Source organism: Anopheles stephensi, chromosome 2 (genome assembly GCF_013141755.1).
Source record: "Anopheles stephensi strain Indian chromosome 2, UCI_ANSTEP_V1.0, whole genome shotgun sequence".
Classification (NCBI taxonomy): domain Eukaryota; kingdom Metazoa; phylum Arthropoda; class Insecta; order Diptera; family Culicidae; genus Anopheles; species Anopheles stephensi.
In genome coordinates, this window is record NC_050202.1 from 6102082 (window position 1) to 6174170 (window position 72089).

Here is a 72089-nt window from a genome sequence, read left to right on the forward strand (position 1 = left end):
TATCGACTGACGAAGAAGAAGGAGGGACAGCAGCATTATCACAAAAAAAAAAACACGACTCCGTCATGCAAAACCTCGAAGGACACACATATCGTCCCTTTTTCTTTTGCTCTGCGAATGCGACATTGTAGTCATGCCGTTGCCTACCTTGCGGTGCGGTCGTGTGATGGTTTAGACCGTTGTAAACGAGACGATTGAAATGATGATGGGTTCCATCATCCCGGAGCACCCGGCGCACGGGAAGGCAAACCGTCCAATTTGCGTGCATATCCCCGTGCAAATGCGTCCCATTCTCCCATCCCGCGCCAACGCTGTCGATGTCCGGGTCGACGACTATAATCTCCGTCACAAGCGGCTCCTTAACGAACTGTTATCACAATCTCTCTCGCTAAGCTTAGCAGTGCTCAGCCGACCTAAACGAAGCAGATATACGAGATGCGTTCGGAATCGATTTACCTACCGGCGTGTACTTTGCATACGCGCCCCAGTACAAGATGTACACCACGACGACGACGACGACGATGGCGAGCGATCTGATGCGAACGCAAGCGCCTGGGAACATTGTTGCATCGCAACCGCGCTCCATGAATGGCGGACGACGGCCCAACCCCGGTAACCTGGCAGTAACGAGCTCGGTCGGTTCGGTTCGCTCGTCGGGATAAATCATCAACACCTTCGACGCTGCTGCTTTGCTTTTATTTAAACGATTTTAACGAATGCGATCAATTTGTTCGCCGGGCCATTGCGTTTGCACGCGTGACTTCCAGCCCGGGCCACGATTAACTGGGGCTGCCTCCCCGATCCTGACAGTGCTGCGCTTATCTCCCAGCCGGGGGGATTGCGCGATCGGGGTGGCCTCCTTCAAGTGCGGGTCGCTTAAATTGCGGTGTCCACCACGGCAACGATGGTGACGATGAATAAATGCACCAATAAAAGTGGAAATTAATATCTCCGGTTGAAGTTCAAGTGCGTTTCGGGTGTTTGTTACCCTTCGATGGTAATCGAGGTGTAATTTATGTTTTATTTTCATACACGGACGTTGTGAACACGGATCTTCCACTAAGCTGTCGTGGACGGTAGTAAATGTTTCCAAAGATGACAAAAAAGGGAGGGCGAGGGGGGAAGGTGGAGGGGGGGGGGGTTAAAAGAAGCTTGAGAAGCATAAAATATGTGCAATAAGTGCAATTTATTCAATAAATCAGGTAACCCCGTGAATAGTTGCATGATTCATGCAGCCAGGGCACTATGGGTTGGTCCGGGACAAACGGCGGGCTTAAATGATTTTTGGTTCAGTTTGGATCGACGTGTCACGTAACCGATGAGGCCCATGTATAACGAACTATAATTGGTAAATTTAGGCATATTGTGATGCAATATTTGTTTTACAATCAAAACTTGACGCATTTTTAAGTTGTCGAGTTTTTCCTAATTATGATTAGCATTCTTGACCTGACTAAGCTCTCATCAGTCGACAGTGATTCATAACCTCGTGTTTCTCGATTGGCTGAGTGTATTTCTATCTATAACATTAGAACATTCTGAAAAAAATGCAAAACATTTGTGTTGGTTTTTGTGTATTTTTGTATGCTCTGCTATAATTATTCTCGACATTTAGCTTAAATGAAGTTCTTTGTTACTTCATTGAGGCTTACCAATAAATTCGCAACAATTGCATAGAATTCTTTTTTTTTACTGCACACTGTTTACATACATTAGATTCTTCAAAAGTCCCACTTATGATCAAGGTAGTTAGGGGTTTATTAGAGATCAAATTAAGGTAAAATAAAAATTAATGACTTGATTTCAATTAAGCACATAAAAAATACTAGGGACAGCCACCGGACCGCACGAGGCGATAGCGGCGCCGGGCTTCTCACGGGAAGTCACAGGAACCCAGATATGGCAGGCTGAGTTCTTTGGAGGTTGTATAGTATCAAGTATAAGAAGATGAATCATATTTAAAATTCTATGCAGAGAAAAACATCCTTTTTTATGTTTCCAATTTTAATTTAGAATTTTCTTAAGTTGTGTCACTGATCGTAAGATTTAACAAAATATTTGCATACGCAATAGCGATTTTAATGTTAAAATCTAAACCAAACCCCGATTGGAGTTCTGATCAACCCCGTCCGCATAGTGCCAGATACGCGTAGTGCTTTATTATTGCATTTTTATTTGTCGCCCGATGCTGCGAGTGGATGTGAGGATGCGACTGCCTTCACAGCCCGATATCATTATGCTAATACATCCCCATACCATACCACGTACCTGCCTTCGCATCGTCACACACACAAAAGAAGACCTCATAAATACGAGCTAATTGTCGTTGTTCACCTCTCGCAAAGATTTATGGACGACTGCGATAAAGAAAAGGGGGGGAGTTAAAGCCAAGGAAAAACCACTTACGGTAGCGTTTACGGAGGGCCCGAAACCTTTTACCGCGCGCCTTCCCGGAATCCAAGTGACCGGAAAAGTGTGAATTTGAGCCGGTCAACCGTGGAAAAGATTGGATTCTATCCCACTCGCGCGTAAGAAATGATCGACAGAAAAAAACGGAAACTGACCAGTCATTCCCGGTACAATACCTCAAACGGTTAGGCACGGTGTTTTTCGGTCACAGAAATATTTCCATTGTTTTAGCACACCTTCGACTGGGGTTTTTTGGGCATTTTTGGTGGTGAAGGAAGGATGGAGGGCGCCCACGTCACGCTGATGGACTCGGGCAAATGATGCGGCAAAGGTGACCGATGGAGATAGATTCCAGTCGCCTTATTGACACATTCTCTACGGGCGCAACAGGAAAGCGATGAAATATTCCTTCACCCGCCCATTACTCATTTTCGACGCGGAAAACGCAAACCCGATCAAAGTAGGTGTGTGCGTGTGTGTAGCAGGCAGGAGTAATAAAAAAAAATGCACCCGACTCCAATCCAGCCTGTTGCGTTACCAGATTCCGGACCAAGGTCCCGGAATCCTGCCACCATAAATCTCAAAACTTCTCTCCACGACCTGGCTTGATCGAAAAACCAGCAGGAGCAGCATCAGCGCTCGATTCTTGGTTCGTCCTTTTTTTCCAGTGAATTTTCATTCCACTTTAGGGTTGTTGAAGTTTCTTTTTCTTCCCTCGCTCGCTCTCTCTCTCTATTTCTCTAGCGAAATAACAAGCAGAATCTGGGGAATTCTGGAAGCGGCTTCAAGGCTTCTAATATATCCCACCGGGATCCCCGGGATGAAAGTAGTAAGAAAGTACGGGTTCTGGAGCTCGCGGCGCGCGAGGCACGGGTTGTTATGTTTTAATTAAGAAGCGTATAACTTCTTAGGCGAAAGGCAAAACTCGTGGGCAAATACTTGAGCCAATGGGTGAGCAAAGTAATAAAAAGTCTCGCACAGACTGCACGTGCGTTTTTTTCTCCTGCGAGGACGATGACGTTGTTCCGGGGTTTATTTTTCCACGTCTACCCCCAGAGACAGACTGTTGTCAAAATGGGTTGGCGTGGCTTGGGAGAGATATTAAAGTTAAGATTTAATTAATTTAGCAAAATTGGGAAGTATGAAAGTTGGCTTTAAAAATACTCGATGCGACACTACCGTTTAAAGTAGAGGGAGCATATTAAACGTTAAAATAGTATTATTAAACGATATAATTAATAGTTTCTATTCTATTTTCATCTTGCTTGTTAAGGTGGGTTGTGCTTACTCTAAATTCTTTTATGTTCAATAGGGTTTTAACAGACTTTTTCGCTCGTTTTTCCTGTCTAATTTAGTTCAAGTCTCATATTCTATTCCTTTTGTTTCTTTTTTTGGCTTATTCGAATATTGTGTCCTATTTATGTTATATGTTTTATCTTCTCTTGTTTTCACATAATTTACTCATCATTTTTCATTTGTTTAATAAATATTTCGTTTTTATGAAATCATTTTCAATTTTGTATTTTGATTTATTTATTTATAAATTTCGTTCAACTTTCAATTCTTTCTTTTTATTTTATTTTTTCATTCATTCTTTTAATTATTTTTTTATTGTTTAATTTTATTGTTTCTTTTACTAGTTATTTTATTGTTATTTTTATACCAACAAGTAAATTATCGCTGTTTACTAGTTTCTATTTTTTGGTTTTATATTATCATTTTTTATTTATTTTTGAAGTTCATTCTGTTTGATTGTTTATTTTGATATATTTATTCAATCTTTTTGCACCAAGAATAGAATCTTTCTCCTTCTCCTACCCAGTAAAATACTGTAATAAAATGCACAATTAATAAGGGCAGGTTCATCCTTCCCAACCCAACCTTTCATGAAAATTCATCACTTTTAAACAATAAAAAAACCCACCTGTCTGTCTAACCTGTCTCGTTTATCGCCCGATTTGCAAACAAAATCCATTTACATCTAGGAACAAACAAAGAGGCCGGGGGAAGCTTATCCCTGGACAACACACCTCTATCAAGCTTTTCCCCCGTTTTATATCTCAATAAATCAATCATTCTTGTGAAGGGTTTCGGTATTTAAAAAAGAAACGCGCTTTTACTGCGCCAGCCAAGAGCGTTAGATTCTTCATTAATCAGAGCTCTTCGGTCAGTGGCTGGGGTTGGGCCTGAACTGCTTGCTTTTGCAGATGCCCATTTCATTTTCGCCCGAAATCATTCAATTTGCTCGATTTGTGTCCGTTCCGTTTTCTCGAAGACTAATAATTAATCATGAACTGGCGGGCGAGCGCTCGCTCGGTGGATTCAATTTTTCTTTTCTTTTAACCAGTGCAACACGATTTCATCGATTTTCAATTAAGTTGTAATCGGTTTCGCGTGCGGTTCTTTTTTCTCTAACTTCATCTCTATCCACCACTTTATATTTCCACCTTACCTTTTCACAGGCGATGGTCGGTCGGTGGCGTGATTTGAGATTTTTCTTTCTCAGCTGCATTTTTTCCTCCCCCCGGAATGTCGGAAAGCTACCACAGAAATGTCGGTGTTAAAAACGGTTTTGGTTCGTCCACCAAACCTGGGAGAAGGCTTATCCGAAGCTTTAGCTTCTCGACTACTCAAGCTTCTTCTGCTACTGCTGCTCCTTTTCCATCTCCATCTGGTGGTGGTGGCCGTAATGTGGGTAATGAAAATATTTTATAATTAATCACACCCATCCTGGGGCGATCCACCCGAACTCGCATTCGAAGCGGCGCTGGTTGGTGCGGCGTTCTTAGCCGGCTTTACCTCTTTGGCTGTATTACTACTACTTCACTCCGGACGCTGCTAACTCGTGCAAACGAAGCAGCAGCAGCAGCAGCGCGTCATCTTCGTGCCAGTAATTTATTCAAAACAAGTGCGACCTCAAGTCTTTAAATTAAGCGAAGATTTACGGCCATTTTCCCAGGCGCTTTTGGATGGCCGCTCGCAAACACGATGTGCCGCATTCCCGGCTGAGGGGGTTTTCCGTTTCGTATTTTTCGCTCATTATTATATTTGGCCCGAGCGGGTGCGGGTGTTGTTGTGCTGTGCTGTTTTGTTTTGTTCCTCTAGCTAGCCGACGACGACATCCGAGCTCGGATGGCATTAATTTAGGCGCAGGCGAAAATGAATTTAAATCCATCTGCCCCCACTGTCGTCTGTCGTGAGCGGCACGGACGGTTCGAAATTGTTTTTCGCCACCACCTTAGCGCCATAAGTGAATGAATCAAACGAATACAGGCGACCACTTCGCTCGGCTTCTATTTGAATTCCTCCTCGAAAAATTAGCTCCCTCAAGTTCGGTCCGTGTAGCATCATCATCACGCAATAAACCGTCCTCGTCTCACGCAAATTCAGCTGCAAAAGGTGACCGCTTGGCACGCATTTTTCGACTTAATGTAGTGTTTAGAGGTTTTGTCTTTCAACCCTTTCTATCTTCCGAGAGAGGGTAAGCGTGTGATGGTGCGCAAGAAAAGTCGCATGCTTTAAGTGGTTTTTGAACGTTTTGTGGTTGATGTTTGCTTTGTAAACATGACGTGCAGGATGGTCCGTGCAGGATGGCGAACATTGTCACAGACCGGTGATATACATCGTTAAGCGATCGGTCAGGAATGTGTAGCGAAGAGAAATATCATCGTGTGGGGATTATCGAAAGGAACGCTGTCGGGTGGTTGGATGTCGGGCTAGGTGGTGATTTACTCGACTTTGATTACAAAAGAGGATCAAATGAAATGTAATTTTTCATCCCTGAAAGAGAGAGAGAGAGAGAGAGAGAGAGAGAGAGTAATTTATTAGGCAAGTTAGAGTGAACTACACCTAACGAATCTACTATTATGTACTGCTTTACTACAGTGCGCAACATAAGTATGCGAGCATTTGATTAGGAAAGTACAAGAAAAACTCTTCAATTAAGCATTAAAATGACACTTTGTTCAGATTTGAATTCTTTTATGACTGATTTCTTCAATTTTTCTCTCAAGTAACAAAATTTAAATTTTTGCAGTGATCCAGCGATAACGGTATTTCTAAGGATCTGCGTGACTGAGAATCGGCTCAATGTTTGAAATATTTTATTTGAATTGGCCTATAAAAGATAGAAGAAATAGAATCGAAGCCAGCAAGGTTTAATAAAAAAAAACTAATAAAATAACTAGGTAAATAGGATTAGGGCAGTCTGGTGGCCGAGGAGACATTGGCGAAGTTCTTCACACGACCGGATTAGGGTTCAAATTCCACCCAAGACTGCCTCCCCGTACGCAGGATTTGCCTAGAGAAAGCCAGAAATGGTAGGCCGAGACCTTTAGAGGTTTGTAGTGCAAAGGAAGAAGAATCAAGAACGTTTTTAGCTACTCCCATGCAAAATAAGGATGAAATTATATCATTTTAAGGAGCAATTTTGTTCTTAAAAATAAAACTTACAAGTTTGGGCTGTATTTATTTTTTTTTAATATTTTTCAATTTTCTGATTAATATAGTGAAATTAATAATATCAGTAATTAAAAATAAACTTAGCGGGGCGGTCCAGTGGCCGAGGCGACAGCGGCGCCGGTCTTCCCACGACAGGGCCGGGGCACAAATCCCATTAAGACCGCTTCGCCGTACGTAAGGCTGACTACTTAACTACGGGTAAAATTAAGTCACAGAAAGCCAGAAATGGCAGGCCCGAGACCTCTCGAGGTTCTATAGTGCCAAGGAAGAAAAAGATAGTGAAATAAAGAACCGAAAGTAACGAAATTTTCAGTAAATTTTTTGAAGTCATTTTTAAACTCAAAACCAAAAAAAAGAATCTATCTCAAAGTTCCATTAAGCACTGTAATAAAATATGGAGCAATGTAAAGCAAGAAAGCGGCTTCACTCTTAAAATAGGAGTAAATAATAATTAATCGTTCCTGTTCGATAGCACAATCACTTCCAAACCTTCCAAGACACCATGGTGATCATCTTCCGGGTCGGTTTTTTTAATTGTACAATTTAAACATTTCATTTTCCAACCCGTCCCTGTCGGCAAGAATTGCTCAGACACACCTTTTCGACCAACCTCATCTGCCCCAAAAATGCTACCACGTACTGTGCACACACACACACACACAACCTGTGAAACGCAAACGTTTACTTTCGTTCCACCGCAAGACGGACCCCGCCGGGCCGGAACTTCGCTTTCGCGGTTCGCTGTGCCACGGCGGCCGAAACTTTCGCTCGCTCCCGGGCAGGCGGCGGATCACTCTCGATGGGGGCGCTACCACCCTTTTTTATGATTTCACGGTCATTGGGCGCGATCGAATGCGTGTCGATGGGAACAATCGAATTGACTCATTTCCTTCTTTCCACCGTACGCCGGCGTAGAAAAATTGTTCGGAGTTTCACTCAATATTGTCAATTCCATCGCAGCGTCGCTCCTGCAGAGGCGGACAAAGTCCTCCCTAGGAGGTACCCTCGAAGCCCCAGAAACTCACCTGCTGCACGTGGGAATGGGAATTGGAGGAAGAGGTAACCCCGGGAAACAAAAAAGCCCATTTCATCAAACCCCACAACCTAATGTCCCGAAAACTCGCCTTCACCCCCAAGGGACCGGGAGCCTAATGTCAGCATGCCGGCGGTCTCGTTCGCCGGTAGCCCAAATCGACGTCGCACGTGTTTAGTGGCATCCGCGAACAGCCACCGAATGTGACTGAATGCAAATTAGATGCACCGGCACCAGGACTGCAACTGTGTAATGGTGCAGCATAGCTCGCATAAAGGAAGCCGTAGTATCTGGCAGTAAAAACCCAAATTCCAAAACGGAGCAAAAACACACCGAAAGCAAGCAACACACAAGCTGAGAAAATGTTTCCCAGATGAGCGTGGCATGATGCAACACTGGCCCCCCCTCCCCGACCATTGAGGGAAACAAAAAAAAAGGGAAACAACAACATGGAGCCGCCACGGTTTCCCGTGATTGCATGGTAATGCGCTTAAATTAAACGACAACGGTTATGTCGACGACGACGACGACGCAGCTTTACGTTTTTTTGGTCGATAAAGTTAAATCTTAAATATGATATTAAGTTTCAGTTTCGCCGATTCGCAACAGCAGCAGGTTGGCGCAATGTGCAGTTTTGTGCGCTAGTTAGCGTACATTCTCTTTAAGCAGCACTTGCCCGTTTGCACCAGAACGGGAATGGGAGGGTTTTTTAGATTGAGAAATTGCGCAATAAACCGTCCCGTAATGGAATAGCGCGCTAAGCGTTGGAGCTATATCGCAATGAAGCTCAGTAAATCAGTGTTGCTGGTGAGTTTTTGGGCTATAATCGCGTTAATATGGCGAAAGAAATTACGAGACTGTTGGTAGTTTGTTATCAAAATTGCGTTTGAAAGGAGTTTGTTGAATGAGCAGGGAGGAGATGATAATTGAGCACTTGTTCAGTTGATTGTATTAGATTAGGTAAATAAACCTTTGATGGGAAAGAATGAAGCCCAAAATTGAGAAATTTTGTGATCCTGCAATAGGCCTTTTTAAGCTTTCCCGACGAACTTAAACCCACAACAAGTCTACAATTAAAGTCAGAATAATAGACAAAGATCTCTGGATCAAAAAGATGATTGATATTGATCTCCTCGCATTATGTGTCTCAAGTACAAGGAATAAGATTCTGCTTACAAGATATCCCTCCATTATACTTCAAGATAGCTCTATGCTTCTACATAAGTTAGGATCTTTATGAAGACATCTAGACCACATTCTAGAGAGTAAAAGTTGGAACTTCAGGGAGGAATATTCAGTGAATATTATGTATAAGTTGGTCGGCGGAGTGGAGGCGACAACGGCGCCGGATTTCATCTGGCAGAACCGGGGTTCAAATCCCATCCAACACTCTCTGACTATCCAACTACGTGGTAAGTTTATCTTTAAGTTAATTGGGTAAGTATAAATGATTTCCTTATGTCTTAAAGGCAGTAAGTCTCCTTCGCGTCTCATTAACCAATCCAATCATACTTCTATCATCACGAGAGAGAGAGAGAGAGAGAGAGAGAGAGAATGATAAAAAAATCGAATCTATTCCCTGATGAATTTTCCCATAGCCGTCCACGTCCGACTGTTTTCTTCTGGCAGCTTCCTCTACTTAAAAACAATGGACCCGGCACAATCCTCCTTTAGGGTAAAACATGTCCAATAGTAGCGCTTCAAAATTCCATTCCATTCTGCTTCGCGCTCAAACCCCCCCCCCCCCTCGACTGACTTCGAAGTCTTAAGAATTCATTTCAGTCCACCAGTGAAACCAAAAGCAAAAAAAACTTCACATCCACAAGCAATTCCGTCCGATGATCCGGACGGGCGATCACGGCTCACGATTAGCTAATCCGCGAAGCCGAGGCACCCGCGAGCCGTTATGGATCTCGAACTATTTGCTATTCACCCATTCAGCGTGGGGCCGATTTTTCCTGCCGATTGCCAAACACGGGCAGACACGAGCAAACCGAGAACACAGCGGCGGCGGTGGCGGCGGCATCTCCCCCCTACTATCTGAGAGGACACGATTTTCAATGCAACCGAACGGCTGCCGTTCACTGTCATTATTATCATTATAATTGGCCAACCCTTCAACCACCTTTCGAATGCAAGCGTCGCGGTGTTAACGTCTTTCGAGCGGGCCTGGTCGATAGCCGAGCGCCCGGACGATCGGTCAGTGAATCTTCAATTAGAATTCAGCTTGTATCGCGTCGAGCGATCGACTCCTTTATCGTCTTCGCGCCGCGCTCTGTTTTGATTCCCACCGCATCGAGAAGCTGTGAACGATTGGACTCCGGACGGACGCGCGGAGAGGTCTTGCGCTTCTGTTTTCCTTCCGTAATGAGGTGTACTTTATTCATTTCCAATTTGCAGCATTACCGGAATGCTTTGCCCGCGACCTGATAAATCTTGCCGCCCATCATCGCTGGGCTCGTTGATCTTCGTCCGCTTGTTTAAGGCGAGTTTAAGCAAAACCCCACTTATGCTACCGTTTATGTATAGCACGTTTGCTCTCTCTCTCTCTTTCTCTCTCTCGCTCTTTTCCCGTAGGTGGTTTGCCGATCAGCCCATCGAAACGACCGAGAGCATGGAATGGAATCGAATGGAATAAATTCCGATAAAATAAGTCAATAAATTATAGAGCGTGCTATTCTCACCCCCCCGTTTGCCGGCGCTTGACATGGGGAGTTCCGTCTTTTTTTTTGCCCTTTTTCCAACGTGTCTTAGGGAGTCTGGGCCGAGATGTTTGCCACACGGTAGCCCAAAAGGGAGCACTTTTCTGCAGCGATGTGATATTGCATCGGTCGTATCCGCCTACGGGAAATGTGTAAAGCCCGTGGAAAACGGCTTTTGCATATTTATTTATGCCTGACCCCGTGGTGGATGAGTGTGTGGGTGTGAGCAGGCCGCCCACCACTCGTGGCATCCTTTCGTGTCCGGGAGACTTCAGATAAATAAATTAGGTGCTGATGCATTGAAATTAATTAACTAATTAATTATTCCAAATGGATGGTGTGAAGCGTCCTGGCCGTCGTTGTCCCAGTAAAATGCACATGATAATGGGCTTTAATGGGAAACCTTATAAGCTTGATATGGATTCGTTCTGTGTTTTGTTTTTTTTTGCGCTGTTGTTTCGATAACTATTAGTGATATCTATTAAACGAGTGTTTATGTGACGAGATAGAGGGGTTTGGGGTGCAAAAGGGACACCACAGCAGACAGATAAATAAAATTCCACCGGGATTTGCGACCGGGTTGGAAAGAATTCGAACAACAATGTGTGGGGCGTTTATGGTGAGCTAATGGGAAGTAATTTTGCTCCCTTTATTCATGGTTCGTCCCAGCATAAATGCCATTGTGTGCGTTATAATAGCAAGTGTTTAATTTTATAGCCAGACAAGTGAATTGTGCTATTGTGTAGTATTTTTTTCTGATTTGAAGATTCAATGTCATGGACACGTTCAAATTGGGGTTTAAATGAAAAAATTATTTAAAAGCAATTTTGATTGAAAATCAAACTAATTCAAAGGACAATAATGTACATTGTGTCTTATAAAAACAACATACAATATTAAGTGAATAAAACAAAACAAAATTTTATAAAGAAATAAACAAACGAGATAAAAAATTAATTGTAAAAGAAACGAAGAACTTAACAAGATAGGAAAATAATTCAAGGAATCAAAAAGGCCAAGCAGGAGAAAAAAGAAACAAGAGAATAAAAACATAACCAAAACAGAGATAAGTGAACAAAGCCGTGAAGATAAAATAAGGAAAATAAAAGAAAAAGAAATAAATCATACATAAATGAATCATTAAAGTATCAACAATAAAATACTTAAGTAAATAATAAAATCAATTAAAAAATAGATCAAAAATACATAAGCAAATAAATAAATTTATATGAGAATTAAAGAAAAAATAATAAATGAAACATAAATAAGTAGGTAAATAAACAATCAAAAACATATAAAAAACAGCCAAAAATTAGACAAAAAGCAAAAATAGTAAGTAAATCATGTAACAGTGATATAAATGTTCGAACTTACCAGAATATGAAGAGAAACGAAGACAAGATAACACTTCTTTTTGACTAATGTCATGCTTCCACTCTTTATTAAATTTTACTTTTAACAACCCTCTAGGAAACTTCGTAAACCTAACGACGTAATGGAGAACACTTTTTCACGAAACACAATTGGTACCATCGCACACCCTTTTACTTTCCTTCTTTGTGTGTCTATGTTTACATTACGCTTTCACATCATCCTCCCAAAAATGAAGCTAATAGATCCCGCCAGTTCATCCCTGTTGGCTGGTGTGGCTTTTTCTTCCCTCTTTGCTTGCTAAACGCACCCCTAAAATGCGCCGACCAAACGCAGCGTACGTGAAGCTACTCTCGTGAGAGGTATGAAGAAACCAACAACGCGTCTTGAGAAATTCCCGCCCGGAACATAACCGGAACAAACGGCAACCCCCTGCCCCATTCCTTTCGCCGCCACTGCACACGCTGGACGGAGGCTCTTTAAGACCACAAAAATGCTCGCGACCGTGTGTGCGTGTATTCACCGGTGGGAAATGATTTGTCAAAAATTAATTTGTGAGCTACGGTGAGGCCCGCGCGATTCGACTGCCGAAACCGAAAATCCGGGCCCCGGTCCGGTGGTTGATTTATTGCAAACAGATTTCCCAAACACGGCAAACCGCCGGGGTCTTTCGAATGTATGGAATCGCGGAATCGAGAAGAACCGTCGGCAGATACACATGAAGCTTATGATTGGGTTGCGCTGCTGCCCAAGATGCGTCTTCGCAGGTCTTCCGTATAACAATTCCTGCCGAAAAGGAAGGAAAAAAAACCCCCCGAACGAGCTGGTTTCGGTTAGGGCGCGACCTGATGCCTCCCGATACAAATGCTAATGGAGAGCGTTCCCTTGCTCGTGTTTCGGCCGTTTCGTTCTGCTTTCTTCCACCGGCGCGACTCATCGTTTTCCACACCCAGAAGAGAAAAACAGGGTAATAGAAAGAGGAACACTGCTCATCCCGTGGTCACGGCGCGAGATCGAGTCCGTCCGTCGTAAGTGCATTAGAGACTGACACACTCGTCTGGATCTCACAACCTCACCCTTTGCTCGCCAGGTCAGAAAAGCGATCGGGGAAGCGGACAACACCAACCCCAACCCGGGGCCCGGCGGTTTGATGTTGTTATTCTTACTCATCAGCATCATCAACGAGTAAACATCAATTTCACGATCAGAAACGATCATAATCATAAAGAACGAGCCAGAGCGAATGTCCGTGATTTTCACATTTCCACACCCGCATTCCGGCCGCCGTTCACTTTCCGCCGGCCGGTGTCATCGGCAGCAGCATCTCGTGGCTCGTTATTTCGAGCAAAAAAAAGGGGGTGCCAGTAAGTTCCAGTGCCGGTGCCTTCCGTGCAGACGATGCACGGTGGGGCAACAAGTGGACATATAGAGGGAAAATAAAAATTGTGATACTTTTAGGGTTAAGCAAGCCATCTTCTAGGAGAATTAATAAGATTATTTTTGCCTATTTTAGAGAGTTAAAGACCCTGGCTTATTCCAATAGAATGAATTGAATATGAGGTAAATACAATTCTCTCGAATAAACAGTGATTTTTCCAGGAGCATGATGAATACTAAATTTTTAACTATTCGTTTATTATTTATTTACTTTCATTAAAAAGATGTTACCTAACCGTAGTCAAAATCAGTGGTCCTCCATTTGGTTCTCTTTAACATATAAGCAGATTAAAACTGTTCTACCTTTGCGCTGCCACATGTTGCGCTGACGTTGACGTAATTATGCTCTTAATCAATATTTTTACCCCAATTCGAATCCAAAACTAACTTCACAGCGTCGCTAGCTTAATTTAGCTCCAAAAGGTTGATGGATGACATTAGACTATGCAAACGCAGAGCTCCTCAATGATAAAATTGGCTGTCCAGCGTTGCTCTCTTTGATCTACTTTCTCGTGCCTGCCAGAATGCTTCGCACTCAAACGTTGAATATGTATGCGTCAAAAATTTAACACTGTTTGTGGTGTCTATGAGCCAGGGGGGATCTCTTGAGCTATTTATTCATGTAAAAATTGTTATATTCTCTCGAGAGGGTTGAGGACTCCTTATGGAAAAAATAATGAGGCTGGATCTAAGATCAATTGGCACCTTTGCCTTACAATTGATTTTTTGTGCTTAAAAATGTTATTTAAAAAAATGACTATTGTCCTTCATGGTGAAGACTTCTGGACATCAACAATAGCAGAAATTCAGTTAAAAAAATATTTAGCATAAATATTAATTATCTGATTTTATGTTCTCTACCATCCCACCGTTCGCTTTTGGCTTTCGGGCCCGTTGCGTATTGAACCTTGTTTCTTCAATCCGTTGATGTGAATGCTTTTCGATTTCATTTCGTTTGGGTTCTTTTCCCAATTGTTTAATATTGTTATTTGAAATAAAATAAATTAAAAATGTTAAAAAGGTCTTCTAATAAAAAATATTGACAATTGAAGTTTTTACCTAAAATTAAATTTAACCAACCACACTGGCTAAAGCCCGCCATACAAGCCGGTGTAGCAAGACGGTTTGAACAATAATTCTCACCCACAAGTCAGTCCAACTCGGCTTACCTGGCAAAATGGGGCCCATATTTGTTGAGCAAATGCTAGCCTCAACCCCCCCTCGACACCCCACACCAAATACCTCACCTCCACCCCTCCCGGAACCGTTTATTCCCAGCGGACCCCGTACGGGCACGAATGGAGAAATAGGCATCCAATAGGCACAGATAAAAAAAGGGCCCATCTTCGATGCGGCACGATCTTTCACTGCAATCCGGCGAAGGTCAAGTCCCAGTGTATTTTCCCTGGGCCGGTCGTCCAGGATGGGCTGGGAAACAAAACGAAAACGCATGGGGAAAAAAAAGGAAGATGACAGAAAAGGTGAGCACATCAGGCACACACCAACCGACGAAAAAAAAAAACCCCCCGAAGAAGTAGAGTGTTGGATAAATAAAAGCATACCCCACGGGAGTGTGTGTGTGTGTGTATGTATCCCCCAACTCCGGGAGGCAACCTCCCCTCCCCCGGCACCACTATTCTCCACCGGATCCGATCGGATGGAATAAATCTCGATAATTTAAGAAACTAGGCCCCGGTCAGAATTGGTAGAGCCGCAGAGAGCGCACGCCAATCACGCCGTAGGCCGCCTACAAAAACCGTTTTCCTTGGTACGCGGTTCGGACCTGGCGAGAAGGACGGCCACATTGATGGACAGAGGGCAAGTAAACAAAACATTCGGCGCCCCCCCCCCCACCGGCTAGCCACCACATTGCGCTCCTAGCCTCCGACGTAAAATGGTGAGGGCCCGATAATTTACGAGACCCAAAAACCCGTCCCTCACGACGACGACCACGATGATGATGCTGATGACGACGGTGATGCTGGGTTGAACAGAGCCTCCACACACACCAGAGGAGAACCACTTTCGACCAACGCCGACAAAAGGGAACGAACGATCACTGCCTATGACAACGGTGGATAGACGGAAGAACACAGAGCCACGGCCCTGCTGCACTGCTCTCACTCATAAAAGTGTTTCGGATGGAATGGACCCCATGGATCTGCTCCTGCTGGACCGACCGCCCTTAATCACTGTGGTGGTTTGGTTTGGACGGGTACACCCCGTTCCAACAAGGAGGAGAACTACCAACCAAAAAAACAAGTCAAGTCAAACACTGAAATTATGCTTCATTTTTCGTGAATTCAAAATTGTATTTCATCCGATTCTGCTCTGTTTTGTGTATTTGTGTGTTTGTTTCGCATTGTTATTAACTTCTCCACCGCTTCTTTCTTTTCTTAATATTTCTTCACCTTCGCCGTTCTATCTAACAGTTGGGTTTTTTTTCCTTTCTTTTGCTTCTCTATTTATCTCCTTCAACAACTCTCGTTTTGCCGGTTTTTTCTTCTTCTTCAGTTTTTTTTGTATTTTTGCTCGCTCGCTCCCTCTCTCTCTCTTTCGATTCATCGCGCTTGTTTTGTAATAAATTATTATCTTCTAGTCGAGAAATGTACAAATTGGAGCGAGTTTTGTATTTTGTATTTTTGCCTGTGTACGCTTCTTCGTTCTGTTCTGATCTGTAAGCCTTTCATAGCTTTCCTTTTCTATGTGTCAATGGGGTGGGGCACGCAACCCAGAGTTGCGCCATTTGCTTGTGGGTTGTGTATCGAAATTTCCTCCGGGGGGGGGGGGGGGGGGGGGGGTGTTGTTGATAGTGGTGGTGGTAATGATGGTTAAATTATATAATTTTGTCTTTCCGTTTTCGCTTCTCTTGTTTTGTGCTTGGCTAGGTATAACACTCCATCCCTTCGGTAACTTGTTAATTTACATTAAGTTTGTTTTTTCCTGTAATTCTTTGCAACTTGTCTCCCGCTCCCTCTATGGCAATAAATGTAGCTCCAGCTCAGATTTTTTCAGACTATGTTTTTCCACCTCTGGTTTTCTTTTTCAAATTGGTCAGTTCTGTGTGCACGTGTAATGGCGGGGAGGGAGGTGGGGATAATTTTCCTTTTCTTCTCTCCAAAATGGCACCAACTTCATTCACCGCACAACGGGCCTCCCCTTCTTCTAATGTGAAGCTAATAGATGCTCTCATCATTACTACTTTCCCCGAAACTTTTCCCAGGCTCAGGAGGACTACACTCTGACCACCACCGTTCAACGAACACGTGTAATGACGCAAAAACTCTGGGGTGTGTGGGATGAGAGCACAATTACCGGAGAGAAACAGACTGGACAAACGTAAAATGGGTGATGGTTGTGTATGGCTAGAAACCCTTAAAACCCTTTTTGCACGTCGAGCCCTGCTGCCAGATACAACACAAACACACCACACCCAACATACACACAGTCACCTCCACGACGGGGGTAAGGTGGGACGACACGATAAAGTACAATTATGCAATTCTTACTTACTTAAACGTTAGGCGGTTGTGCTTAATACGAATGTACGTTGTTTTGTGTGTTGAGTGTGTTTCGAGTGTTAAGTCAGCGCTCCGAGCACGAGCGGCTCGAAGGAGCGCACTGATGGAAGGCCATGTAAAAACTAGTATCACGATCATCATTTTAAGTCATTTCTATCTGTATGTATATATATATATTTAGCCCTAATATAATCTTCTCACAGTACAAGTGCGACACGCATTCTCGCGCATCTCCCCCCTATGGTCCGTGTTTCGTTTTTTTTTTTTCCTTTTTTGTCTTCCGCCCCTCATTAAAACACGCTGTTGAAATATATATTTGGCAAATCAGAGCAGGAATGGCGCGGAATTAAATCAGTAACAGTTATCCTAGACTCTCGGAAGAATTAGAATACCACAAGACTCCCTTTGACCACCAGCTTCGCGACCACCAGCTTCGCGCCAAAAAAGAACAGAAAAAAAAATCTCCCCAACCCCCTTCTCCTCATCGATTCTAGCTGGCCAAAGAGATCATCGTTAACGTTATTAGGGCGAGTGTGTGTTTGTGTGTCTATACCACGTTAGCAATCTTATTCGCATTTTTAACTTACGTTTAAACTAAAAATCAACAAAATTGACTCTGCGCCTTTGTAATAGCGTGTGTTGACTAAGTGTAGTAATGTTGTCGTAACCGTTTTTCCTTTCTCTTACTCAACTTCCCTATCTTCGTAATATGCGTGTCTATAGTGCTAGGTTGAATTCGATACTAGTAGTTATGTACAAACGCGCGATTTCTTCTTCGCTTCTTTTTTTGGGAAAACACATTAAAAACATAGGCGAACGAAGAAGAAGCAGAAGAAGCCGCCTTCTTCACTCCCGCGTCCTTTTTTTTACACAAAGTAAGCTCTTCCGTTGCGCCCCATCTGGGGCGTCTCCGGTATCGTGGAGTACACGTGACCAAGCGAGGCACTGGATCGGCTCATGTTGTAGTGCTGACTCATCGGAGCCTCGTAGTGTTGTGAGGATGCGGACGACGACGATTCGTCCTCCGTGTTGCAGGTGCTTTGGGATGGAGTGCTCTGCGGGATGGCCACCGGGACCGGGACGGGCCCACCGGGCGGTACCACGACCCCGCCGCCGCCGCCGCCGTTGCCTCCTTCACCCGGGCTGATCTTGCACCACTGCTCCAGCGACGTCGGGGCAGGTGTGTAGCGCAGATTGGCCGGACTGCGGGTGATGTCACCGAGCTTGGCCGGTACTCGGTCCTTCGGCACGTCCGGCAGCGCGTACCGGAGCTTGTCCCAGAACTTGCGCTCGCCCCAGCACGCCACGGTGCAGGTGCGGATCAGCAGATGCATGATCGGGTCCATCGCCACTATCTCCACAGGGGCGGTAAGCACCAGCACGATCTTATGGCGACGATGGGCGGGCCGAATGCTCTCAATAACGGACTGCAGCGCGACACGGAACTGTGGCTGAGACCATTCGGTTTGCAGGAAGTTCATCGAGACGACGAGCAGCAGTTTGCGGGCAGCATCAGCTGCACCCTGTAACGAGTCTGCAAGGAACGCACCTGGATGGACATCCCGATGATGAAGACACACGGAGTACCCGTGGAGCTGCAGCTCAGCACCAAGCAGCCGACCCACGAAATCGCTATCGTGGACACTGTGCACCATGTAGCAGTCGTAGAGACGGTCCGAATCGGCCTCCTTCCGTCCAGCGCCGACAATTATCGGGTCCTTCACCAACCGGACACCGTAACGTGCATGTGCCCACAACCTCACGTCCTGCCGGAAGACACACGCCAACGCCACGATCAGCGCCGTACCGATGATGGCAACGAGGATTGCCGCCAGCAGAGGAACGTACCCTCCACCAATCAGTCCGTGCCCAAGCAGAACCGTCCGATGGACAGCCGGCGGGCCCTCACCATCAACCTCACCCGCGCCGAGATCTCCACCGAACGTTCCCGGTTGCCGGCTGTCACAGGACGCGATAGCGTCAGCCACAACCCGACTATCAGCGCACACCATCCGCTGCAGATCGAAGTTGCCACTAACACCACGAATCCAGCGCTGTAGCCGGCGCAAGGACTCACAGTCACACCGCCACCGATTCCCGTCCAAGGACACCCGGGCAAGGGAACCGGTCTCGGTGGCCGCCGCAAACGCCTGCCACGGTCGGAACTCACTGATGCGGTTATCGTTCAGGTTAATCACCTCCAGAAACCGCAAGCTCTCGAACGTACGCTCGCCGACAAACCCGATCGCGTTGTGGTCCAGGTACAGCTCGTTCAGGTTCGTCAGCTGATCGAACTCGAACCCGCGCAGCTCGTTGATGTAGTTGTTCTCGAGATGGAGCACCCGCAGGCTCGGAATCCCATTGAACGTACGGTTGTGCACGTCCCGGATGTTGCTACCATTCAGGTACAGCACTTCCAGCTTTTTCTTCCCGATGAACTGATGGCTGGCAAGCTGCCGCAGCTCGTTCCCGTCCAGATAGATGGTGGACGCATCCATTGGGATGTGTTCCGGCACCTCGGTGTAATCGGCACTGCCGCAATCCACTATGTTCGCCTTCCACGTGTGGTCGTGGTAACAGCTGCACCGGTCCGGACACGTCATCTTGCAATCGCACGCATCAAACTCACAGCAGTGACATGTGGCGAAACAGTGCGTCTCGTACCGGCACAGGAAATCGTGCGGTCGAAGATCCATCAGCGGCCGGATGCTTGCCCCGCGTTCGTGCTCCATCGTGCAGAGGACCGTGTCGAGATCCATAACGCGCGGATGCTGCCGGAGATGGGCCAGCTTGTTGATGCCCTGCAGCCACTCCATCGTACAGTCACAGTGGATCGGGTTGTCGCCCAGGTAGAACGCCGGCACTTCACGGTCATCGGCAACGCGGGTCAACGCCAGGGCACCGATTTCCAACTTCCGCAGGTAGTTCCCGTACAGGACCACTTTCTCCAGCGAGCGTTTGGAGAGGAACGTACCGGCAGCCACCTCTTCCAGAGCGTTATTGTTGAGGAAGAGTGTCTCGATGCTATCGGGGATGCATTTCGCATCCACCGACGTTAACCGATTGAAGGACACATCCAGCATCTTTATCTGCAGATTGTTTAGGTCGTAATAGTTGCCGAGCTCGGTAATATTGTTCTGATGCATATCGAGCCACTCGAGCGAGACTGGGAAATGCGAATAGTCAAACAGACGGATCTGGTTGTCGGACACGTTCAGGAACACCAGTGCCGGTAGCGACGTAAACACACCGCTAATATCTTCCAGATCATTGTTATCCAATCGAATCGCACGAATCGTTGGGTTGGAACTGAACGCCGACTGGTCGATGTGACGGATTTGGTTCGAGGCGAGGTTAAGTACGTGCAGGGATGACAGCGTCACGAACGCATCCCGCGAGATGTTAGTGATGCGGTTCTCCACCAGCCGCAAGCCGAGCAGCTGCTCTAGACCCTCGAACGAAGCGTTGCTGACCGCGCTGATACGGTTCTTGCCAAGGTCGAGCGATTTCAGGAACCGCAGCTTGCCCAATCCTTCCGGAATCTCCGTCAGCCGGTTGTCATTCAGGTTCAGATCGTTCAGGTTGGTCAGATTCTCCAGCGCTCGTCCATGCATCGATTCAATCATGTTCGACTCAATATACAGCTGGTTCAGCACGTAAAGCTCGGAAAAGTGATGCTGCTCGATACGTTTTAGCCGGTTGTGGGACAGCGTGAGCGCTACCAGATTCTTCAGATCGCTAAACGCGTTATCCGCAATCGATTCAATCTGGTTCGCTTCCAGGTTGAGAATCTGCAGACTGTAAAGCTCCCGGAACACGTGCCGATCGATCTTGGTGAGCGCGTTGTGGGCAATCTCCAGCACCACCAACCGCTTCATACCGGCAAACGTGTTTCGCTTCACCCACTCGGACGTTAGCTCGTTGTAGGAAAGGTCCAGGATCTCTAGCCGGTCGAGACCTTCGAGCATGCCCGGTGCCAGCACCGAAAGCGAGTTGTTCTGCAGATAGATCTGTCGCAGTTCGCGCGTCGATTGGAACGTTTCCGGTGGCAGTGCCACCAGTTTGTTGCTGGACATGTTGAGCACTTTAAGCGAACCGAGCCCAACGAAGGACCGGTCGGCAAGCGCGGTCAGCAGATTGTTCTGCAGCATCAGCACACTGAGCGAACGGAGCGAGGACAGCCCGTTGTCGGGCAGGGCGAGCAGATCGTTGTGCGACAGATCCAACACCTCCAGCCCGGTGTTGCATGCCTTCCCCGGTGCCGTTGGTCCGTTGCCCCAGTCGGAGAACCCAAGCTGGGACACATCCGTCAGCCGGTTGCGGGTCAGGTTGAGATGGCGCAGGGAAAACAGCGGACAGAACACGTCCGTCGGCAGGCTCCAGATGTTGTTGTCGGCCAGGTCGAGCCGCTTCAGCTCCGTCAGTCCCCGGAAGCTTTCCGGATGGAACTCCAGGTTCATCGCCGACCAGTCGGTGTTGTGCGTGCGGAGGGACAGCGACCGGAGGTCACGTAGTGTCGCCAGCACCATCGAAGGCACGTACTTGATCTTGCAGTACTCAATCTTGAGGTCCCGCAGACGCCGCAGCGAACCGAGAAACGCTCCGGAATGTTGGTTCGCTTCGAGCGAACTTTCGAAGAACAGAATGTCGCTGCACTCGAGCCGCAGCGAATTGATGCGTTCGATCTGGTACGAGGACAGATTGCGCATCAGCGTGTCCGTGCCGCCGATCGTTTTCAGCTTGCAGGACAGCACCGTAGTCACGGTGGCCTGGGCATCCTCTTCGCCCGTTTCGTCCAACACTCGCTGCCACTTGCAGCCACGGGGGGCCACATCCATACGGTTCATCAGGTTCGAACGGGCCACGGTCACGGTGACCAACGCCACCAACAGCACTACCAACTTCAGGAACTGCTTCATTTTATTGTGACGTTGAAGTCCACAGAAAAGGGACCTTCCTCTTTCTCTCTCTATTACACTCTACACTCACTTCCGACGATTTCTATACGTTGGTGGCCTTTGCCACAGGACAATATTCACACAAACACACACGCGCACATGTACCCGCACACACATCAGTACACACAGCAGCCTTTATTTGTGATGACGGCCCTCTTTTTTTGAAAATAGCACGAAATACGTTTGGTCAAAACTTTTCCTGCGAAGCACGACGGCACGCTTGGCTTTCGAAGGTGGGCGAGGCATATGCACACTAAAACATACACACACGGCACAAGTAACACGGTGCGGAAAATGTTGAAACCGAAAGGATCACACACACGGAACGGAAAAATTTCGAACAAAACCAAAAAACAAAAACACAAACGGAACGGAAAACGGAAAACCGCGAAAGGACGCCCAAGGTGTGTGTGCCTAGAAACTTTTCCTCAATGCGGACGACTGCTTAACTGCTGCTGCTTTTCCTCTCGTCGGTGTGTGGAAGGACGCTACCAGCACGGACAGCATCATGGTTTTGTGCCACCCGGTAAGCAACCAGCACCACCGCCGGGTTTTCCACCACGCCAACAATCGCTTTCACACGCGCCACCAGCACAACACAATCGCATCTCACTTCCAGCAACACGGTTTCTTCATTATGGGATATCTCCGGGCTTTTTCCTTGCTTTTTCCCTTCTCGAAAAGGATTCGATTTTCCCTCGGATTCAACACGCACACACACAAACTCGCAACTTCACAGCATGCTTGGGTTTTGCACGATTTTCACCACATACACCGGGGCGGGTTGATAGTACAACGAGCGAGCAAATGTTCTCTGTGTGAACGCGAATAGCAGGCTCTGACTTGGTTTTCCTTGCGTAATTGCGCGTGTGATGATTTTGGGCTACAAACGCAAGCTTTTTTCCCGTTTTCACTAGTAATCGCACGCGTTCAGAAGAGTATACACAATCACGCAACACGTTTCCAGCAGAATGTTCGGTCGAATTTCTATTCTATTCTATATCAACGTTTTCTCGTTTTGATAAAGCGGAATTAGCTTTGCTTTAAGGCGGAGCGCAACAAACGAACGCACGTCCGCACCCGATGAGAGTTGGTTAACGAATGAACTTACTGGTAAACGTGGATCGGAAAAGTAACATTTTCGGGTGAATGCCGCACGGTACGAATTTTGACCATTCGCCTCTTTTTCTTCCCATTATTACTCGCTCTCTGTCCTTCGAGTCCAATCTCTCGCTCTCTAGAATTGTGCTTGAGTTCATGCGTCTAAAGCCGAACACGGCGCGCATTCATCGCGTGTACGCGAAAGAGAAATTCATCCCGAACCAGATGGGGGAATTCACTCTCACACGTTCGCGCGATCTCTCTCCTCTCGCTCGCTCATTCTCACGCTCTCGCATCTTCCATCTGCAAGTGCATCCTCGTTGCATTATAGAAGGGGAAATATTCACAACGCGGCAAAGGAACATGGGCGCAGCGTTAGAAGAGCAGCAGTTCATAATTTTTGGTCCAATCCGCTTTGGGCCGTTCCTTCGCAATTCTTGCAGCAGCTTCTACGAACTCACAGCGCTCTTGAAACACGAAAAAAAAAATCGGACCTAATTTACTTGGTGCGGAGACATCGGCAGACATCCTTGTCTGGTAGCGGGGCAGCAGAAGGATCCTTGCCGATGGATGCCTGGGAGTTCCAGGTAGGACCGAAATGCCACACTTTAAAGATGGAAACTGTTACAAACGGCTTGTCGTTTTCTTACTTTACCATGCTCCTATTCTTCAGGGCTTTGGGATCACCCGTAGAGAGCCCGAGCGTAACATGCCGAAAAAGGATATGCGGGACAGAGGGAATATTTTTGGAACAACAACAGCCCAAAACAATGGACCATCAAACTGAAGAGAAAGACCGAGAGAGAGAAAAAACGTCAGGAATTGGTCCAGAGATGGTGGTAATTAAACAAAAACAACTAAAAACCCCATCGAATCGAACCGGGGACTTATCCCAAAAAACTCTCGGCCAACTCCGATACATTGGTGATTGATTTGAATTTTTTATCACTTTATGGAATATGCAACTCTGGGTGCGACCTCGAACCCAAACTTTCCTTTCCCGAACGAACCAGACGAGGGGAGCAACACACTCTGTGGTCACTCTGTGTTGGGTGATGTTCACCGAAGTTTGGAAGCAAATATTTTGATAATGAAGACGATAATTAGTTGGGGCGCAGTGGTGAAACGGGACGGTTTATGACTCCGGAGTGGTATAAAACAATCGACCGGAGAGGTAGAGATGTTAGCTTCCCCGAACAAAAAAAAACCTGATGAGTGATTAATCCTTCCAAATTCTGATCCCGAACCGAGCAAAACTGACCGAGACGGAGGCAGCGTGCGGCTGCGTTGCGGTCTCCCAACTGGAATGGAATGTCAATGACGAAAATTTGCATATTTTATGTCATCCTCACCCATGGTCCGTGGTACGAAAAAAACGGTGGAGAGCAAAATATCGGTCAACGCCAACAGCCAAAGAGGACAATAAAGAGCCTGTTCTATCTTCTGGGTCGTTTGGCATGGTAGAAAATGTTCATGTTTTTCCTGACCGTTCTGGATTGCCTTTTTTATTGTTGCTTTGTTTCGAACGCGAGAGAGACGTCGCGGACAAGGTGTTAAGTGTTTCCTCCGTGCAAAAAAGCGATATGACATCAAAATACAGTACAGGCAATAACTGCTGTTGTAAAAATCGATAGAATTTTGTCCGCATGCCACTTGGGGGACGTGGCGCAGAGTCCTGATTTTTAGGGTGGTGAAGAAAATTAAAATTATATGGTCGCAGGCGAGATTGCAGTTGGACGGATGTGGTTTAGTTGATGGGGCCTAGAATTTGGCACTTGGGGTAGAGTGAGATTTGTCCTCCCAAAATTGCTCGATTTTTGTGTAACGAATTTTTATTTCTTTTGGTGTGATTTCTTGCGGATCCTTTGTTTTGTAACAATTTCTGTGATGCTCTTAAATGAATGCTTAGGGTATATGAGTTATCTGCAGCAAAGTTGCATCAACTTGGACTCGGATTTTAATACTCGGAAATAGAAAAAAAGGCTCTGGTGAAATGTCGCCACCCTTTACACACATGATGCAGTTGAGATTCGAAACCAGTCCGAGCAGCGTTTGTTCACTCGTGCCTTACCAACGTTACCATGTACTTACCCATCGAGCGCTATGTTGGAAGTCATTAAAATGGCTCCAGCTGGTTGTGGAGCCTATTTGTTCATTCATGAAATTCATTATTCATTCATTTTCGCCCACAGCAACTGACATTACAAGATCTTATGGAACAGAGATACAAATCTCCTCCATGTTTAAGGAGTTTCTATATTATCTCTCAACAATTGTAACTCAAAGCATTCTCGCCAAAGAAAGGCGAACCAATATGTCTCTTATCTTCCTGAGGCAAAGCAGGAATTGCTTCAATTGATCCTTGACGCATCCTTTGTTTGCTGCCGCTGCAACGCAAATCGTTGCAAGATCCGATTCCCAAACATCCTGTGTGAAGGTAACACAGTACTCCAAACTTGTAACAGATGCGTAGTTTTGAACTACTACTGCTGCTGCTGCCATCCTTCCATGTCTGTCTCGTTGCAAAACAATCTCTCAAGTGCTGGCAATGTGCGATCGTATCGCAAGCGTTGCACATCCAATCCGGGGCAAAACTTCACGCTGCACCTCACCTCAATTGGCTGTGACAATTGCCGGGTAAAGTGAAAATGTCTCCCTGTGTGCTCCGTGAAATGTGACCTGATTTTTGTCGCAATTTTCTTCTCGGACAATTGAAACTCACTCGCTCGCACGGCAAACTTCAGCCGGTGCTGATAAACATCTTCAAAAGTGCTTCGTTCAATCGATCTCTTTTTTTTGTGTTCTTTCGCCATCGTTTCTGTTCCCTTTGATTGTTACGAAGAGGGATCACTTCATTGATTCGACGATTTCATATCGGGGGGTTGTAGCGCACCGTAACCTCTACATCATTGTCGCACCGAATAATGTTGCATATTTTATTTGAATTGATTTTCCCATTCTTTTCTACCGCTTCCGCTGGGAAAAAGTTCTTTACGAAATCGTCTCGTCCCTTTTCGTTCGGTCGACCGTATGCAGCTGTATGGAGCTTTACTCCATATTTAATTCATTGATGTTGATGAAATCAAAACAATTTAACTCCCCAGTGAGTGTAGCATTTTCCTACCGCCTTCTTTTTCACTTGGTGCTGCACCGGTATGGTACTGGCAAGATAGAAATTGATTGTAGTGATATTGTGAAATCGCTTACGATAATAGACGGAAAAGCCGGACTCCCCAGGCGGAGAGCATGTGGAGAGTTTATTTTGCCTTCCCAAGCAGTGTACCTTTCTTGCAGTTGGTGCAGTTTTCGATAGCGTTGATTCGATTGAATGGTAGCACTGGGCCAGATTCAGGCAAAGAACACACAATCACAAAAAAAACCCTGAGAAGGAAAAACAAATCGTTGATCGCCGGCACTCGGCTGGACTGTAGCCCTTTCTGGGGCTACTATCGTAGGTACTATTTTGGGGCTTCTCGTACGGACCACACGTTGCTTGCTGTGGGAAGTCTAATGCCGAACGGTGGTAGCACGGGATGGGAAATAAATTGATCATTCGTTTTTATTTCCCACTCTACTTAGCCGATATTAGGTTACGGGCGTCGTATCACGTTGAGTTGTATTTTGGGAAGTGAGCTCGAATGCTTGAAAGGTTTTTGCCGAAGGCTCAATATTAAGATTAGTTGGGTCCTGTCGGGGGCTAACCAGAGCATTAGAATAGAAGGTTTGCTTATGGAGTTGAAGATACTGGAGTCGAATAGCATTATATTTAATCAGTTATTCTCAAACTTTTTTGAAGCATAGTAAATTTCTGGATTAAAGATCATTCTTGGACAAGTCCTGATAACTGCTAGAACTGCTAGATTTATCTTACACAAAGATATCTCATTCACCACGAGATTCACCACGGCAAGGACTCCAGGGAAGTTTCCCATATTCCCAACATATTGTGAGGAGGAATAGTTATACTTCACCTAGTAATATGTCAGGGTTTCTGTTAGCAAAATAACACTCCTTATTGGTTTTATGTCCTCCCATTGTTTATCTCACAGTTTATGCACTCATATTAATTACTTTTTACTATTTCTCCTATTATACCAAACCTCCCATGGTCTATGGGTCGCCCAACGACACAGCCAGCAAAAGTTGTTGAAAGCATAACGCTTTAAATCGTGCCCTCTGCTCGATTCGGCTCCGGACCACTGGACCATAAAACAGCACCAGCAGAGGAGGGTGCTCTCGCCACTCGGAAGCGGCCACCCATGTCCAGACGAGCCATATTTCCCGGGTCGTTGTCGTGGCTGGCGAAACCGTATCCTGGACACACCGAGGCCAAGAAACTCAAACAGCACAAGCCCAGGAATCCCTGGGCCGATCCGATTGGTGCCGTGCCGTTCCCATCACCGGGCGAATGGGCGAAAGAGTTGCGAATCCAAACAGACTCCACCAGTGGCGGACCTTCTCCCCAGAATTTCCCTCCCCTCGTGGGACACTGGAGCGAAAATGCATTTTACAGTGCCCGTCGGTAACATGCGAGCGCATGACTCAATAAAAGAGGACCAGGGGACACTCACTCAGTCGAGCGTAAAATTGATTTAGTTTATGATATATTCAACGAGCGGGCCCTGTTCGTCGATGGTGCTGGTCGATGATGCTGGGTAGATTTCGGCGGACCCCCGGCGGGGTTCGGGGTGGCAATATTGAAACTCGATTGTTTTGTTTGCTGAAATCGAGCGTGTTATCAACTCGTTCGGCCCGGCCAGACAGATAGGCAGGCAGGCAGAGGCTCTGGTGCAACCGGTTGCATCGTTTGACGGTGTCGGTCTGCAGTTTTCAAAATTTGCGAACGGTGGAAAGCATCGAACCGGTTGGCGGGATGGTGCGTGGTGGCTCGAAACCTAATGTCATCGCCAAAATAGGCCGGTAATCTCAACAACGGGAGCAATTTTCGGTTCACTAATTGGTAGATGGAGCAGAAGCATCGCTAGCGCATCGTCACCATCAGCCGGAAGGTCGGGAGAAGCGGGTTTTTGTTGATTTTGATCGAAAAGCGATAAAGGGGAGAAAAAGGCATTAAACTGTTTTGAAGTTTTGCGATATAGGATGTTAATGGAAGAAGAACTTTTGGCCGTCAAACAATGTTGAAAGCATTTGTTGAGATGGCTTGAAAATAGTACATTTAGTACATGTAAAGTGCTATAAAATTATCAACATCATTTGAGGGCGGCAGAGTTAAAAGAGGCTACAGCGGCGCCAGTCTTCACACGACGGGACTGAAGATCAAACCTCATCTGGGCCGTTCCCCGGTAGAGATGACTGACTATCCAAATAAGTCTAGTAAGCGAGAAATGCCGGCCATGACCTAAGAGCTGGTTGCTATAAAGTTATAGCATCCTTGTATAGTCCTTAGTTCTAGACATAATACTTAATTGATTGTGCAATAAAGCAACATCCGGGTGCAATTACAGAAGCACAAATCATTCAAAACCGTCTTCCAACAATCCCTTTCAACTTTCCACGGTAACTGATCGCCCTGCACTGAAGCCTTCGGTCGCGATAATTCCTGGTACAGCACTTTTTGCTACCCACACTTTCTTCTTGGCACGATTGACATTTAAGCGGGTACCGGCGTATCACAAACCACTGTAACCGGCGTATTGTCTTCTGTCAGACCGAAAGGAGTCAGCTGTTTTATTTTTTATTTTTGCGTCATCTAAAATATGTTGAGAAGCGGTGGCGTTTTTTTTTCCTTCCTCGCTGATGGAAGGCGCCGTGCCGAAGAAAGGTCGCATGAGGATGTAAGAAGCCATGAGGCAGACATCCGATATCGTTACGGTATTTGAAACGTGTGTTTTTTTAGCGCTAAAGCGTGCTCTTCTAACTCTTCCAAATGTAATCGTAGAAACAAGACATCAGCTTGGAGTTAATATAGCTTCCAACAAAATGGCTCCACTTGCTATAAAACATTAAATCGCTCTTAAGAGATGAGGTAAATCGGTCCGAAGAAAGTCTCCAGGATGACCGTCCACTTCAGCACAATCTGCACCCGATCATTACTGTTACAGTCGATTGAAGGCGACGCTCGTCGTACATCGTTAACCGATCTCGGCTGCCCCGAAAGTACTTCCCTACCGAAAGGGGCTTTTTGCTCTGCTGGCCGGCAAGGCTCTGCAATGGCAAAGCAATGCAAAAAAAAGATATCGATTTACCACTTTTCGTCAAATGAATTGTGCCTGACTGACAATGACAATTGTTGGATACTTGAGTTCCCTAAAGTTGTCATTTCGATCTCCAGTCTTCTCCACGCTCCAGCGAACGACGCTTTCCGGTCGGTCGGCAAGTAAGGATATGGAATTTCTTTCTGATTTTCCATCCCGTCCCGGGGATGCTTTTGCCTTTGCTTCCTTCCTTATTTCACCATTTTTTTTTTGGGCTGTTGCTCTCCTCTGTTCGGTTCCGCCAAAAGATTCCGGGGTATCGGGCGGAGATCTTCAAAAGTGCAATTCTATCTCCGCGGTACTCGGGTCGCTACCCCGCTCTGTTTCTGCCGGGTGTGTGCATGTACTTGATTTTATTTTTCCCTCGCTTTTGACTGTTGATATGATGCTGCTAGCTTGTTTTTTTTGTTGTTGGCCCATGGCAAGTCCGTACGCTTACCAGCAGTCGGTTGTCGCACGGTCCACAAAATCCCAGCCCAGGATCCATCCATCGGCATCCAGGAAGCCGCCTGACATCGATACCCAGCATTAAAGCGCTTAGCACTGGTCCGCCCTCTCGGCAGCCCCGTTGTTGTCGTTCCCGTACGCCCCTTTCGGTCCAATTTTTTTTTCTCCCGTCTCCTGAGCCTAAATTCTGATTTGCGGAACAAGCCGAACGTCCCTTAACGCTACGGGAATTCGGGGAGGTTTCCAGCCGTCTGCAAAAAAAAAGCAGCACTCATGATCGTATCTCGGTGGACATTTCGGTAAAAGTATTTTATTGTCACAGTTTTATCGCTCTGTTTTGTTCGATTTGGTTCAGTTTCATGATCTTCTGCCTCACTTCAAAAACCCATCCATCGATGCCCATCCCGCGTGCGCGGATATGAGGGAAGGCTTCCGAGGCGGCCGTTAAAGTGACCAACCAGAAGCCGGCTGGAAACGGTGCAGATTTTACAACCTTACTGCTTGGACGAGATTTGAGAATCAAATTTCATCACCTTTTCGGGGACCAATTAATTCGCATCCAGCCAAAAACGATCGCAGCTGGCGTAATGAAGCTGTTGACCGGTTACCGTGCGTCCGGATTAATTGCACGTGCAGCTTTACGATTGTCGTTGCGAAACTCGATCATACCCCCAAATACTGCCCGATACTAATAGTGTGTGAGAAAATCTTCACCACAAGCAAACGGTCTTATCTGCGATGAGAGCAATTAACGCCCGGCGGTAACTTCTGGTGGAGCAGATGCATCTACCGCGGTGTGCGTTTGGTTTAATGGCCAGCACAAGATACACGCAACGGATGCAGGTAGTTAAACATCGTGTAAGTCGTTCTGGAGAAGGCTTCCTATAGCTGAAGGCTTAATTCGCAGCGAGACCTTCCAACATGCACTTGCTCGTGTTTGATTAAAGGCAACGAATCGAGTGCTGGGTAGTAAAATTGATCGCCAAACGATCGCGCGACGCACTTTTATTGCGAACGAGCGAAAAAGCACTTCGGGAAAATTCTTCCTCCCGGACGGTTGCAACGCAAGCAACTTAATTAAGATTTCCTTGATTGATGGGAAAAAACGGAGTCTCAACTCAACTTCTTAAAGTCCAAACCCACCCCAAAAAGGGAACTCTTGCCTTTAAACGCTTTATCTGCATATTGATGCTTTGCCGTACAAAAATTCCTTCACTCTCCCTTTAAGCCCTGATAACCTTCCCGGGGGTTTTTGTTGTTCTTCATTTACGATAATACCTTTTAATCTGGCCCTTCCTCTAAGCGCTGCTAAGCTTCTACCAGTTTCGGAAAAAAAACTTGCTCGTGCTCCCTTACAGTACTTGCCTTTCTCCCGAAGAAGCCGCAGTACTGCAAAAACAACACAGAAATTCTGTTCCCGCACGAAACGCTCTAGCACTAAAGCCAATCGATTCGCCTTAATCGCCACTTGCCTTAATCTTTGAACATCGATAATCCACCCACCCAGCGGCTCTCTCACACACACACACACACGGGCCTATGTAAACAGACCCAGGCCACGAAACAACCCAACCTGGACTAGCGTGGAGAACCTTAAAAACCAGGAAGAAAAAAACAAGTGGACAGAATATTCCCTGATTGACGGTGAGGTTCGCTGGCCTGGCGGACACTGGTGGCTTGGAAAGGCTGTGTTTGATCCCCTGATGGTCCAATGTTTGTGGAACTATTCTGACCTTTTGCGGGTAGGCGTTCGTGTGGGCTTTGCCGCTACCCCTTTTTTTCCCCGGGCATGTTTCTGTGAAGATGCCTCGTGTGTTTAGATAAAAATAATCATTATTCGAAGGCAAACATTTACCTTTCGGAACCTGGAAATGGGTTTCCAGGTTTCGGGACCACTTGTAAAGCTGGGCGTTGTGATGATGTTGCTGATGTTGCTCTTGCCCTTAGTCCCGTCAACAGTCGGTCAGGTGATTTTAGAGCCCGAGAACCTAGTAGAACCTGTCCAGCTCTGGGGCTGGATGTTACAGTTTCGAACAAATTACCATCACGTTGGCGTTGATGCAGACGAAACGCTGCGCTTCGTTCCGGACATCAAAGACTGTGAATGGTCGCTGTTAGTCGTTGATAGTCACCCGAAGCCTGGGGTACAACAGGTACCGAAGTCTCGTAGATCAGGTTTCAACCTTCGAATATCTTCCCGCTTTACTTTCCCTACTTTACTCCATTGCTGCTGTGGGTCCTCGCTAGACACACCAGAACTCGGCGGGTGTTTGGTAAACACGCAGGACGCACTTTGACGTAAGTTTTGTGATAAAATGTGATGCCTCCGCCTTGCCCGGGGGCCACACGCCTTTTTGTGTTTTTTTTGGTCCCTGGAACCTTCCCCGAACCTCGGCTTTTTCGATCAATCTTCCCGGGCGATGGGTTATCATTATTATTATTCACAGCATTAAGGATCATCAGTCGAGCGAGCGATCTTCGTCGTTCCGTGCTCGGGGATGGGTCTGTTTGACAGGTTCAGGTTGCTGTGCGTCTGTGGGTCATATCCGTCACGAACCGAACCTTCTCCAGCGCTAGGACGGGTTTTTATCTTGACAGGTTTTATTGAAGAAGATCTGAGATGTGGATAGCTGGATGGGTTTGGTGAGCGCTCTCTAATAATATAATATCCTTGAGGAATTCTATAAATACGTTGCTCATGATTAAGTAAGTATCCCGTTTAGCGGCAGCAACAAGAGATCCAGTACACCCTATAACCCCATATCGTCTGTGTACGATCTCGAAGAAGCTAATTCCAGTCCCCAGATGCTTGTGAAGTAACCCGGTAGTAGTGGCCTGAAGGCAAAATGGCATGAACTTGAAAGTACGATTAAATTTACTGCAATTAAAGCTTGGCGGTGGAAAAACTTTGTCATCGTTTGGCAAAACCGAGCCAGCCCAGGGCAGGCCAGGACCCTTGCACTGCAAGCGAACGATACGCATACGTACATTGTCCCGACAAGGTGGGTTGCATAGTTTTGCGGGCCAGAAACGACGGTTGCACAACCATACCGAGCTGTATCGGCCAACCGGTCCAACCCCCCAGCCCTCCCCCCCCCCCCCCCCAATTTGCCCAGTTTTGTCGTGAGAAAGTTTGGCCTTAATGCTTCAAATCGCTACCAAAACCACCAAGCACGAGGTTTGCATGTCCTTTCCGAACGGGGCGAGTTCGAGCGAAGCGAAGGGAGGAAAGGCATGTTTTTGGCCAAAAACTTATGCAAGATAAATGGCTACAGTTGATTCTCGAGGGGGATGAGATTTATGTTGCCGTTCTGGAGTCACCCGCCGAAGGACGGGAGTAGTGCTGGTAGAACTCTGGAAAACTCTGGAAGAGGAGTTCTAGTTTATATTTGAAAATATTGTCTATTAAACGGTACCGAGTGTGGGAGATAGCTAGAACACGAAGGTGCTTAGCAGGAAATGCTTGTTTGATAAGTTGAAGTTCGTCTTGAGGAATAGACGAAACCTAAGGACATAAGGAAATGGCCGATATCTCTCATATGCTTTTTTCTTAGTTTATCTTTCATACTTCCAATAAATTTCAGAATCTGCAAGGACCTCCCGAAGAAATTTGAAAACGAAAACAAGAAGACCTCGAGGAAAAAAAACTTTGAACAATTAAACTGTTTGCCAAACAAAAACTGAAACCTCGGGAGGAACACTATTGCCGATCGACATTCGCACAACTTCCGTGCCCTCCATTCGGACAACGTGTGAACAAGCTTCCACAACGTCAAGCATCTTCTTCCCATTTTAAACTCGAAAGATAACCGGCCAGTGTCCACACGCACCTAGAAAACTCGGCTCGCATAATTGTTCCTCACGGCAGGGAAGTTTTGGCAAAGAAAAGAAAACTTTCTACCAGGAAAAACTCGTTCATTTGTCATAGAGTCGACCACAAAAGGCCCGGGTCTAGGAAGAAGCGGCCATCCGGGTCCGGGTCCGAAGGCATCTGTGCGGTGCCGTCGATCGATCGGTGCTGCACCGTGTGCACCTGGGCGGTCTGGATTGTTTGACATTTTGCGGCCGGGATTTTGAAGAAGTTTCGGCTTCAATCGACGCCCGTAAGCCTTGTTGTGATGCGTACCCTATCTGGTCCCTCCGTCTGTACCGTGACATCCTTTTCCAGCTTTGATTAATGCGATTTCTATAGGATTGTGTGTGTGTGCCGTGTGCTGTTGGCCCAAATGTTTTGACTTTGACGGCAAGAGTGTGGATAATGGCGTAATATCTGTTGTTGTGCATTGTGTGCCGGCGGATGTGCGTAGCGGCCACAGGACGACAATCGAAACAGACCTCAACACAGGACACCTAGAAGAATTGAAAATCCCATCCCCCCCCGGGCCCGCTCGCGATTGTTTGAGAATTAAAGACTGTCCCTTTCAATTGACTGCTGCAGGCCCCGGGGATGATGGCGATGATGATCGGTTTCGGTGGTGGTTTGGGTTTTGCGCTGCGCTCGAGGGTTTTCCATCGGACGCCCCGTGATAAATGGGACACGGGCTGGAATTATTTGTTTATGGTTATGTTCGGGGCTTTTATGCGCGCTGATGAATACGCCGTTTGGCATTGTGGTGAGGTTTCGGCTTCGGACCGTTTAGGTGTCCGTCCAATCGACCGATCTACCTACTGTAATCCTGTTGTGCGGAAATAAATCAAAAGCATCTGCTCGGCAAAACCACATTCTGAAACCGAATTTACCGAATAAAAGTGGACATTAAAAATGCTGGGCCGCCGCCCTATTTTGCAAAGGGCGATACTGCCGGGATCAGCGTGTGTGTGTGTTTGCGTGTTGACAATAAAAATTAATCAGTCGAAATCGAACCGCCATATGCTTTCGAAAGCGGAAGGATAATGCTCGGCCGGTTGTTGTGGTTCCTGTGCTCCGGTGGTAGAAAAAGGGAAAACGGAGACTTCCTCACTACAGGTAAAACAACTCCAAATGCTTGACAATTAATCTTCATTATAGCGTAGCGTACAATCGTGGATCATTAGCCTTGGCGACAGGAGGAAGGTATGGTCGGTTAAATGTTATCTGCTCGCATTAAAAGATCAAAAGACAATCATAGGGTAAACTAAAGGGACTTGTCGAACAGACTTTACCAATGTTGTATAGTGATAAGAAGCAGCCAACACTGACAGTATTTTACTCAGGAAGAGGATCTCTGATGAATATGTCAGAATGAATAGTCAGAATTCGCGTAGAAACTAACCATATCCTAGGCTAAAAGGCGAAGATCCTAGGCTCCAGTTGATGTTTTCTGTGACTGAGCGGAGGACAAACTCTCAGAAGAGCCATCTGAAGATCCTGACGATATTTATCTTCGAGACGGAGTACATTGTTGTCAGCTGATCGGTGAGGTTGGGGCTTGATGGACCCTGGAAGGCAGCCAGTTACCAAAGAACACTTCGATTTTTTCGCGCAATTGATATCAACTCACTCCTTTGTCAAGTCCTCAAAGTTTGAAATTAACGAAATCATTTCTACAACGTGTCTACTAAAACGTTGACGATATCACCAGGAAACATCAGACTATCTATTGGTAGGAGCAACTCATCACCAAGGACCTAACAGAGAACCAGGGACCTAACACAGGTCCGTCGACTATGATGCCGATCTGCTGACGTAGGAGTCTTCATAGAGCTATCTGTGAATGTTTGTTGTTGTCTGCTTCACCTTTCGAAGAAGTTTATTTGTGTGTCTTTAACATTTGTTCTAAAAGGAGCAATCAAGATCGATGAAAATATTTGCCTAGCTATTGAAAAGCCTCTCGCAAACGGTAAAACACACAAAACCCCGACTCATCCCCAGATGATAAAGCCAAATTTCAATTTGTGCCGACATTTGTAAATCTGTGACAAGAAACAATATTAATCACCTGGTGAAGAAGCCTTCCAGTAAAACTCGCAAAACTCACCTAGTCATTGCACTCAAAAGTTAGCAGAACGCCGGTTGGAAAATTCCTCTCGCTTTCTCCTAAGCCAAAAACCGCCCCTCGGTAATGATTGGCAACAAACGATTTTTCCCTACTTTAAAGCCCTTTTTTGTCGCCCAAAAGTCGAGCTGCAACTCATCGTCATCGTCCCGCAGAAGGCCCCTCGACATTGAAGGACCTCGTGCACGGTTGTTCCCCTGCTTCTGCCTGCTACGATGTATGTTGCCAATGGCCATCGTGTCGTTTCGATGTGTCGTTTTTTCGTTGTTGTTTCTCGTCTGTTTACCTATTCCGATTTTCGCATTCCGAGAGGGTTCCCAAACATGAGTTATACATTTTTTTGTGTGACTGTTGTATTTTCCTGGTTGTATATGTATTTTTTTTGGCACACAAAGACTGCCTTCAGTTTGATTTACCACCAACCGGCCAGTGCATTAGAGGAGTATTTTGGGTTGACTTTTGAGGCGCAGCAGAACAAAACAAATTTCGGAACCGAAGCCACACCACGGGTGGTAGTTGCGAAAGTAATTTTTAATGAATTGCTTTTTTCCCCCTTGCTTCTTGGTTCTTCAGCCCAGCACCGGTGTCCCGTACCCTTGCAACGTTGCATCGTGTGGTACATGGCAATGCACTTTTGCGGATAGCGAGCGACGAGATGGCCTGTGGCGGAGCGGGACCGTCGATGGTTATGGGAGAACTGTGACAAAAGGTGTGAAATTTATGAGCGATCAAAACACAGTGTCCATACTCTCCCGTCGAAGTCATCCAAACCGCTCGCTGTTCTCTGCGCGATGTGGGTAGGTGCGTACCAGGGAACCGGGATCCCTGGACCATCCAGATGCAGTCGGTAACCCTGTGGTGTGATTTTATTTTCACCCTTACGGAGCATAATTTACGAGCTCTTGGCAACTCACCCAGCAGACCGGACCAATCGGTCTGGACGTGGTGAGCTTCGCTACAGTTCACCATCGCCAACCGTTTTTTTTTCTGAAACGTTACCCATTTTGGGGAAAAGTTTCGGTACACTACTAATTACTGCTGGGCCGGAATGCAGATTAATGGTTTGAATCCGCGCCATACTTCCCAACCAACCCGTAATGGTTTAACGATCCTCTGGGTGCATATGTTGCAGCTGCCATGTACCCATCATACCTCGTTGCTGACGACAGCAAGCAGGCCTGAAGCTCGCTAATGATCTATCATCGGGATGCATTCAGCGAACGGTGGCGAAATGTCACTGCCATAACACTGTACTCTCTTACCTTTGAAGTTGGAACCGCACGCCGAAATAGCTTAGCTCTCGCGAACTAAGCGAACATGTCAGCAGTCAGCAGTCGGGCCCGCTCGAAAGTCGCCGACTCCTTGAGAAGCAAACGTGGAATAATTATGAATTAATTCCTTACGAACATGATTAATGCTCAATTTGTACAGAAGGTCGCGAGACACGGAGGCACACTAGCTTCGCCACGAGTGAAGAGAGTGTTATTTTTGGGGAAGTCGTGTTTATGTTAGCTGAGGACCTTGCGGTTCTGTGTCCCGAGAAATAGTGAAACGATTAATGGTACGAGATGACAGAACATTGCGAGGAAGCAAGCGGTGTACGATTACAGAACTGCACTGACTGGGGGATGTTGTCGTATGAATTTTATTGCCATTTTTTCCACCGCAGCGCAAGTCTCAGGCACCAAATATTCCAATCCAATAAAAACACATGTTGAAAATCGTTAAAAACACCCAAAACATTATTCATCTTCTCCAGACACGACAGTAGTCGGCAGCGAATGGATTGTTTTTATTATATTGCCAGGGTTTTTTTGTTGTTGTTCTCGCTCAGTCTCTAGCGCATTCTTCGGAGGTTTTCTCGTCTCCGTGTGCGAAACGTGGACGTACATGTTTGCGAACTCGCTGTCACCGAACCTCAAGAACTGGCCCTGCTACTAGATGCCGGCTACTTCTAGCGACTACTTCTCGGTGCAGTGGCGTGCAGAACATAACTACTTGACAGGCTCGGCAAGCAACGTGGCAACCGACTTGCTGCCCCGGGCGTTTCGCTTGTTTGAACTGGCCGACAGCTAAAACAACTACGGCTGACAGCACGATACACGCACATACACACACACACACAGCAGTCAAGTCCGACGCACGTTTCCTGCCTGGCTGGCATGTCCGGAGATGAAGAAGCCAGTCTATCATCGTTTTGCAATGATTTTAGCAGCGCTGGGTGCGCGTTTTTTCTCCTTCTCCTGGGAGTTTCATTTTCCCACGTAGAAAGTTGGACCGCCATGATGATGGTTTCGTCGTTTAGGCGTGTCCTTTTCTTTGGAGTTGCGGATAAAAAGTGTCCTATGTTGATCATCAAAATATTTGATTAATTTATGCTTGGATTTCTTTTTCTGGTGGTTGCGACAAGCAACTAATTAAAATATTCGAAACTAAGTTTAGTCCCCTCAAGGATTGTCGAGTTAGATTTTCTGTTGAGGATGGAAACTTGTGGTTAGAGCTTAGTATATATCTGCTCTGATATATCTCTTTTAACGTTTTATCGTGGTAGGAATTCGGAAACAAGTCCTTGGCGATTGGACAGGTACTTGATAATTTTGAAGATATAATTTTACAGAATTTATCAGACATCGATGGTGTTCATAGGGACTCCTATACTTCAAGGTCCATATTGTCTTGGTTCTTCGTCAGGACGTTCACTGTTCCGATGATCTTTGATCCTGCGAAAATTCTCCAGAATTGCTCAGACATGGACGACGTTATAGAGACTTCTGTCCTTCAATGTCCATCTTGTCTAGGTTCTCCATCAGGACTTACGCTCTTATTATGATCTCTGGTCCTGATGTGCAGTACGATCTAGCTTAACGACTAGAGGATCTCCTTATCATCTTCTGTTAAACTCCGAAATAGTCCAAACCAAGCCTCCGCTTGAAGTTTTCGCCATGATCGAGGAATGTGAGGACTTTTTAAAGGCCTTTAATATTTTTTTAGACTCCAAGAAATCCAATTTGTATAGACTTCTCTACCAGCATAATTGTAAAAACACAAACCTTAAGAACAACACCTGCCTTTCCAGACATTAGCTTTACCTCCTTTTTTCTGCTGCTTTCCGTTCTGCTCTGTTGTCTTGTCCCACTCCAGTCGCCGCTTCTCGTTTACTCTCATAACAAAGTCCTATAAGTCATTTGTAGCCCATTGAAACGGTGTGATGCCGTTTGTTTTGTTTGCCAACATGCACCCCGAAACCCGGACCGAATTGGATTGCCGGTGGTAAATTAGGTTTCTTCAGCGCTTCAGGGTTTCCAGCTGCTGCCCATACTGCACCGCTGGACCACACCAGACAACCTCCGGGATTGATTCTACGATTCCTGCCCTCCCGTTTGATCAATAGACCCGTACAGTGCCCGATCTCTAATGTTTGGCTTAAGATGACAAAAACCAAAGTCACACACGCACACCTCGTTCTTCTTCTTCGTTCTCTTTCTCTCTCTCTCTAGCTTCTTGTTCCCTTTTGTTTGCACACCATAAAAGACACCCGGTTGTATGACGTGAGAGATCCAGGCAAAACATTCAAGAAGCATCCAAACGACATCATGCCCGTGTGAGGTCCCAAGCCAGGACAAGTAGACCACCATTTTGCGGTGGTAAGCAGACGCATACACACACGCACCTAAAGGTAAAACAAGGAAAAATTGATTCGAAACTTTTCAATTCAACCAAGGCTTTTTTTGGGCGATGGTGGGAAAATGTGAACCTGTGCCTCTGTGAAATAGCCGTTTCGGCGCAAAAACCCACCTCATTCTACGCAGAACGGTAGGCCCGAGCTGTTCTGGACCGATTGTTGATGTTTTTTAACGGCTTTTTTTTTGTTTTTTCTTTATTATGCCAAACTTTCGCATTAAACTTTTGGTACAATTTTTAGGCCGTAGAACGTGTGCCTTACCGGCACAGGTCGCCGTGGGCATCCGGGGCTCTGGAACATGAGGTACGCCTATTCTTTAGACAGAATGTAAATTGATCCTCCCGAGTTAAAACCGAGGCTTGAGTCATTACATCAATAGGTTTGCCCTATCGCCGAGGCTCGCCGCCCGTTTGTTGTTTGGCCGGAAAAGTTGCTCTGCATGACACACAGGAGCTGGTGAGTTGCGGAGTTTCAGCTTTTCCCGGCGGACGTTCGTGCAGGGCGAGCGGTTTTTATTTTACTTCCGTAAGTTTTTGCCTCCGATGGTTGTTTAAACTTCACGCAAGGGAAAAGTTTTGGATGGAGCCTTGTAAAAAAAAGGGAGAAAAGAAGAAACCTGGAATGTTAAATGATCATATTAATTTTAAAGTATTGATTTTCGTGGATAGTTGCATTATGGCAGAAGCATGCCTTTGGGTAAAATCGACCGTCAGGAGACGGTCTTTAATCTAATCCTTCCTTGACTCTGATATCACGGGAAGTCTCCTCCTTCCATAACAGGCTTCAGTGACCCGGTATCTGGATTGTTTGTCCTGCGAACGAAGAGACAGTCCGGACAGGATTCGATATGCGGTCCTGCAGTGTGAAGACCGACGTCGTTACCGCTTCTATCACTGGACTACCCAATGAGGCTTCTAATAAGAAGCCATTATTACAAAGATTCTGGTACAACGTTCCCTGATATCGAATTAGAAATACAAGGTCCCTAATACAGGGTCTCTTATGTGATTCACTTCACACAGCCCTCCTAAGTATCTTCTACTTTAACACTTCAACTGATTGCTGATTTTTTGACTATTTTTCAACACTTTACCTAATCCAATTTCTGTAACGTCAGCGCTATCGCAAAGCAGTATCTTCAGCTGACATTTGCTCTTAAAATATTCGCCCACCAATAGACTATAGACCGCGAACAGTTTATCAAATTTCTGCAAAGGCGTCCTCCGTGAACTTCACGTGGCTAAAGTTTTCCATGGTAATCAATCGCAGCGACTCATAACCTACTGCTCCCATAATGAACCACGTGCCCTTTGTACGACGCTCGAGTATGTGTTTGTGTGGGCTGTTCGGGTGGTTACCTGGTGGGTTTCAGTGTTCGCCCCCTCCCCCCCGAAAAACCCGAAAGTCACAAGCCACTGGGTGGGAAAACAAACAGAACCCATTTCCAACCTCATGAGCTCGTGAGCTGTTCGTCGGGGGTTTCGCCGAAGAAATGGTCGCCTCAGGTGGAGGATAATATCCTCGCCAACCAGCTCAATTCCGGCGGGTGGCAAACAGTGGCTTTTGTGATCGTTTTGTAAGGGCAGTCAATAATTCTCTGCCTGCCTGCTGGACCGAGGGTTCGGGTACACGAAAGCGCTTTTAAGGACAAAGCGTGTAATCGGCCCATTGCATTGCCTGCCTTCGACAATATGTGCTTCCAGGTCAGGTGTTCCTCGTGCCTGTACTGCTCTGGAGTTAAAGTTAAAGATTTCGCCTCTATCCGGAAATGCCTCTTTGGGGAGGTCGGAAAAGGAAGTAAGGGAAGTGGAAACAAAGCGAACAAACAAAAAAAAACGAGGACCAAACCCTCCCTACCAGCGAGGGTTATCTTTGTTCGCAACGTAAAAGCGAGAGAATCGGCCACGATGGCCATGCTGATGATGATGGTCGGGCAGCAGGCGAATTGCATGTGTGGGCTACATTTAGAGATAATTGAAAATCGCTTACCCATCGATGCAGTGTGGCTAGCAGCGTGATGTGGGTCAATCACGTGTAAGGTTGGGCCGCGATTGGTACGATGCAACATTGCACCGTTTATCGTTTGGCAAAATGCACATTTCCACCCGGCTGCATTTCAGCGTTGGTGGCGTGATCGGTGATTGTTGCAAAATTGATAATTGATTTAATTACTTCAATTAGATGAGAATGAAAATTGGGAAGGAAAGACGGGAAAGAAAAATAAAACAAGCGCGCTGCTAGGACGTGAGAAAGTTACGGGCTAGCTCTTCTAGGGTTTTTAACGTAGGAAATTTGAGAAAATAGGTTCGGAAACGTGAAGATCGTCAAGATAAGGAGTTTTATGGATGTAAAGTGTGGTAGGGTTGCTTTTGAATTTGGCTTTTTAATGGTAATGTACGTTGTAAACTGATCATAAAATTTCTGTAAAGCTAAATTGATTAAAATCTCGTACAGTGTGTAGCGTTAGTATGAGCTTATTTCGTTTTTTTTTGCGTGAGTGACAAATATATTTAAAAAAATACTGATTAGAATTTTATATTGCGGCAAATTGTTGCTAGAACGCTTTTCTTCGGATTTTCTACTAAAGAAAAATAAATGCCCGTTTACTTATGTCAAGCACTGTGTTAAGCAGTACCTTACGTTGAGCTATTACTCCTTTAAATTTTCGGCCTCTCAAAGTTCTGAAAATAGTTTCATTAGTTGACAAAAATAAACCCCTTTTCAAAGCTTTCACTAGTAAAAGATCGTTCAATCACTCCTTTAGGAATGAAACGCTTTTATTTGGAAAATGCATCTCACCGCTAATGACACTCCAATTACCGACTTGCGCTGCACTCGAACCCGGCTGATGACCATCGGAGCAAAAAAAAAAATCACAATTTAAGTACAAAATGCTGTTCACGTTCACGCGGCATTTTGAAATGGAACCTACAGTGATTGAAGAATTAATCAACTTGAGACATTATGATGTACAGATAGGTGACCGCACCTTCGAAGTCGTCCAAAACTTCACCTATCTGGGGTCAAAAGTCAGCACCGACAACAACATTGATGTTGAGTTACGCGCACGGGTGCTGGCTGCCAACCGGTCATACTACAGCCTGAGGAAACTTCTCCACTCTAAATACCTGTCGCGACGGACGAAGCTGGGACTGTACAGAACTTTTATAGTCCCAGTACTCACATACGCCTCTGAGACATGGACTCTGTCCAAAACTGACGAAGCCCTCTTAGCCGCGTTCGAGAGGAAGATGCTCAGAAGGATTTTTGGCCCCGTATGTGTGGAAGGACAATGGAGGAGCCGCTACAACGACGAGCTCTACGAGCTGTATGATGATCTCACTATCGTACAGCGCATTAGACTCGCCAGGCTCCGGTGGGCTGGTCACGTCATGAGAATGACACCGGACGACCCAGCCCGTAAAGTCCTTTTAGGCCGTCCACAAGGACAGAGGAGGCGTGGTAGGCCCAAATTGAGATGGAGTGATGGCGTTGATGCGTCCGCCAGAACGGCCGGGATAACGGATTGGCAGACGACGGCGCTGAACCGTGAGCGGTATCGAGGATTGTTGCAGCAGGCCAAGACCGCAAAGCGGTTGTAGCGCCTGATAAGTAAGTAAGTAAGAGACATTAAGCTGGCCCGCCACGCCACACACCCTTTAACTGTTCCACCTCACTGCGGCTCTTACACACGTGCACCAAGCAAACCGAAATAGCTGCCGTCGACGACGACGCCGACGACGTGTTTATGGGTACAAATGGAGATTTTTACTCCACGAACGTAATGTTCGCGGGAATGCTTTTAGCTTTTATTGATCGTTCCAATGTACGCTGGCTGCAAACTGCATCGCCTTCCGGGAGGGGGGGAATGGGTGTGTGCATCGCGAGGCGGCAATGGCGGCTCATCATCATACGCGCAACAAGAGAGCATTAATAAAAACTGTACAACAAAAAGCCGGGCTACCGGGCTGCCGGGAAGCGTTTGGCCCGAAGTCTTTTCGGTCACGACGTGCACGCATCCCCTAGCAGTGCATTAATTTGTCAGCGGTCATGTTCGCTCGACGGCAGGAACATGGGCCTCCGTGTTTTGACTTCTATCATCATGCATCCGTCATCGTCGTCGGCAGCATCCTCGTCAGGTTCTTCCTTGTGGCCGGGAGCGCAAACGTGCAGAATCTTGGCCGTGTAATCGTTGCCACATAATTTAATTTGCGCACTCACCGACAGGAAAGGTGGTCCTCGGCTAGGAAGAAGAGATAATGGGGAGCACGGAAGGCAAAGCGTACGAGATCTGACATTTTCCAAGCATTTCACTAGCACTGCCTCACCGACCGACCACGAGACACCGGGCCTGCAAGAGGCATCCGTCAATGTTATGCCACAAACAAATAACCGAGACGGAAAACACAACCAAGTACAAGAGATTTTCGTAACCCCTCGGGCTTGGGGGGGGTTTTTCTTTCGTGTGTTGTTTTACAGCGATTTTCCGCACCCCCAAAATGCCCTCAGCCCCATTTTGCCTTACAGGGGATGGTTTGCGTAATGAATGAAAACAAAAGTCATTTTTATTACTCTAATATCAATTTTCCAGTACGGTGCGCGCGAAAGAGATATGTTTTTGGGTTTTGCCTGTAAACTTTTCCACCAACAAAAGCACACAGTACAGTCGATTGGGTGGGTTACGAGCAGATAAGCGGAGATCTTGGAAAGAAAAACACATTCAGTAGCTCCGGGTGGATCCTCCGGCACACTCCGAGGAGCAGTGGAGTTGAGTGTTTTCACTGGTGGTGAGGAGCGCATGATATTGTTATGGAAATCAACTTAACTTTTTCTGCTTGAATATTTTATTAGATAATAGAATGATCTCCGTCGGCGGCAGCTTCCGAGCTGCTCGAGAGCCAACAAAAAAGGGGGGCAGAGCCAACACTGTGGCATAGGAAATATTGAAATTTACATTTTTAGCAAACGATTCTTCGGCGGTGCAGAGAGTACGGCTCAGAATTAGGAGGTTCACGGCCTGGGAGGGGGAAGGCAAGCTTTACTGAATGGAAATTCAATTCAGCGTCCTGCCCAAAGCATGACGCCGACGCCCGGAAAGCAACATTGGCCGAAACGGATGGATGATATTCAGAATTTTTGGTGCCGAGGTTTTGTTCTGGAGGCCCCCTGTTCGTGTCAATAGGCGAGGTTTGCTTGGGCAAAAAAAAACACGAGAACCAACCGATCATGCCGATGATGATGATGATGAAGCGCGAACATCAGCGCGAAGCACCCCACCCCATTGACGGGGTTCTGACTTTTGGCCAAGTATTAGCATAAACGCACCCATTCGGAACATTTTAATATTTTCATAATAATGTCTGTATATTGCTTTATTGATGTAAATTTAATTGTTCGATGAAAAGGCCTGACTGTGATGGGGTTGCGATGCGCTGATGGATGGCACAATAATGAATCGTTGATTTACGGTGTGGTGTATTGGAGGTGGGTGCCTCTATCTAGCGGATTGTTGAGGTCTGCAAACCAAGATACTGGAGAAGAGACGATTAAGGCAATATCTGCTAAGGGAACTTGTCTCCCAAGATATCCAGGGATTATTATCTACTTGAAGGACTGGTCGTCGAAGAATCCTGGTCATTGAGGAGGTCTAGTAAGAATGCTATGAAATCATAAAGTCTTAATCTTCAACACGTTTCCTCAACTACTAAGAGACTTAGTAGCCTAATAGGTCTCGTACATTAACTCTCCAAGTAAGGTATCCTTGAAGGACTTCATCCCCTAAGATGCCTTGTGTATCAAGAGACCTTACCGTTTAAGGGGCCAAATCGACCAATAATCTGCCAAGAGACTATGAAGTTCATCGGATCTAGTCGTTCCAGAGACCTAGTCCTCCAAGAGGTCTTGTCTACTACTTCTCTACTTCTCCTCTACTGCTTGTTGTCTTGGAGAATTTGTTGTTCGAAGGGTCTTGTCTTGCCGTCTGGGATGTTATTCAAGAAAGCTTCAGGAAACGAACACGGCGAATCTGTGAAGAACTGCTTAATAAATGAATTTAGCAACATAGCGAGAGCAAAAGTTGATCTTAACTATTTTCATTCGCCTAGCGTGTTTTTTCTTTGTCCATTTTTCCTTGTCCGCTAATCCTTGTTTTCGTGCAAATCTAATTAAAGGACCAACAAATTAAAGACCAAAAAAACCAATTGGACTTTTTCGGAGTGTGTGTGTGGAACCCTTGTCGCACAGGAGATAGTTATGGCACTCTTGACTTAACCAATGAGCCAAAACATAATACATCTCCCTTTTTTCGGTGGCGGATGTTACACATGGATGTTGTCCCGACCGGGCTTGACTGTTTTTGCTTAACAAACATACATACACACACAGAGCAAAACACACTTGCTTCGCCGGTCAATGGGTGGAAAATTAACTTCCCGTAATTAACGGGAAGCTAGTCGAGATAGACCGAGCAGCCAAGACCGGCAGTAAGCCGTGATAATCAAGTGCCCTTTTTTTGTGCCGAGCCGAACCTTCTCCAGTGTGCCATTTTATGCTCACGAGCGGCGCCTTTCCCTTTCACTGTTTTGAAGGGGGGGGGGGGGGGGGGGGGGAGAAGTGAGTTGGGAGCTGTTTTCCGCGTGCAGAATAAAGCAGCAAACAAGAAAGATCCAACAAAACAGCAACAGCTCGAGAAGCACTCTCACCCGCCTGCAGAGACGAAAGTTTGGCTACTCTGGGTAAACAACCGCTGCTGCTGCTGCTGACGACGACGACGAGATTCATCCGTCGAGTGTACTTGTGGGGTCGAATAATTAAAGCAGGATTACTGTGTATTGGATTAAAAAGCTATAACGAGCCAGAGACCGGGACCCGGGAACAACACGTCCAGGGAAAGGGGACTTGTGCTTAATCCTGGGCCATGAATATCAAAACCGAAGAACCGTCGGGTTCGTTGACGGGAAATTAGAAACTCCCCGGCAACTTCGAACTACCCGGGAGTGTTATGGGGTTGGGATGGCTAAATACATCGTGAAATATGTTTCACCGTCGTGCTTTTGGGAGGGATGCCGGGCTAGGCTGACAGATGGGCCGGATCTCGTTTTATCAGTCCGAGGAGATCACTGTGGGCGCGCTAGGCCTGTGGGTCAGCGAGGGCTTTTACGGGAGATAATGAGCGATGCGATAAATCGGACGGATCACTAAGCCAAATCACTGAGGACAGCGAAACAGATGGCCTTGAGCAAATAAAAGGCAAAAGAAGGCGGTTATGTAGTGTCAAGGTTAGGTGATCTTATTCGAAGCTATAAAAGTATGCTATAAAAATCGTGCTCTCTAAGCTAATAAATAGAGCCTTCAAAGTACTGACTTATGACCAAAATAAATTCATTTAAACAAACCACAAAACACCAACAGTCTCGATAGCCACCAACACAATTTCTCAATCACGGGAAATAAATTCCGAAACATCTTACTATCAGCAAGGCAATTCTTTTTCCGATCGCTTGATCGATAATGTCAAGCCAAGTTTGCCAAGTCAAGAAAGAAGCTAAAAAATCACCAAACAAAAGTGAATTTATTTCCTTCCTTCCTTCGGTTGTTCGATTCTTCAAGTTCGTTCGCGCACGCTTGGCTCTAACCATTAATTATTCCACCATGCATGATGGTCCAACTTTGAAAAGTTTGGGGGGTTTTGGAGACTGCACGAATTTATTTCTTTACCATTCAAATTAATTCTTTGGCCATAAACAAATCGTAAACAAACGTGGCCGACGGTTTTGGCGATTCTAGCCCCCGGCACAGAGTTCTGGCTAGAACACACACACACGCGTCTAATTTATTCGTCAATGTGCCCAACGAGCTGTTAAGTCATTCGACAAATTAATGGTTCCGGACTGGTTCACGCTGGAAGGGTTGGTGCGGTTGGGACAACTGGGTGCACAGTGACCGATCATGCGAATCGGGAACGGGTCCCGTGTGCCTTTTCTGTTCTGGAGGTGTGCAGGAATTTATTTGTCCGGCTATTATATGGCGTAGCGTTTGGAGAGTTCGGCTGGTAATGCTGGCTGGAATGAATGTGACGCACTACGGGCCAGCTGGTGTACTGGATCTTGTAAAATGCTCATGCCCCCAGAACCCGGGGCAGCATTTGGTTGGAGTGCATTCCGGTCCGTTGCATCGGGCATTGTTTCGAAACTGTTCGGCCGAAAACTGCCAGGGCGAAATCCTCATCAATCAAAATATTTATTCATTCTTGACAAGTACACACACACACACAGGGCATCCACCGCACCGAGCTGAGCTGTAACTGGGACTTGGGTGTTTTTCCACGCCACGTTTGTGGGTTATGGGCATCAGTCGACACACTCGGAAACATTTCGAACATCTTGCGGTCGCGCAGGCTGATGAATATTGTCAGCACGTTTTCGCCCAGGGTTTCGCACTGTGGCCGACCGTACGAGTGGCACGAGCTCGATGCTGGGCTGGTACCGTGCTGTCATGACGGTTTTTGGATGGATCGGATTCGTCCGGCCAGCTGACTCTGCTGGAGGGTGGGGGTAGTTTTTTTTTTTTGCTGCTGCTGTCTACTTCTTCTCCCGGATCACCTACTCTCATCTAGGCTTCGCACGCACGTATGCCGGGCACCGGATGCATGTAGTTTAGCACCACACAGAACCACAGAAATCGCCGAGAAGCTGAGGAGGGTGCGATCCGTAGCTCGGGGGATCGGGCGGGAGGGAACATTTTCGCGTGTAGTCCTCCGCCTAGTTAATCAATCATCAGAATGTCAATTTTTGATGAGCTTGTTTTCGTAGCTGGCGCACCGGGCGCAAGGCTCAAGCTTTGTGCATAATTTATGAGCACTCTAGGAGAGGGCGAGTCACAGTCGGCTAGACGACCGTTCCGTGGGCGAACGTGGAGAAATCTTTATTAACATATAGATCGCAAGTACAGCTGGCCCCCGGAGGGTAAGAATTTGATTCGGGTTCGACTTTGCTTTCTTAGCTTAATGAGAAAAAGATTGGCTTCTCCATTTTGTTTGATTGCTAGCTAAAATTCTACTCGTCCAAGACCCGAAATGACGCACATTCGGAAGGAATGCCCCGGAAGGCGTCAATTCAACTCGACTCTGATGACCGCACACGACCTTGACTGTCAAGCGATCTTGCCGATCGATAAAGATCACGATCCTACTGACGATCGGGTGACATAAACTTGGCAAGCGTACGATCGTAGCTGCATCTGAACGGCTCAAACGATGCAATAAAGTCACCAAATTCAAACCTCAAATCCTCAGAACTACTTTTTCCCGTTGATAATTGGGATGGATGCAGTTTCGTACGGAGCGAAGAATACGAACTTAACCCATAGCACCTCACCCAGGGCTGTTCTGGTGAGTGCAGTCCGAAGAGCTTCCCAAAAAAACACTTGTGCTACCCTCGTGAAGTCTCCGCGTGTGCATCTCATTTTAAACCTTTCGTTAGGAAATTCGATACCATTCTTGTCCTCCATTCTGTTGTTGGCTGGTGGATATTCTGGTGCCGTTTGCTTTTTCCCGCCCCGGGGTTCGCTTTAAGTGTCGGCCGGCTCGCATCGTCACGCTGCCAGTTGGTGTTGTGTCTATTTAATTTTTAGAAATTTATGGTTATTTGATTTCCAGCAGACGTAACGGAACGAAGAGACCGGCTAGCTGGCAGTGAAGAAGATGGAGAACCGTCGGGTTAAGCGTAAGGGAAGCTAGAATCGTGGTGCCGGCAACATAGGACGAGGCACTGGGGCTACTAAATATAATACAAAACACTTTCTTGTAGACACAGTTCCAGCAGAACGAGAAAATGTCACTACAGAATACACACCCTTTTTTTCGGGAAAACGAGCCAAGGCCCTCGAGAACTCTGTCGCGGGTTTCTGGTGCGCTACGGGTCTTGGGACCTTCCCAGCAAGAACCTATCCTATCCAAGCGACGGGCGAAACGAGCTTCTTTCTACTGGGATCGGATTTTCGACAGGGAAGAACCCCGTGTACTTAGTTTCGGAACGGCAAATAGCATCAAGTAGAGTTCCGCTTGATTAATAACGGTCATTTGTTTTTATTTCTCGCGTTACGAAGGCTTCGAGCACTTGGCGATGAGCGCCCGTTCGAGGGTTCGAGACTTCGGAGCAGTCTCGGAAGACCTGCTCGATTTCACTTGCCGAACGCACCCAAAATAGCCCTGTTGGCGTTGGGTTTCAGCTTTCCTCTCGTGTGTCGGGCCCGTCGAGCCGGGCTAACGGATTGCTGTTTTGACCCCGGTCGCAACCTGTGGCAGTGCGTCAAAAGTGATCGAACCGGTCAGTCAGTCAGTCAGTTCACAAAATGTTACAAGTCAATAAATTTAAAATATCCGTGCGAGGAGTGCGCGAGAAATTTATTCCACCCCTCGCTGCTAGCCTCTGTGCTGGCACCGGGGCAAAAGAAATCATACTAATAACGGCCATACCTACGCCCGGACCTAGCCCGGGCACGGTGGAAGCGAAACATCGGCCCACACGGATGAGACTCCGGGGCCGTTCCGTATGAGATATTTATTTGATTCGATTTCCATTCAAATTACGGCACCTCCATTAAAACATAAAACTTCCACAAAACAAACAATTCAGCCTATGAAGAAAGTGCAATAAATAACGCCGACTGTTCGGTCCCTCTGCTTGCGCTTGTAAATTGTACAATAGCACCGTTCCGAGAAGGTAGGGGCGCACGCGGAAGGTAGGGGAGCTGGATTGACTGTGGTTGAACAATTTTCGCGGGGCACGGCTTTTTGGACGTCCATAAACCTGGGGAGCGAACCATTGGACGGACCTAGACAGAATTTTAAGCCAGTATCCTGAAAATCAGTCCCAGAATCTCACCAATGTTCTCGATCGAAAGAGATCATCTTAAATGACATCAAGGTGACATCACTCATTGGTGGCCACTGGGAGGTGATCGTCGAAAACAAAAAGCAGTTGTAAAAGGACCCCAATTTCTGAAGTACAATTTGTTCCTCGGAAGGAATATACAACCGGGGGTATAGGGTTGTAAAGGAATAAAGTTTGGAATTTTCATTTTATAACTCCATTTTTGAGCTACAAATGAGGCCCTTACGCGAAGGAGCTTGACTTATCGGAAGGGTTCAGCTAGTGAATCACCAGGGAATGAGTTGAATCAATTAACGGTGGAGATAGAAAGCAACTTGGCCACCAAAATGTGAGAAGTCTTGTGAGGGTCTTCTAGCTATTCTGATGTCCAAAGTCCTCAAGAAATATCAACTTGATATTGCCACTGATTCTCCTGCATGAAGTCTTGAATGTTTACAGGCGATAATACATCTATTCTAAGGATCTCCGAAATACATTGAATGGAGCTGTATTGATACCTTCCGTACCTTCGAATGATTGAAATTCCTCAATACTGACAAAAATAACCGTCTCCATCATCCCTCCAACGCCGCTCTCGTTAGCCAGCTCTTGCGCGTGCTAGGTATATTTATAATCGACATTATCGTGACATTCCGGTCCCGAAACCGATGCTCCGGATAAATTCTTATCCACCAAACAACCACGATCCCGCGGATCAAGTAGCAGCTTAAAGTGAGGATATTATTTTCAACACCTGCCACTGCCACACATTCTTCACGAGGCTTGGCTGCGCTCATTAAAATTCATACCAACCAATGAAGCGGGAAACAAAAAAAAAAAAACGGTCCCGCAACATGGCCATCATTCGCACTGCAGGCATCACCATCATCGTTCGTTCGTGTTGCGTTTGAAGCATTGGCACCAAAATCCCACGGCTAAGTCAAGTCAACAACGAAGCCTACGATGGCTAGGTTGTTTGGTGGCGTCGATGGTGTATTTGGCAGAGCGTTTTTCCAAACTCCAAAAACAGTCGGACAACTTAATTTATTCCCGAACCATTCCCGGAGCCATTTCGGTTGTTTCGGATCGCTTTGTGGGATCACAGCGAGTGAGGAGCAAGCGACACCAAAAATCCTCCGTTAGTGCAACACACACAACACACGGATCGCTTGGATTAAAAGGCACGTAAAGGGACTCCAGGAGGGGGGAGGTGAGGGCAGGAACGTAGGGAAGGAAGGCGTGCGCGATCCAAATCCAAATTCTTGCCCATATAAATTAGTAATTCAAGCCGCCTTCAGTTGTCTTTCAGGCATTTGTCGCATCCCCCCACAGGCACACAGACACACTGAGAGACTCTCCCTTCCCGTACGTGTGAAGTGTGTGGAGCGCTGGAATTTAGAATGTCGTGTGCACGATGGTGACAGTTAACGGCGGAGTTTAAAGTTTCACACCCCGGAGAAACCACGAGCACCGTGTCATGAATCCAGCGATTTTCGGGACGGTTGTTTTTTTCACCAAAAAATTAAGTCATCGAAAGGCAATAAATTCACCAACCATCAACAATCGGCCATCAATCGCGGGGGCTTTTGGCTGGCTGGGTGGCTGGGTTACATGGTAGAGTCGCAACCATCCGGACCATAACAAACACGAGCGGGTAAGGTTCAATGAACCAAGCGGTGGATGACAGTTTGGTGAAAATGTCCAAGGACGCTACCAGAGCCTCGGGGCACCGACAAACCGCCAAGTCCTGATGCTAGTCCAGTTTTTGGCGACATTTCGTCGCGGTTTCGCCCATCGCTTCGCGCGCTCGCGTCTACTACATTATTATAAATGATGCGCCTTGCAAAGTTGGCGGTTCTGTATCTTGACAAATAACTTTCCACTTGCTGTCACCCGGGTGGAATTGCGGGAACATATTGCAACGCTGACAGCAACCGTCATGAAGTGTGGTCCGAGCCAGCCTCCCGTCGTGGCAATGTGGATGGATTATTTTTATCCGATGCCAAGCAAGCATCCCCGTGTCGTTGGGGATGCCAGCCAGTTTTTGAGCGATGTCTTCCCGGAGATGGTGCAACAAATGCACTGCGGGGACGCCGAAAGCCGGGAACACCCAGTGTTGCCAACAAATTGCTCCAGACGACTGTACTAATGGAAATTAATGACAATGAGAAGAAAGTTTAAAATCAATTCCCATTCCACGTGGTCCGGTGGTGCCAGCCGACAGCCCCGACAACGCACCAGTGTGTTTGCTGGTCGACCGGTGGCTTATGGGTTGGTTGGGTCCGCCCGACGCACTGGCGTATGTGGAGCATGCGTGCATGTGTGCTGGCTGCAGGAAAAATATCACCACTGTCAGTGGTGATTAATATCTGATGCGAGAAATGAGATGATTACTAAATCGATTTGCTGAAATGTGTTTATGAGTTACTACCACTCACCCCCGCTGTGCGTTCCGAGCAGGACTCGGTGTCAGTGGCCCGGTTGTTGAAAAGGGGTTTCGCTTAAGATGGATATATTTGCATCAATTATTCATCTGGACCATTTTTCATTGCTGCACATGACTCTGCAACGGGCTGTGGATGTTGTATGCATTAGACACTAGACTAGAGCTTGACAGGAAGTGTGCGATTTGCCATCATTTGCCTAGCGAGCTAGTGATTCTGTTATATCAGATGTCTTTATAGAGAATAAGTGGAGATACATCTAGATCTATGAAGAGCTACATCTAGATCTCTTTAGAGCTTAGAGATTTATTTAGAAAATTTTACGAAGGTCTCTGTCCTTTATAAAGACTTGGAAGAGATAAATAGATCTCTTCAATGTTATGTTTAGATCTCTTTAGAAACTTTTTGACGAAAAAGTCTGGACCTGTAACTAGTGAAACTACGACAAAAACCCTGTAGGACTCGCCTCTTCAAAGCTACAGTTCGTCCATTGAACTCATCAAAGCGCCCAGAACGTTAGGCAAGACAAAAGGAACAGGCTGATCTTTAACATGTTTGCCTAATTAAGCCGTATCCGTACGGAGTTCCGAACGTCCTACGTGTAGTGTGCCTCCACGTAGATGGCATGTCTATTTGCACCTTTGGCTATCCACACATTCCACGAACGCACTCACCAGCTCATCTGCTCCATTCTGGAGCTGCACCACACACAGGTCCAGGAACCGGTTGCACATTACGCTTACGGATATGGTTCCTCCGGATTCCGGTTCTGGCCCGGTAAAAGGATGCTTGATGTTTGATGTTTTTGTTTTCGGTTTTGTGGTCACCGGGCTGTGGCTGTGTGTGTTTTTGTTCGTGTGTTTCCCTTTGCTCTTAGCCAACGGGCGCTAATGAAGAAGATTTTTTGTTTGAATTACGCCGATTCGATGCGGCTGTTATGGGAATCAGTTAATTGGTTGTAATTAGCACCTTTCGCCGTGTCGTCTTTTTTTTTTTGTTTTCTTCTGGGCGGGTTTTTGGTGTTTGAAGCCTCCCAAAACAGGCCGCGAACAGGAGATACGATCGAGTGATCGCTACCTTTTATCACCTCCGCTTGCACGCCGGCGAGAGAAAACCACTGTTCGCGTGTTTGTGCCGAACACACGCGGGACATCCTTTTGAGGGGTGATCCGTATCCGTGGCTTCGTGGCCCATTGGTTCGATTTGTTACGGCATTCGGTACGGTTTGTTGGGGATATTTAGGCACACCACATTATCGAGCTGCCCCGCTTGCCGAACGTGTGGATAACGTGGCTACCGGTAAAATGCATTCAGTTCGATGTCCATCATGACAGGTGTACTGCATCATTCAGCACACCTGTGCTGGTGGGGTATAATTAAATTTTTGTGTGGGGCCACGTTAAATGAAACTCAACAAACATTTTTCACACCGTACCACCAAAAGTCTGCTAAGCGCAAGGGCCCGTGAATTTGATAATATTCTTGTCGGGTGGCCCAGAATCCCAGAAAGCGAGACCACCGAGTAAGTAGTTAGACTGCCTGAAGTGTTGAAGTGCTTGGCGGAAGTCAATTAGGGACTAGGGGCAGTGCTCGTGCAGCGGTCCCCGATGGAAGGGAACGCACCAGGAAACGATCCAATTTATTACCCAAGGAAAACGCTTTTGCGAACCCGACGGTCCCGATGGCCTCAAGGAACACGCGAAAGATGGATGACGTGCAGCAAGCTTTTGATCCTGCCCATTTGCACCAACGCGCGATACTGATGACGCTGTGATCAATCCCCGGTTTGAAGGGCGAGTGAGAGCGAACGAACAGAAAAAGTCAATCGCAATCGGTTGGGAAACCGTTCCCGGTAAGTGTAGTGCAAACGACTAACAGTGGCCTGGGGCTTTCTGTGTATTTTTTGCGTTTTGAGTCCCTGTTGTTTGATGACTGCAAAAGCGTTGCAAAAGCCAGCTGTCTGGTGCCGTTGCTGTGATGATGTCGAGAGGCAGTGACCCTTGAATCTGCTCAGTTGGAAATGCATTAATTGGTAAATGTCGGATTAAGTACGAAATCTGCAATGCAATTTTGAGAGGTGAATCGAACCAAGGGGTTTTTGAAACTAAAAACTTGTTGAGTGATTTATCACTGCAATTTCTTTTTATTTTGCTAGAACTGTTGCTTGCTGTACCATTTATATGAGTTAATATCCAATATCCTTGCTATTTTCGAACATTTATGTATATTATTTTATTTTTTATATTAGTTTTTTCGATTTTATTTCCTATTTTTTCTACTTGTTTTTTTCTTTTTTTCTTCCTTTTTATTTCTTGTTCTTTAATCAATAAAGTTTTTTTTTACTCGTTTTTACTTTTATTTTTAACTGTTTGTTTCTTTTGAGCTTGATATTTTAGCTGTTTTTCTGTATTTATTTTCTTTTTTCTTGCCGTGTTCGATGCTTTATTGTTTTTGTATTTTAATTTAAGATATTTTTGTATTTCATTTTCTTCTTTAATGTTTGTTATGTGAAATCATAGTTTAATATAATCGTTTATTATATTTATTTAATTGATTTAATGGTTTTATTTTCATTCAATTCTTTTATTCCATTGTTTATTTCTTTTATGCTTTTTACTTTTCAATTTCCTATTTGTTGAATTTATTTTATTGTTTTTTATATGTTTTCTATGTTTTTATACCAATTCACTCTCTTATTTATTTTATAATTTTCTCGTTTTTTGAGAGAGCTAAACATCATTGTTATGGGAAAATATTCTATCATTTCAATTAGGCCTTCAAATTTTATAAGCAATTGTCGCGTTGTGACTGGTCTTGAGAAATAATGCACGAGATTGTGTGTCCGCTGCTTGACAGATTGCAAACTTCGATTAAACCATCGCCACTTACTTGATTCAAATCCCCCTCTGGCAAGAATCACATAAAAAATTAAATATAAAACAGCAAAACTCTCTCCGCAACACTGGCCGCCAGCAGGACCCACAGGGCGAACCACTCCACCGAAACACACAATCGAATTCTTTCACCAAAAATTAATCCACCACATGGGGTGATCTCATCGATTGGCTGGCTGCTTTTGGCAAAGCATTCTGGCCAGCACAGCTAACGCTCCGCATTTCACTCATCTCGTTCTCATCCGGTTCTCGGCTGAGGATGCTGTGAAGAGAGCTGTGAAAATCGACAGGCGGTCGAACAGTTCCTTCTGGACGCTTTTTTTTTTCGTTTTCGTTCCATCCGCTGCCGATCAAACAATGTTTGTTTTGTGCCGGCGGGTTTGCACTTTGTTGCATTTTGTAGCAAGCTTCTGCTCGTGGGTAAGTGAACAAGATTAACGTTGTTGAAGTATAATTTTATAAAGCATGAAAGGGCAGCAATCAAACGGTGAAATGTGAAAGAAAACAGCAAATCACATCTCTTTATTTTTTTACTCAGAGAGAACAAAAGCATAAAAGATCCATTGCGTCAAATCGGTTTTGCCTTTTTCCTTCGATTGATCCATTTCGCATCGCTTACCATCAATAAACACGGTCGTCCATTTATGAATGGTATTAGGGGTTTGGTGATAAAATAAAAAGCACGCAGCTGAAGGGTTGAGAAACAACATTGTTCTCCGCCCGAAAGGATTGGGCCGTACCGTTCACGGACGGGTTTTTACCTCGACCAATACCAAAGGATGGTGCATCCGCTGTCTTATCTTCGTTCCGAAGCTTCCGACGCTGGTCTTCGCCGGTCTGGTGGACCACCATTTTAACGAGATTAGTTTTCGCCCGGGGTTTTTCTCTGTCGATTTTCGTAAGTCTCCGTTCCAGCCGACCGAATTGCCGATGCTCTGCAGCCTGTGCAAACATGGGCTGCCACCCTGAAGCGATACGTCATGAGGAGCAAAGGAGAGGTTTAAAAATAAAATAAAACAGCGGAAAGATTGAACGCGGGCGCGCGCGCGTTCCTCTTCAGTCCTCTACGGAGAGTATCGAAGGCTTCACACACAAAGAACAAAAGCTTCAAAGCTCATCAGTCAGCCGTAACGGAAAGGATTGCGCAGCGAGAAAAAGGACTCACTCACCCGGGGTTTGCGTGGTGATGAGAAGGACTGAAGGACTGCAGAAGGCAAGACCCGGCAAGACCCGGCCCGATTCGAAGAGTTTTCCATTCTTTCCAGGCGCGCGATACGGTTCGACGATTTCAAAGGGTGCCATTGCAGCGGTCAAATCAAAGAGAAAATGCTGCTTTTTTGGCCCGTGGTGTGGCAAAAGTAATGCCCGCTGGAACTTGCCGGTGGAATGTTTGGTTGGCAGGGAGTTTTATTTTTGGCGGGCCCGGCTTCGAAATAGCTCCGATGCCGGGGATGTCCAAGACAAATTTGCTTTAATTTTATCAAACCGCAAAACCGGCTGATTCGATTGTGGCCGGGCGTAAATAACATTTAAAGAATCTTGTTAAAGAAGCGGCTCCTGCCTTACGGCTCGTAACTTTCGACTCGATTTAATTTTCGGGGGGCGGCCCCATTCGATCGGCAAACGTTATGCAAACGGGCCGACAACGGGTTGAAAGCAATTTGAAGAATTGTTTCATTTTCCATTCCAGCAAAAAGGCAAGATTGGTGCGTATTTTACATCGATCGCATACCTCTCTAACAGGGCTAAGCCTTACGCCCAAGAGTAAGGGGTTCCATTTTTAGAAAATATGGACCCGAAAACCCATCCTTTGTTCGGGTGGCACATTACAAATGGTTGGATAATCGTTTGAGAGTCAAAAATACACCAGCAAAGTTCCAGCAAACAGGGGACTCGTTTCGAAAACCGACGAGAAACGACCAAATCGTTCCACTCGAAGCCGCGAAAGTCTCGAACGGCCCGGCTTCGAGTGGCGTGATAATTGCTCGGCACGATTGCAGCTGGTCACGACGCTTTGGCCATTGACACCCTCGCAACGGATTTTGACACCCGAAAAATCTTGCATGGTGCTCGTAAATTTGTTTAAAAAATTTGTCACCGGAAAACGGGAAGACCACGGGCATAATCCCGAACGCCCCGGAGCCCACATCTTGGAAGGTTTTCGCGGAACCCTAGAACTCTGCTCGGGAACGTGGGACATGGGTGACACGACTAATGGGACCTCACCCATCATACGGCAGACTGTAGATCGTATCGGCCCATCTTAGGGAACGGATATGGTGTAGATGATGATGATGATGGTGATGGCGGTGCTGCTGCCGTTGCGACTTCTGCCATTGCCCGATAGTGCACCGCTGAGGATGCAAGCTGCAGCGGGCTCGTTGGTGGATATTATTTATGGTGCGATCCTGGCGCGGGCCTCTGGCAAAGGAAACAGCTCATACGCTTAAATGATTACTGGTGCACAGCGGACAGCTACAGCGGGGACTGTACATGAGGGTGCCATAACCACAGCCGAGCGATAACGAGCGTCGAATGTGTAGCCACTTCTTCACACCGCTCGTAACAGACACGATCGTCGTGTGTGAGTGGTTTCCGCTGTTTTTTTTTCCTCTGCCTGAGCACTTTGAATTCTGCACCTCTTCAGTTTGTAATGTTTTGTTGTTTTTTTCGGGTGGTGTTCTTTACACCGATCTAGCTTCCAGCAGGCGCTTTAAGGTAGCAGGAGAAAGGACCATAAACAGTCATATTTTAGAACATAAGTAGCGTTATCCCTCTGGTTTGCTGCTTGCAGACGTGCAGTTGCTTTCATTTGTTGCGCGTGTAAACATGGCCAGGACCATTTTGTATCACATTTCACTGCTACAAACATAAATCCGTACTTGGAGAAGCAAAATAGAATGTGTGACGGGCCTTTTTTTTTCTTCTAGTGCGGATGATCTATTAGCTGGAGTTTGTTTTTCTTTATCGTTATAACGTAGCCATAGTTAAACAAGACTGAATTCCTCCGGATGTAGGACAAATCATTTGGAATTGTTATATTTTTTTTTATTCGTTAATCGCATCCGACTTCCGGAGTCTGCAAGAACTTTCTCTTCAATTGAAACTAAAGTCAAGATCGACCACACCAAAGTCGCATGCTCTCAGAAACTATCTTCTAACGTTATCGACATCTCTACTCTAAGATTACTTACACAAAATAGCCATCAACGGTAGTCATTGATAAGAAGATGACGAGGTCTTAATACTCCAGTAGGGACTTTATTGTTTCAAGAGACTAGCATATAAGCACTTAAGAAGCATCCAAATATGTCCAGTGAATCTAAGTATTCAATTTACTGAGAATCCATGTAAATCCTGAGACATAAATGCTCTATGTGTTTAGACAGGCTTGAAGAACTTTTATATCTCAAGCTTTACTTCAATGTTGCTACATGATGATTTTCTTGGGGAATTCAATCAGAACGTTTACGTCCAATTGTTTAGAACTGCTATAACCTCTGTAGATTTTGGGAACATCTGGAGTTAAAATGTAAAGATCGGAAAATCTTTATCTTCTTCATAATTGCGAAAAGGTTAGGCTGAGGCTTTGGGTGGCTGAGACCTCTTAGTGCACTGCCAACGATCAGATATAACTTGGGCGTCTTCCATGTAAGGTACGTCACCTTATGCTCCATGGTTCATGAGCCACAAGTTCCAGAGTTGTCCTGGGAGGCTTATGATCTAAGCCATGGAAGCAGTAGAAGGTCAAGGGCGAAGACTATCTTGAAGATTGTTCTGGGAAAATTTGATAACCCTGATTTAACCTCACAATGTCTTCCAATATTTAAAGAATTCAATGCAGCGAGATGCAATATTGTACCTTCACACCATCAACGAAAGAATCAGGTCACTGGTACATTCGAGCTAATTAAGCTGGCAACTCCTTTAACGAACTGTTATGACGAATTAGGCAACATTGCCGGCTCGGGCCATTTTCATTATGCTGGCAGTTTGCTCTGGGACTCGCTCATGCACTGCAATAATCAGCGACCGGAAATCGGAAACGAAAACACGCCGTCGTTTTCACCGCACGGCATGTGATTCGTTATTAGGCTTCGTTTCCTGTTGAATGCATTTCGTGCATCCGTCTCACGTAGCTGCATGTGGGTGGTTGGCTGGATGCATGTAAAAGCAGCCATTTTGCTCTCACCCTTCCCTTCCACTGACACACACACATCTTCGTCAGACCCGGATATTAGAGTGCTAAATAAGGATGTGACCTTTACGGTGTGTGCCTGCATGGAAACTGGTGTGAACTCCGCGCATTTGAGATCGTCCTTGGGGAGTTGTAAATTGTGCGCTGGTTGGAAGTGTTTGTTGCCGTTCGAGGAAACAGAACACATCAAAAGAGAAAAACAAGGCAACAAACAATCTCCATGACCCTGGGCAAACAATGCGCTGCACTCGTTCGCGTGGTAGAAATCTGAATCCAGCCGCTCGGCCAAGCGTCAACTGCAACCGGAGACGGATGTTGTACGCCGGACACAGCTGCCTGCTCGTTCAGCGCCATCGCCCGATGTACGACGGTTCGTTTCGTATCGCCTAGCGCCTTCGATATTGGAGATGAATACGCCTTCCCGAAACCTCCCGATCTCCCGGGGGGTTTTTCAATGTTTCCGTTTTTTCCTCATTCAAAACCTAGGGTAAACAGTCGGGCGACACGTGTTGAAAATAGCGACTACTAATTTAGCCCTAACAATCCTTCTTCACCCGAACCTGATCGCAGACAGATGAAGTTGAAACAACACGTCAAGGAACGGAATGAAGAAAGAAAAAAAAAGGAAAATCAGGGCCCGCTAAGGGCTTTCGTCTTCCGATGGTGATGTTTATTTTTGTTTCGGTAATCGACCATCCAACCCGGCGCAAACCCCTTTCGGCACGTCATTTTTATTAATTAGCTGCCGAGTGAAAAATCGACCTGCGCGGTAAAGTAATCCGATTCCATCCGAATGGGCGGATGAGCAAACGCACTCGGATGGATTGATGGGTTTGACGGTTCGTAAACGAACCTAAGAGAGGGCTTCCGCTTACAGCCGAGATCCAATATTGCTATTCCAATATTCAACTTCTAACGCGAAAAGGGGTAGTAAACAGTGCGGCACACATGAAACACGGTTCGATACTGATGTCACGAACAAACCCCTCCACGGAGGGGCCATAGGAGTTAAGTGGATAATGTGCTGCGAGAGATTATGACAATGATATGCAGCCGTTTGCTCGCTGCGAAAAGGTTTCGTATTTCGTGTGGATGCTTCATTTCGTTTTCCGTTTCAAAATAGTCACAAGCATCCTAAGGGCACGAAATGCAACGGAATTCTGAGACGCGCTTGGGCGATGTTGAGACCTCCAAGGACCGTTGCTTGTGGCAAAGACATTAAAAAGGATAGGGTTTTTATTTGAATGGTTTGTTATCACGGTGTGAAAAAATGTGAGCACTGAGGGATCACTGAGTGAGTTATTACGTTTATGGGTTTTCTAGGAAAACATGGAATGCATTAATAGAACAGACCTCACGAGGAGATTAAGACCATCTGCTTGTTGTGAGGCGGTGAAAGAAAAAACGTGTTTGAACCCTGGTTGTACCTTGTTTGTCAAGTCTTAGGTGATCTTTGAGTAAAGATCGCGGGAATCGAACCAAAAAACTGATTAATTGCTCAAACAAATTGCTGGGACATGCAGGATTCTTCTACGATATCCTTGAGGACACAACTCAGATATTGAAGTACAGCAAAATTAAGTTGTAAGATTTGTTTACGTTTATTGTGGTTCAGTCAATTTGATTACGAATTTAAAGGTGATCTTCAAAAAATCCAATACGAAATTGTATTGCGAAGCTGTAACTAGTAAGCTTAAGCCTATTCTAAAAACAGTGTGTAGTTGTCTATCGAAGAACAACAGCCAAGCAGTGCACTAGTTGCACACGAGGACGCCTAATCATGGTGCTCCTTCTTAACATTCACCCACACCTTCACCGGCACGTGCTTGTGCACAATGTATGGCTTCTCGACCTTGTACGGGACGGGCTTTTCAATCTTCACCGGCACCGGCTTCTCCACCTTCACGATCTCCTTCTTATGGACCTCAACCTTGTGCGGCACCTTAACCTCGTACGGTTTGTCCACGTGGATGATCTCGTGCTTCTCCACCACAACCGGGAACTTCTTCTCCACCACGATCGGGACGACCTTCTCCGAGTGCACCGTGTACGGGACCTTGATCGGGACGAGCACCTTCTTCTCGACCGTCACCTTGTACGGCACCGGGACGCGTTCCGTGACGGTGATGTACTTGATCTTCGGTTCCTTGTGCTCCTTGTGCTCCTTGTGATCATCCTCGTGCTCGTAGGTAGCATCCAGATGGAGTTCCTTGATGGGTTGTTCCTTGTCGCCCCCGTGATGATGTCCGTGATGATCGTCATGTCCACCGAACCCGTGATGATCTCCACCGTACGAGTATCCTTCGTGTCCTCCAAATCCGTGGTTATCGCCGTGGGTGAACGCTTGATGTGTTCCCGCATCACCATGACCACCGAAGGATTCATGATCGCCGAACGATTCGTGTGCGCCGAGAGCGGCATGTCCTCCGAGATCGCCGTGTCCTCCGAATCCACCGTGTCCTCCGTGACCTCCGGCATCGCCGTGTCCTCCCAGACCACCGTGGCTACCATGGCCTCCCAGATCACCGTGTCCTCCGAAGCTGGCGTGTCCTCCGAAGCTAGCATGTCCACCCAGGTCACCGTGACTTCCGTGTCCTTCAAAGCCACCATGTCCTCCTAGACCCCCATGACTTCCGTGACCTCCATGTCCTGCCAGATCACCGTGCCCTTCAAAGCCACCATGTCCGCCGAGTCCTTCGTGTCCTGCCAGCTCTTGATGTCCTCCAAAGCCGTGCTGTCCTTCAAACCCGTGCGAATCACCAAATCCGTGATGCTCTCCTCCTTGACCGCCGAAGCCGCCATGTTTGCCATCCGATCCTCCATGTTCTCCTCCATGGTGGAACTGTTCGCCAAACTTGTGCTCGTCCCCAAGCTGACCGTAGTGTCCGAAGGCTTCCAGTGGCTTCCAGCTGTGGTAGTCCTCCTGGTTCGACTCGTAATGACCCAGTCCCTGTGTTGTGGCATGTCCGTGTTCGTTCTTGCCACCCGACTCACCGCCTCCGAGCCCCGCGTGTCCGTCGGATCTTGCAGAGAACTGAGGATGCATCGGGAAGAACTGGCCCCAAACGCTGCGCTTCTCCACTACTTTACTCGCACCGGAGTCAGTAGCAGTGGAAGCACCGGCCACTACCGCCACCACGAAGGGAACAATGTAGAAGAGCTGCAAAGGATAACAAGAGCACACTTCTAAGTATCTGCGTATTGCTGAACAACTGACTGCCCGAATGCTGGTTACCTTCATCTTTCCAAGCTGTATACCTATTCACTGGAAAGCACAAACTAAACTGATGCCTTCTGTACCGTCGGCGGCGCATTTTATAATACAACCACTGCACTCAACAGCACTGCTTCCCACTCCCAGCTGCAGTGTAAGCCGCGAATCGCGATGCCTCATTTGTCATTTGGAATGGTAAAGTAAACCGGGAAGTGAGGTTAATTCGAATCACATTCGCATTCGCCAAAGCCCCAGCCGAAAATTCGTCCAGCTGCGTTAGTTTCGGGTGTGTTAGTCGGGGTTTTTCCATCCGCAGCTTTTCACTCCCGTTTTTTCGTTTGTTTTGTGGTGCATTTGTCTTCGCGGCGCAGTCGTAAGCTGCAGCAGCCAGGGATCGCAAAATAGAAATTGGCCAAAAGGTCTGGGTTTGTGAGCCACCGGTAAAACCAAATGAAATTTAGTCAATTTCATACGTAAATGTAACAGGCGGTTGGAAAGGGGTGGAAGCCGAACGGGACACAAAACCCCATTAGTGGAAATTAGACCAGGGTGAAAGGGAAATCGACCGTCGCGCATTAGGAGAAATGCGAGTTCTTCCAACGGATCGCGTTCGGTCGGGGCGTTTGTTTGAACAGATCGTTTTGAGCTGGATCGGCTTACTAACACACATTGCGTAAGGCTGTGCATTGTGCTCTGGATGGTGGCGATGGTGATGATGATGATGATGATGATGATCGTGATGCGGTACATGTCAATGCTTTCTTTCGGGTGTGAGGTTTTGCGTAACACCCAAGGTATATGGATATAGAAGGTAGAGTTGTTTAGAGCAAATTGACATTTCTCGACCTGACATAACAGTTCCGAGGTGATCGAGGGGAAGGGTATTGAGAAGAGTGATGGCAGCGTCGGAGGAGGCGCCGGTGGTGGTATCGCTTGCGATTTTTTGACGAAAAATGCAACCAAATATCGTCAATCTTCTGTGGAACAACATTTGATATGCGAAGATGACCCATAAATTAGCGATATTGCTCAAGGGATTGAGAATCGAGGCTGTTTGTTCATGTTTGTTGCCCATACCATATGTTTTTGAAAACAAACTCTGACATAACTCGACTAAAATGTCGCCCTGTCAAATCGATAAAAATCCACCTTCTAAATACATACACCTTGCGTAACACCAAACAAGGGTATGTCAAATGAAGTTAGGTGCCATGAATATTATTTGATGCTTATGATCTAACGTCATCTTCCGTGACAAACATGATTTAATTTTCTAGGGTGACTGTGAAGTTGGTACGGGGTGCCAAAGCTAAACAGGTGACGTAAATTGCAGACAAAAGTACCAACGAAATCTATTATATCGTATGGATGCCAATAACTTAAGTCTCTACCCGTTGGGGCGATGCTCTGGACATCCAGATTGAGGTTTCTCCTGAATAATGCTTATCTTGTCCAGGACACCTATCTCATATTGGCTCTCGGCACGCTGGACATTATCAAGTCGTTAGTTTTCTTCGCCAGTTCTCACTGCCTTGCGATCAGAAACTATCCTCTAGTTGATCTTAACGATTTACTCCAGAAGAGAGCAAGAGTTCCAATGTTTGACTCGACTATTACTAATGGTCCCAAAATATCTATGACTCCATCAGTCGCGGATAGAGCTGTTATATAAATGAAAAATTGTCTAAGTTTGCACTATTTATAATAATCAACAGTCAAGAAATCAAGAGACAATACCCCATAAACCCGGAAGTGACTGTCCTAATTTAGAGGAATCCGAGAACTTCATCTTCATATATCAGCGACTCATATCCATCAATACATAATATCTTATTTAACATCCAACGTCCATTCGTCCCTTCCCAAACATCATCTCGCACCAGGAAAACACCTTTAATGTCTGTCTAGATTACAGGCGCCACTGACCATCGTGCCGCCAGAAAGGAAGAACTCATAACGCATAAGGAACTTATGCGAATGGTTGAGAATGCTTCTACCTAACCAACGCCGGCCGCTGTTTGCCAATGTCTTTAAGGTTGCACTGGTTGGCAAATATTGACCGATGCCCGCTGCGCTGCTGTGCCTATTTAGCCTGCCGTGTCCTGGTTCCCCGGACGAACCATCGACCAAACCCTCGACCAAACCCCTATCAGCCCTGTTCGCATACATCAATAATGTACCGAAATGCTCCGGAATTGGCTTTTCCTCGACGCCATTGATTGACTTCCGGCGGTGGCGGTAATCTTTCGTCATCGCATCGCCGGAATTAGCGTCTGCAAATCGATCGGGATAAATAGCGCCAATATTGGTCGAGCTTGCGAACCTGCCGAACGCAGCACGCGACGGGTGAGAGGTTTGATGCTGCTCCAGTTTCCCATGCCGGGGCAGTTCGGGGTTTTGGAGACGTGTTAATTAATTTCTAATTTCCATAAGCGAATTATCCTTTTAACATAATTACCGGGACATTATAGGCACGGGGCAAACGCAACACGCTCCAACACGCCATCGTCGAATCGAGTGCGTGCCATTGAAAGCTGGAATCCGATCCTCCGATGTCCTGTGTCTGGCTGACCTTACCCGGTGGGGTTTCGGACAGGAGGTGAGGCTGTGTGGGTAAACATGATGCGCACGGTCGATGCTACATAATCAGGCTATTGGCAGGCCCGGGCTTTGAATTGGATTTGATCGGCAGGATTCATTCATCAAACATTCAAACGAACGTTCGCTGCAGTGCAGTTCGCTTTTGAATGCGTTCCTGATGCATTTTCGCGTGAAGTGAGCGTTGAATTGATGAGCCTGTGTGTTTGCGTGTTTGTCTCACAATTTAACTGATTCAAGGAATTGGACGTGCCAATTGGATAAGACTTCCTGGAAATGGAGCTGTTTGCTCCAGATTAAAGGAAAATTATGTTTATTCCACTGTTGACTCTTATTCCGCAAATTTATACTGCTGATTTCTTATAGCCTTTCGACTGAAATTCACATAGCTTGATAACAACTAGCTAAGAATTGTAATAAACAATTAAGAAGCAATAAATCTAAGTAAATCAATACTTCCATCTGGCTCTCGAGAAACACCTCCAACGATAAAACCTTTCAGCAATAATGAAAACATCACACCACATTAGGGCATTCGAACCTCCCGAGGATCTCCCCATTAAAACTGCCCAACCCCTTTGCTGGAGGGCCCGAATAAATCATTCGCTATCTTAATTAAGCTCACTGCTAGTTAATTTTCTGCTCGCAACTCGCACACATTGGCACGGTACTAATTATGCTTCTGGAGTTGCACTGAAGTTCCAGTGCCCAGTCGTGCATCCGGCTGGCTTCGGGGTGCATTTCGTCCCGGGGCTAGGGCTAGGGTTCACCAACCAATTCGCCGATAAAATATTTATTCAATTAAGCTTTTAAGGCTATGACACTATGTATGCAAAATGTACCATAAATCATTGAACACTTTTAAAACGCTTCCGAACGCTTCCAGCCGGCCAGCACCAGCTTTCGACTGCCCGGAACAGGCAGCACCAGCATTCCATTTCCATATAAAGCTTAATCGGGGTGTCTGCGAGGCTGGTACGGGGCGCCTGCTCGAGCCGAAACCCAATCCGAAATAGATCCACCGTTCTAAAGGTCTGTGTTTCCTCTTAATTATTAAGATTAAGTGAGGCTCGGCAACTTTTCGGCCCCGGCTAGCCTGTCGATGAGCGATGGCCATAAACGGTGCACGACCGAGCGCGCCCAATGTGGTTTTCTGGATCAAAGCGCCCAGCATCGGTGCCTATCGCTCGGACCAGGCATTCGCTCATTCGCCACGGTCCAAACGGTTGGCCTGTAGGAAGTTCTAACTCGCTTAATCGAACCTCACAAAATCCCCAAAACCAACGTGGAACGTTCGTAACAAAGCAATGTAACAATTGAAGCGAAGGGATCAGTGGGTTTTTACTGTGGGCCAAGAGGTTTGCTGAAAGAGATTTTTCCGTTAATTAAAACATCAAAAATATCTGATGACCGTTACGAACCAATTATCACTGCCGTCGACCTGGGCAGACTGGGGCGCCTCGGTCAGCTCGGGCTTGTGGCTTGAGACTGAGAACGGGCTCGCACAACTCCACCGAGGCTCGGAAGCCGTAGCCGTGGAGCGTGCAGACTGAGATGTTTATTTTGTGTGTTGTTGGGCTTTGGTAGTTATGCTTCAATTTCGTACAGGTCATGCTTACCCGAAACGTAGTAGAACCCTTTTCGGTACGGTGTCCGTATCGCTTCACCATGCAAGCAATCGTCGGTGTGCCTAGCCCGCTTGCCACGGGACCTCAACAAGACCCGATGAAGATGTGATACACTTTGTAATTATCTGGTCCCGAGCTGCTAGACCACGCCAAACTGAGTGCCACGAGGGAGAATCGGGGGCGCGAGACAGCGATCTGATCTGATCAAGCGTGACCGGGCAAATCCCTTTTCCGCGATCGTACCGCGTCCGTATCTTGGCTGAGGCTGAGTTATTGGTTTTTGTAATCAACTTTTTTATGGGAAACATAACTCTCGTCGTCCATCGAGCATGAGCAGAATATGATTGATTGGTGTCCGATCGTCTGGGGGGGGGGAGGGGGGGGAGGGGCGAGGGGGAAAGAAGACGACTGGAAGGAGATCATCTAGCAGCAGTCCATCAATGGGGAATCGAGAAGAAGCGTATTATGGCGATAAATGAGTCAAATAAATAAGAGCCTTTAAGTGCTGGGTGCTCTTTCCTTTTGTGTCTGATGCGTGTGTCTGCTCAGGTAGAAGCGTTTTCTGTTGTGACTAGGTTTTATAGCATTATTAATGATTGTTTTGTATGTAATAGTTGCTAGTATTTAAATCGTTTTAAGGAATCCAAATCAGTCCAAGAACAAAACTTTATTTTAAAATGTAGACCAACTTATGATTGCTTTCCGTCGTCAACTTCAACTCCTTACCAGCGGCAATAATTAAAATTCATAACTTGTTAACCAGGCCTCCCAGGTAGAAAGGTTAGCGAAACCCGGAAAGGATCCTCTTCCTTCGCTGCTGGAGGCCACTTATGCCGACCGGAAAGTTTTGCTCGAAATTGATTTTTAATTTAAAAATAACATGCCCTCCAATGCAAGACCCTGTGAAGGGACGAAGATTTGCTACCCTTACGGGAAAACGGACCAGCCAAAAGGTCAATCCAGAGCCAGAAAAATCGGTTATGGTTATTACGTTCAGGGATTCGTATGTTTATGCAGATGCAGGTAAGAAACATAGTTTGCTAACGGGCAATGAATGGCACCATTTTATGAGGGCAAAACTTCCGTTAAGCAGCAAGATATTATTACGAAAGGAATATATGAAAATATAGATAAAAAATAAAATAGAAGAAATGATAAAATCAAATCATTAGGAAAGCTTTGAAAAAAACTTTCACAAAAAAGTAACTAAGACATTTGAGTTGAGTAATATTCACTTAAACATCCTTCTGCTTTAGTTATTCTTAATCAAAGGATAATGGACACACCAGAAGTAGAAAGTTAACTTAAATTGAGAAAGTTTGAGCTTCATAATCCTAAAAGCAATATATTTTAATAACAGTAAAATCCCTAGTAGTATATAAAAATTTAGAGAACGAATTTTTAACAATTTTTTTGCATTTTGAGGAATATTTCTATAAATTGCAACAAAAACGAAAATTTAATTAAATTTTTTTTCCAGAAATAATAAATTACCATATGTCAGGATTATTTCAAGCTTATACTATGAGAAAGTGAAATTAAAACATTATAAACAAAATAAACAAATGAATTTAATAATATAAACAAAAAAATTAATTTAACATGAAAAAGTTTAAAGTTAATCGAAAAAGACGACCTTATGTTAGGAAACAGCTAAAAATAAATAAAAAGAGTAGTAAAAAAAAAGAGTAAAGATAAGTTGCTTACTTCTGCTTGCTTTCAATATTTTTTTACCTTGAGCATCGTTATCTTATCTTCCTTTTCCAATAAACAAATTTTCCTTGTCTAGCTAGAAATATTTTGTCTCTATTTTAAATTATTTTACTTTATTTTTTGTAATTTCGTAAAATAAGTTAATTTTAACTAATTTTTAAGTGATTAATTCGATTGATCAATAAGTAGCTATTCACTTCATTACTTTATTCAATTCATGAGCTTCGGTTAAAATTATAAAACTTCTTCAAGCTTTTATTCAACCGATGAGTTCGGCTCATCGAAACTCGTTTAAATAGCGCCCAGGTACTTCGAATCGGAAGCCGGCCCTTTTTGGCTTTCCTTATGGCGTTTCCACCGAATTAGCATGTCATCTGCTCGAGCATCAATGCACCGATCCGATCGGACCGTACTACCCCGTTCACGCTCGAGCAGCAAGCTTGCACCGGGTCTGCACCCGGCCTGCACATGCACACCACACGCACCTTTACTTCGCCCTTGTTTCGTTCTTCACAAACACCGTATGCATGCAGTTACGCGCCCGCCCGGTAGCCCGCAGCCCATTCGGAGTCGGTATTGGATGGGAATTAAATTAACCGCTAATACCGGTAGCTAAACGATTTCCCATAGAATTTTACGGTCGGCATATGTTTTTTTTTTTCCCCGGACCACCACCGGCACTCGACAAACGCTGCACTACTTGCTGTATTCACCCTCATCATCAACATCATCGGGCATTGATCATCCGTCGTCCATGGACCCATCAACCACCGTGCGGCACGCACATCGGTAATCGTCGACGTTGACTTGCAACTTTTTCTCCTTTCGACCGCCGGCGTAGCGAAACCGATTGCCGGCGCGGTCTGTGGTGTGCGTTGAAGAGGTGGAAATATTTTCACCCAAAATGCCGCCATCAAACCATCCGGCAGCCACCGGCAGCAAATCAATTTCACCCTTCCAATTGGGCATTGGAACAAGCCTCCCGGATGGGAAGGTGCTCCGAATACATTCTCGACGGTCGCTATGGGTCTCTCTGCTGGCGTGCTATTTAATTTCCGCCAATCTTCCACCTCCTATCCCAAAAAATAAAATGCAAACGATTTATTGATTTCGATTTTATTCGGGAGTGTGCTTTACAATTTTCCGTTTTTTTTTCGCTGACAAACCGTCCTACGCCTACCTGCGTTTACTTGTTGGTTGGATGGAAAATCGTGACGCTGGTTCACGAGGGTTTTTGGGCAGACTTTGGTTGGTGGTTGTGTGGCGTAACAGAATGTTTTTGGCTTCCAGTTAGAAGGGGGAAAGGAATGTTAGATTTGAAGCGAATGTTGCATTGCAACGGTGTTGCACCTTGCTACCTTTCAAGGCCGGTTCGGATTGGTTTCGGTTAGATCACAGAGCGCCGAACGCGGTTTGGAGGGAATGGTTTCAAACTGATGATGGAATCGAGTTTGTATATTATTATTTATGTAAGAGACAGTTTAGTATTTTTTTATTGAAATTGTTTAATAACCAAAAATAGTACATGCATTTAAAAAAAGGAATTTACTAGAACTAATATGTAACAAGCTTTATGAGTCGCCTAGCTCAAGTGCCCATTAATATTCAATAAATATGCACATCTGATTTGTTCATCATTTTGTTATATTTCTCTTTTCTTGTCGCTTTGTTTTGTTTTGATTTTTCTTCTGTGTTGTATTTCTTGTTCTATTCATTTCTTTTATATCATTTTTATCTTTTCATTCCTCTTTTGGCTCTTTTTTTTGGTTTTTTTTCTTTTTTATCGTACTTAATTATGTTATCCTGTTTGTATTACGATTTGTTCTCAACACCAATAATTTACTTACCATTTTATTGTTGTTGTTTTAAATTTTTCTTTTCATTTTAACATTTTACTTGTTTGTCTCATGTTTATTTTGTCTTCACTTATTTTTTTATGTTTTTCTGTATAAGTTTTCAAGTTTTCGTTTTCTAGAGTGAAAGATTATTGGCTTCTTTTATCATTAGATTTTTTATTATATATTATTTATTTGTTATCGTCCAAGAACATTTTACTTCACTTTTATTTCCTAGTTTTTATTTTGAGGCATTTTATACGGTTGATTTGATATTTTTTTAAAGATTCCAACACAACAGTTTTCTCCTAATAAAATTATTTTTTTAAAAGTAGTTCATTAATACTATATCTTTCAATCAGTTCCCAGGGGAACCCACAAACCGAATCGCAAATATCCACTTTATCTCCGAAAAAACAAAATGCATTTCCCAACTGATCAGATACGATGATATATTGTAACGATTTTTTGTTCTTATTTCTTTCGGTAATTTAGATAGCATCTTCGCGTAGTTTTTGCAACTCTCTCCTGCCTTTTTGGCTCTGAAACAACAAAAAATAAAAAATAAAACCCACAAACAAGATTGGGCCATTGGTAATGAAATCTTTTCACCAAACACAATAAGATCCATCCGACCATCGACAATCGGCACGCTGGCCCATAAACGCATTCCTGAACCACACACACACACAGCGAGATATCGAAAAGTTAAACGTTCTTCCCGGGTTTCGGAACAAGCAACACCGAAAAAAACCCACCCAGTAAAGTATGATCCTTTATCTGAAGTTTGGCTGTGAAAGAATCAGCCCCGGTACGAAATGAGCGTTGGCTCATTGCGATGGATGTGATCGCGCGATTTCTTTCCCCCGTCCGTGCTTTTGCTTTGTTGCTCGATCGTTTTTTGGGGGGATTTTTTTGTGTTGAATTTTGTTTGCAATTAAGATAGTATTAATCTTGTGAGTGTGTGTTTTTTTTGTTTGTTATCCACCCCAGGAAACAATGCTTCGCTCCGCGGGTCCGCTTCGGGGTCAGGGCTCATTGGCGATGGCCATATCCTGATCCGATGTGCTCGCCTCCAAACACAAGCGCATCCATTGTTGCACTCGTTGCGTTGCACGACACTGCTTATGCGCCGGGGGGAGGCTCGCAACAAGACGACGATGTGGACGAAAATCGATCTACCGAAAAGTTTATTATTTGAACAGCACGAAACGAGTCGTGATGGCCCGCCCGTGAAACAAGGGAAGCCAGGAAAACCCCCAACGGAAAAGATAATACACCTATCCGGGGGGTGGGGGGTGGAAAAGGAAACGAGGGAAACGGAGGGAAAGGGGGCGAGAAAAAGTGCATCCTGCATGTGCAGCAGTTCCGCAACCATAACG

General features: G+C 45.9%; 2 protein-coding genes and 1 long non-coding RNA gene across 3 annotated transcripts; all 3 read right to left on the minus strand.

The window, feature by feature from the left end:
* Positions 1–16349: 16349 nt before the first annotated feature.
* Positions 16350–23004, minus strand: LOC118508245 (toll-like receptor Tollo). Its single transcript, XM_036047858.1, has one exon. The coding sequence runs from the start codon at positions 21851–21853 to the stop codon at positions 17801–17803; it is 4053 nt and encodes a 1350-aa protein (XP_035903751.1). The 5' UTR covers positions 21854–23004; the 3' UTR covers positions 16350–17800.
* A 16506-nt stretch (positions 23005–39510) lies between these two features.
* LOC118508250 lies at positions 39511–40644 on the minus strand. The gene is made up of 2 exons (XR_004905773.1): positions 40406–40644; positions 39511–39928 (listed from the first exon to the last, which is right to left on the minus strand). It is a non-coding gene; the product is annotated as an uncharacterized LOC118508250 (long non-coding RNA).
* A 20652-nt stretch (positions 40645–61296) lies between these two features.
* Positions 61297–63039, minus strand: LOC118507933 (glycine-rich cell wall structural protein 1.8-like). Its single transcript, XM_036047237.1, has 2 exons — positions 62955–63039; positions 61297–62879 (listed from the first exon to the last, which is right to left on the minus strand). Exons 1-2 carry the CDS (start codon positions 62958–62960, stop codon positions 61494–61496), a joined length of 1392 nt encoding a protein of 463 aa, XP_035903130.1. The 5' UTR covers positions 62961–63039; the 3' UTR covers positions 61297–61493.
* Between the last annotated feature and the right edge of the window lie 9050 nt (positions 63040–72089).

Coding starts and splice junctions, on each gene's coding strand:
- LOC118508245 (XM_036047858.1), bottom strand. CDS start 21,853: ATGAAGCAGTTCCTGAAGTTGGTAGTGCTGTTGGTGGCGTTGGTCACC.